This window comes from Pelophylax lessonae (assembly GCF_965119305.1).
Source record: "Pelophylax lessonae genome assembly, chromosome: 2".
Classification (NCBI taxonomy): domain Eukaryota; kingdom Metazoa; phylum Chordata; class Amphibia; order Anura; family Ranidae; genus Pelophylax; species Pelophylax lessonae.
Window position 1 is genome coordinate 64,383,862 of NC_138769.1, and position 55,685 is coordinate 64,439,546.

Below are 55,685 nucleotides of genomic sequence, written 5' to 3' on the forward strand. Positions count from 1 at the left end.
TGTCCGCCGGTCACTCGCAATCGTTCGGCGGGAAGGGAGAAAGGCAGGCGGCTAATGTAAACAAGCCGCCTGTCATTCTCCCCTGTGTAAAAATGGAGATCAGACGGTTCTACTATGTAGGACCGTTGATCTCTGTTTTATACACTACTAGCCATGTCCCATCACAGTTAGTAGCACGCCCCTAGGACACACTTAACCCCTCCCTCTCCAATACAGTTAACCCCTTCCCTGCCAGTGTCATTTTTGCAGTAACCGTGCATATGTATAGCACTGATTACTGCAGTAATGTCACTGGTAACCCCAAAAGTGTCAAAAATGTCAGTCAAGGGTCCGATCTGCCTGCCGCAATGTCGCAGTCCAGCAAAAAAAATCGCAGATCGCCGCCATTACTCGTTAAAAAAAAAAGCACCAAAAATGACAAATCTTTCCCTTAGTTGGTAAACGCAATAACTTTTGCGCAAACCAATCAAAATACGCTTTTTGCAATTTTTTTTTTTTTACCAAACATATGTAGCATAAAACAAATTGGCCGAAAATGTTAAAAAATTTGAAAAATATTGTTATTTTTGCAAAATTGACGCTCTTTTTTTGTTTATAGCGCATGATCAAAAAATCGCAAAGGTGATCAAATACCACCAAAAGAAAGCTCTGTTTGTGGGGGAAAATAGGACGTCAAATTCTTTTAGGTACAGCGTCACACGACCGCGCAATTGTCCATTAAATTCACGCAGTAAAAAATCGCAAAAAACCCCCTGGGGGTAAAATCTTCCGGGGCTTAAGTGGTTAAAAGTGCAGATTCCCTTTTAAGAATGATAATGCTCAAATCTAGACCTCAAAGACTGCCGATAGTGCATGTTTCCCAACTACCAAGTAGAGGAAGTCCATTGTATATTTTTAGTCTACTATGTCTATTCACTAATAGCCATATAGAAAACAGAATGTGTAAATGCCCTGGGACCTATAAAGTCAGGGGGGTGAGCGTTACTGCAACTCCCCTTTATTTACAAGCTTACATTTGATTTTGTACAATATGTCATCATTCCCTTTCTTACATCTGTCAGCCCATTGTGTATCTGAGGTTTGGGGTCCTAATATGTTTATCTAATACCTAAAGGGCTGGACAGGACAGTCGCAGGATTCTGTGATATGAGGGACACACAGCTTAAAATCAGCAAACATCACAATATATATATATATATTTGGGTCCGAATAGTTTTTTTCCTTGTTTTCCTCCTCTAAAACCTAGGTGCGTCTTATGGAACGAAAAATACAGTAATCTAGCACCCAGGGCAACCATGCAAAACTGCTCCTGTCAGCCTTGTAACAGAACCCGGCACAAGGAATCCTCAATTCCTGCAATAAACCATTGCGCCTGGGGCACAGCAGTGTAAAATTTGCTAGCTGCAGAACATTTTTAATGTCAAAATGTACTACAGATAAAGGGGTTGATTTACTAAAGACAAGTAGACTGTTCACTTTGCAGGACATTTTTCCCCAGAGCTTAGTTAATGAGGTTAAAACGTAACTCCACTTTTGTGGAGAAAAAAACATTCCCATCTGGGTGATCTCTGTACAAACCGGATTCCAAAAAAAAGTTGGGACACTGTACAAATTGTGAATAAAAACAGAATGCAATGATGTGGAAGTTTCAAATTTCAATATTTTATTCAGAATACAACAAAGATGACACTTCAAATGTTCAAACTGAGAAAATTTATAATTTTAAGGGAAAAATAAGTTGATTTTATAATTCATTGCATCAATACATCTCAAAAAAGTTGGGACAAGGCCATGTTTACCACTGTGTGGCATCCCCTCTTTTTATAACAGTCTGCAAACATCTGGGGACTGAGAAAACAAGTTGCCCAAGTTTAGGAATAGGAATGTTGTCCCATTCTTGTTTAATACAGGCTTCTAGTTGCTCAACTGCATTAGGTCTTCTGTGTCGCATCTTCCTCTTTATGATGCGCCAAATGTTTTCTATGGGTGAAAGATCTGGACTGCAGGCTGGCCATTTCAGTACCAGGATCCTTCTTCTACACAGCCATGATGTTGTATGTGGTGCAGTATGTGGTCTGGCATTGTCATGTTGGAAAATGCAAGGTCTTCCCTGAAAGAGACAATGTCTGGATGGGAGCATATGTTGTTCTAGAACTTGGATATACCTTTCAGCATTGATGGTGCCTTTCCAGATGTGTAAGCTGCCCATGCCACACACACTCATGCAACCCCATACCATCAGAGATGCAGGCTTCTGAACTGAGCGCTGATAACAACTTGAGTTGTCCTTGTCCTCTTTAGTCCGGATGACATGGCGTCCCAGTTTTCAAAAAAGAACTTCAAATTTTGATTCGTCTGACCACAGAACAGTTTTCCACATTGCCACAGTCCATTTTAAATGGCCCCGAGAAAACGCCTGCGCTTCTGGATCATGTTTAGGTATGTTTTTTTTTTTGGCCTATAGAGTTTTAGCCGGCAACAGTGAATGGCACGGTGGATTGTATTAACCGACAATGTTTTCTGGAAGTAATCCTGAGCCCATGTTTTGATTTCCATTACAGTAGCATTCCTGTATGTGATGCAGTGCCATCTAAGGGCCCGAAGATCACAGCATCCAGTATGGTTTTCTGGCCTTAACCCTTACGCACAGAGATTGCTCTAGATTCTTTGAATCTTTGCATGATATTATGCACTGTAGATGATGATAACTCCAAACTCTTTGCAATTTTTCTCTTAGAGTCGCCTTTCTGATATTGCTCCACTATTTTTTGCTGCAGCATTGGGGGAATTGGTGATCCTCTGCCCATCTTGACTTCTGAGAGACACTGCCACTCTTTTTATACCCAATCATGTTGTCAATTGACCTAATAAGTTGCAAATTGGTCCTCCAGCTATTCCTTATATGTACATTTAATTTTCAGGGCCTGTTGTTGCTACCTGTCCCAACTTTTTTGGAATCTGTAGCTCTCATGAAATCCAAAATGAGCCAATATTTGGCGTGACATTTCAAAATGTCTCACTTTCAACATTTGATATGTTATATATATTATATTGTGAATAAAATATAAGTTTATGAGATTTGATAATTAGTCCATTCCTTTTTTACTCACAATTTGTACAGTGTCCCAACTTTTTGGAATTGGGTTTGTACATTGCAGGGATTTTAACAAACTTTGTTGCAGATTTCTACCTTTTGTTATTCTGAAGAAATCAAATCATTGTTTGTTCCTCTGTGCTGAGTGAGTCTAATGGGAGTGGTTTCATAATTATCTATCAGCTGTGGCAGCTGCAGGGCTCTAACGAGGAAAGTGGCAGGGTATGCATCCCTTTAGACTTGTTCCTATTGGGAGTATCTCACCAAAAATTAAATTTTTTTGAAGGGGATGGCAGAAATCTGACTTGTATCTTAGGCAGACTTCTGGGAAAATTGGTGAACCAATCACACAAGCAGGAAATTATGTTTCTGGGGTGTGGTCAGTATACATTCTGTGTACAGAACAGCTCCAGGTAGCCATATTGCATTGCATTTTCACAAAATTACAGATTAAAAGGGAAAGGTAATTTTAAATAACATTCAATTACAATATGATTTGTGTCGCAATTGTATATGCTATATTGTTTTTTTTCTTTATTTGCTGATTTTTTTTCCCATCGAAAGTGAAGCTCATCATCAACCATGTGCAAGCAAAACTGCTGTATTTTTTTCCTTGCATGTGATTGAGTATTCTTGCAGAGTGAAATTTCATCACATTCACCAAGAGTGAAAAGTCACTTTCAAAGTGCAAATTATCAGAATATATCAGTGTGGATATGGCCAGCAGCAGGACAATTTTCTGTTTCATATGCTTTTTATTAATATTTTGAAAGAATAAAAGTAACAGGAGCACTGTGTAGAGCAGTGAACAATCCTTGCATGCTCTGTTTAGACAATAAGAAATGGTACATAAGTGGGGGAAAGTAGAATGACAGAGAATCTTGGCAATCAAGTAAGGTCTTCTCTAGGATCACAGGTGAGCATCTGGCCACCAAAGAAAGTGAACAGGATTAACATGTTTTGTGTGATATTATGGATATAGAACAACAAAAACATTATAAACACTGGGAGGTGATCATTCAGATGATCAGCCCTTGAATCATTATATGGGACAGTAAAACCCAAAACTTTGAGATCGAGACCATCCCAAACCATAAGCACCAACAGTAGGACCACCAGGTTGTAAAGCCCACATCCAGTGAACATGGTTCACAACAATTTCTACTAATTTACAAACATTGTAAACGCCCCCTCGCAGAGCAGCAGCCTGAATGCATCTGTTATCGAACACTGTTCGAACAGATAAGTCAGAGCCTTCTACAAAGGTTTGAGAAAGTGGTAAATAGCAGCAGGACATTTTTAATGAGCAAGGCTAGGCCCAAATTAACTAGAGACAAGGAGCAAAGGTTGTTTTTTAACTACAAGAATTAAGATACTGGGGAGGATGAAGCAGTGTAAAACTGGCCAGCAGCAAGACAGTTTTAATCAGGGATGATAGGACTAATGGGTGTATTAGTCTATCTATTTCCTTGTGACTAGAGGGGTGTTGTAAATGCAAATGATATAATGGTTTTGGTAAGATTTGGCGGAACATAAGGCAGCTCCAAGAACAAATAGTCCTTAACAAGTGAATGCTTTGTTTTGTAGCACCCTAAACCTAAAAAGGCCATATCATCATAATACACATAAAAATATCCACAAAAAAAAAATCCTCCTGGACCATAAGCGCAGGAATTACAGTAGTCGAGAACACTGGTTATGCACCACAACTTTATTTGTTGATATACATCTTTGTATTATCTATGACATCGACACATCCTAACCACATATCTCTCTGTGTACTGATTCCAATAGTTCAGCCATTAATGTATACTGTATGCTACACTTCAGTGATCCTGTACTTGGTAAATGAAACCCACTGGTTGAGAGTAGTGATGAGCCGAACACCCCCCTGTTTGGTTCACACCAGAACATCTCGAACAGGGGAAATGTTCTAGCGAACATATGAACAGTCACAAGTCCTCATTTTAAAGGCTTAAATGTAAGTGACTATTAATCACCCACTGGCCAGGGGAGATTCAAACCCATAGCCTCTAACTTGAAAGCCCATTATTCTACCAGCTATGCCACCAAGCCAGCTGATTAACGTAAGACTGGTGGCGTAGCTGGTAGAATAACGGGCTAGCAAATGAGAGGCTGGGGATTCAAATACCCTGGCCAGCGGGTGATCAATATTAACTATGGATTTTAATTAAAACCTATTATTTGTCCCCACCCCTTCTGACGTGACATCAGTAATTTATTTGCTGCACCTGGGCAGTGGATTATGTGGCACTGGTGATGTCAGAGCCCTATAAAAGAGCTGTAAAACTCAGATAGAAGTTAGTTAGGCAGAGAGAGGCTTAGGTGGCGTAGGTGCTAGAATAACGGGCTTGCAAATGAGAGGCAGTGGGTTTGAGTCCCTGGCCAGCGGATGATTAATATTAATTATGGATATTAAATAAAATCTATTAAGCTAATTATTGATGTGGGGACTCAAAGTTCCCGTGAAGAAGCCCATTTGTTCGCCATTCGGCGAACGGGCAAACAGGCAATGTTCGAGTCGAACTTAGGTTCGACTCAAACACGAAGCTCATCACTAGTTGAGAGAAACAAAATGACTAATGTATGGGCTACCTTACTCTGACTAATTGGCTTGCATCAGAAGGTTGAGGGTCTGTTAAACTCCAATATTAGCTACCTTGCGTTTCCCCAACATTTGATTGTGCATGAGGTCAGGCAGTTTATTAGACAGAAAAAGTCAAACTTCAGATGACACTATTGCGGGTGCAGGAGCGTGTGCAAACCGCACACATCCTGCATGCAAAATACACTGCTCTTTAGCAGACCACAAGCATGCCATTAATTCCTAATGGCACCCCATGCATTAAAAATGCAGCGTATTTTTAGGTGCGGGAAACTGAAATCAGCTGCCCTGCAGCCGTGTTTTTAAAAGAGGGTCAGGGATTTTTTTCCAATGGAAAATGCCGGCATACAGGACCTGCAGTGGTGTGAATCTAGCCTTTGTGACAACTATGGTGGCAGGTGAAGATGAGTGGGGCATAAAAGAAGAAATAATAGCTGTATTCTTGCTCCAATTTAAATAACAAATGCTCACTCCTGAATAGACCATACCTTTAAAAGAGCACACACTGTAACTGAAAAAATAAAAACTATAAAAAAAAGGAAAAGATCTATGTTGCTGGTAGCAAGCAGACAGAGAATTCTATTCCTTTAGTACATCAACCCTATTGATGTAGTGTTTTAAATATACGGATCAAGCATATTCAGAAAGGACAAGCTGTTAAATAGGTCCAGCATCTCAGGTTTCTGTTTAGTTACACCAATTGGCCAGGCATTGTTATATTGGGTGGGAAGAACAGTTGATGCATTTATGTAGCAATCTCCTGGGCAGAAATCATTAACATGGATAAAGGGATTTCCTAGGAGTATAAATACCTGCACACGCCAAGCACTTTCCAAGCTGCCCCTTAATGCATACATGCAAGCTCAGGAAAAGTTTTATTTTAACAATTCATTCCAGGCTCACAGAAGACTCCGAGGAAACTTTTAAAATTCATCTTTCTTTTATCCGTCCTGTCTGGGGGAATGAGTTTCCAGGCTTTTGTAACAGCTGATACCTTTGTACCTTTAAATTCCGAATCTTCAGCTACTTTTCCCCTTAGGATGCATCATAGCACTGCTGAATACCTGCCTGTCACCAATCACACAACTAATGTGGTCTCCACAGGTACTTTTGTATTATGAGTGATGTATTTCTCTTTTATATGGCTACATAATTATACAGCAAAAAAAAAAAGCTTAGATCGTCTACTTTATTCCGTAACCATTAGAAAGCTATTTGACTAATTTAGGGAGTCTGTGCAAAGCACGCTTAAGCTGGTGCAAAATGCAGAAAAGTAACCAACAATATGTCTCCATTTATGTTACTGAACTTTCTTCTGGGCTTCTGCCCTTTTTAAGTAACCTACATAAGTAATTAGATAAGGAAATGCTGATATGGACATGAAAATGAAAGTAATTACTAAAAAAATGATAAGATACAAGGATTACAGTTACCTTTACTATCATACGGATAGAAAAGATGATGTAAAAAGGGAAAAGTGTAGAATACGCAAAAATATAATTATTACCATATGGAAAAATGTATTGTTGGAATGTAAATATATTTGATTTCATGTATACCATCTATGTACTATTCAAAACTGATATTTACTGTTTATGTATACATTAGTTATTTACCATAAATAATAATAATATGAATTGTATAATTTATAGCCACATACAATATTAATATTATTATTATTGTTACTTTATTACTTTTTTTTATGAAAACGCCTTTTTTTAAAATTAAAATGCCTTTAATCAGTGAAGTTTTGTGATCTGACATAAATGCATATGTATGCAGATGTTTTGTTTTAATGAAAGATTTTTCCAGTGATCTTGTAATTCATTTTAAGCCTCATACAGGGACAGGTTATACAATATTCGGTCCATATATTGTGCAAAAGTGATTGCACTGGGAGACAAATTCTGGTTTTACTAGCAACCTCCCAATATGTGATTTTTTTTTTTAAGCATCTTTTAATTTCTTCTGAAATGATCATATATACACACCGGTAATCTCCTGCACCCTGTACAACTGTTTTATTGCTGAGTTAATAGAAAATTGCAGATGTGCTGTATATGTTGTATTGTGGCCTTTGGTCACTGTAGTTCACAATTTATATCATGTGGTTTCCTTCCGAAAAAAAAACTTTGGATCTTTATTTAATTTCTAGCGTAAACTACCTGAGCAATAATGAACATATTTTAAGGGCACATGTAGCATGTAGGTTAATTCAGCTTATATTTCAGATCAGTTTGAGATGCTGCTGCCATGTGTTCCTAACCTCCTATACTCCCTTTGACCACTTTTTGACCTGCTCCTGACCTCCAACTGCATCAAGCTGTCTCAGGAGGCTTTTTTTATCCCCATGGACATGCATAGGGAATAAAGAAGTTGTGACATGAGTAAAAGTGTCTGTCACTGGAGGTTGACATTAGGATAAGCTTAGTTAGACATACTGTAGATACCCTAAGGCTACGTTCACATGTGGGCGCAGCGAATCGCAGCGTGATTCTGCCCGCGATCCGGAAATCATTGCAAATCGCGGGACGCCTGTGCGATGCCCATGATTTGCAATGGCACCCCAAACGCTGTGCGATGTTTCCACGATTTCTGCCTGCCAAATTGTGGTAACATAGCGCAAACAGAATCGCGGGACGCATGACGCACAAAAGAAGCTCTTGTATCTATTTTGGGTGTCATGCATCCCGCGATTCTGTTTGCGCGATGTTACCGCGATTTGGCAGGCAGAAATCGCGGCAACATCGCACAGCGTTTGGGGTACCATTGCAAATCACGGGCATCGCACAGGCATCCCGCGATTTATAATGATTTCCGGGTCGCGGGCAGAATCACGGTGATTCTGCCCTGATCCGCTGCGCCCACATGTGAACGTAGCCTAAAGACCCCCCATAAATCATAGTGGTGTGGTCTAAGAACTTCACTTCATTCTAACTCCTAGATACCTGAAATGTATACTTGCAGATGCTTTCTCATTCCTATGTGACATTATCTAGAAGCCCCATTTTACGCTGTGTAATTACAATTAACAGATAGAGTCTGCCGAAGCTTGCATTTAATTTTCAACTCTTCTTATTAGTTCCCTAGAGAACTCTGTTGTGAAGATATGGAAGGGGGGGGGGGGGAAATCAGTAGCTTAGCAAAAGACAATTAGACAGAGCTGTCACCGTTTTTGTGACTTCAGTCCACAAAACATCATGTGTTGTTGGCCCACAACAGAGAAATAAAGACCTGAATGTATTTCTGGTATTCAGGATACATCCTAATAGATACTAGAATGATTTATTATCATTTATTATAAAGATTTAGGGTCTACCTGTGGGTACATTTCAGGTGAGTTCTAGGATGGCTCATTGCAAATTGAATAAGAAAACATTGTTTGTTTTATATTGATTTTGTTGGAATTGGCATACACACTATGTCTATGGGACGCCTGCCTTTACACGCACATGAGCTTTAATGGCATCCCAGTCTTATTCCGTAGGGTTCAATATTGAGTTGGCCCACCCTTTGCAGCTATAACAGCTTCAACTCTTCTGGGAAGGCTGTCCACAAGGTTTAGGAGTGTGTCTATGGGAATGTTTGACCATTCTTCCAGATGCGCATTTGTCAGGTCAGGCACTGATGATGGACGAGAAGGCCTGGCTCGCAGTCTCCACTCAAATTCATCCCAAAGGTGTTCTATCGGGTTAAGGTCAGGACTCTGTGCAGGCCAGTCAAGTTTCTCCACCCCAAACTCACTCATCCATGTCTTTATGGACCTTGTTTGTGCACTGGGAACAGGAACATGTTGGAACAGGAAGGGGCCATCCCCAACTGCTCCCACAAAGTTGGGAGCATGAAATTGTCCAAATTGCCTTGGTATGCTGATGCCTTAAGAGTTCCCTTCACTGAAACTAAGGAGTCAAGCCCAACCACTGAAAAACAACCCCACACCATAGCCCCCCCTCCACCAAATGATTTGGACCAGTGCACAAAGCAAGGTCCATAAAAACTTTGATGAGCGAGCTTGGGGTGGAGGAATTTAAGTGGCCTGCACAGAGTCCTGACTTCCGTAGAACACCTTTGGGATGAATTAGAGTGGAGACTGTGAGCCAAGCCTCCTCATCCAACATCAGTACCTAACCTTACAAATGCTCTTCTGGAAGAATGGTCAAACATTCCCATAGACACACTCCTAAACCTTGTGGAGAGCCTTCCCAGACAAGTTGAAGCTGTTACAGCTGCAAAGGATGGACCAACTCAATATTGAATCCTACGGACTAAAACTGGGATACCATTAACGTTCATGTGAGTGTAAAAGCAGCTGTTCCAATACTTTTGACAATATAGTGTATATTGGCTGTTTATCATTTCGGCACTTATGGTTGTTACTATAAATATTTAGCTGAAATGATAAAGGTGACTGCTATGAAATAATTATTAATTATAAAAAAGTGATGGATACCCCTAATCTCGATTTGATTATTTATTTGTTTTTACAATTCTGTGTTGGCACCCGATAAACCTTACTAAGCCTTATGCCCAATTTAACCTATAAAAGTCTATCCACAAGTGTAATATATACCTAGAATAATTGATAACAATAGAAATAAAGAATTAAAGCTTATTCTACGAATGAATCTTGAATATTTTCTTACCAGTCCTGTCTGTTTTGTCTTTGGTCCAAATTCCTAAATTCTCTCATATATACTTGTCTGTGCCTAATGTGGAACATATACCAGCAGGGCTGCATTATCCAAACCCATCATGTCACTATGGAAGCCAACAATCTACCTATGGGGTGATGACAGGTGAGTGCTTTTCTTTTATTTTATAAATCTTGTAGTTTTTATGGATTTCATGCTTCTGAATGACAAGCTTTGTTTCAATAGCTCTGTCATACCTGAGAGACCCCTGAGGTCTAAAAATTGCTGCTCTATCGACTGCTTGACCTCAAGCCTATAACACATGCTATCTTACAGCTCCTAAGTGTGCATGGCAGCATGAAATCAAATAACCCTGTGTAATGACATGTAAACAATTACAGACTTGTGAGATTTTATGCTGATATAGGGGAAAGGTTGTGAACTTATCTGACAATACATGTCATTGTAATGCCATTTATGAATTGGTAGTAAATGAGAACTGTCACACAACATTTTATTTTTTTAATTTTGAGATTATATTTTGTTGTTAGGCAGAATTATAGAGGGTTTTGCTATGAATGAGCTGAACACACACCTTTGGCTGCTCTCATTTTGGCTCTCTGTCCTTAGACTGCAATATCTCTCTGTAGAATTCCTAACTAGCAAGTTAGCAGGATATAAGTCCTATAATTGGAAGGTATGAAGAGTTGTATAAACACTAAAATAACATGCACTAGTTAGTAAAAACACATATTTGGCCATAACTTCTCTTTGTATATTTACACTATATTTTGCTTTCAATAACCATTTACCAATTAAAGTCCAATTCCAGCCAAAACTTAAAATTTTGTAGCATTTTAAATTCTACCTATGTGACATCCCTGTAGGTCCTATTCTATTAAGCCTCGTACACACGATCAGATTATCTGACAAATTTTCTTTTGTTTTTTGTTGCATGCTAGTCTCATGCCGAAAGTGAAGAGGTTACTTTCATCTGAAAATTCTCGTACGACAGAATTCAACTTTAGAAGTGATGTCATGTGTTGGATTGTTTTGTATGTGTTCTTTCGTCTCTGAGCATGCCTAGTCTTGCTCTTGTGATTTTTTTCAGACAAAAACTGTACCAATTAAAAGAAAATCGGACATTGTGTTGACGTACGATAAAATTTTTATAGCCTGCACATCTAGTTTTTGTCGTCCGAAAAATTCGTAATCGGCTGTCGAAAGCACCATACTAATGATCCGAAAATCGGCAGATCGTTAAGCGGACGAAATTTTACTTCCGATTTTCTTATCGTGTGTACGGGCCTTAAGACCCAAACAAACCTTGATATTTAAAAGCAATTCGTCAAAGAACCCTGCTCTTGTACAGTCTTTATAAACTTCTGTAATCATAAGCCCTGATTAAAGAAGCCATTGATCCTCTGAAACCTGTTGGGTATCAATTTGATATTTGCAGTGACCGATGGATATTTACTGAACTTAAAACTACCCTATAGCACTTGTCTTTCTACGGTACCTATTTAACTCCGACTCTGTCAGACCCCCAATCCCCTGGACAGGAAGTGAATGTTAATCTCCTGAATGGGGAAACAGAGTTTATTCCATTCCAATGATAATAGAAAATGTGTTCTTTTAAATACCTGTACTCACACTGGGGAGTTTTCCCCTCACTACTAGGGTTGAGCGAACACCTAGATGTCCGTGTTCGACGGGTTCGGCCGAACTTTAAAAAAAAGTCCGGGTCCGTGTCCCGGACTTTTACCGAACTTTTCCCGGACACCGAACCCCATTGAAGTCAATGGGGACCCGAACTTTAAGGCACTAAAATGGCTCTAAAACACCAAAGGAAAGGGCTAGAGTGCTGCAAATGGCAGCAAAACGTAATTAAGAGCATGGCAAGTGCTCTGCAAACAAATGTGGATAGGGAAATAACTTAAAACAACAAAAAAAAAACAGAAAAATAAAACAATGTTCTTCTTCATCTCTGAAGGACGAGGCCCATATGGAGTAGGAGGGAGGTTGAGGTGGTGGTGGATGTGGCGGTGACATAGGCGTGCGCACAGGGTGTGCTGGGTGTGCCTGGGCACACCCTAATCACCTAGGGCACATAGCATTGCCAGTGAGGAGATGGGAAAGATCTCCCTGGGACCTGCTCTGCTCTATTTCTCCTTGCCTACAGGTACATGGCCCCGATACATTACTCTCCCTGCTGGCAAACACATGCATGTGTATTTCAACTTTGGGGTGCACACCTTAATGCAATAGGCTGCGCACACCTATGGGCGGTGTAGGTGGAAGCGGCGGTGGAGGAGGACCAGGGCCGGATTAACAGCATCATGGGCTTGGTGCTGAGGATTTTGAAGGGCCTTAAGGGCCGTGCCTTGCCATGCACCCAGAGGAGGAAGGGTGCAGCCATGCATGCCTAATTCAACATGGGATGCTGTCTCTGAAGCCCATAAACACATCCATGCATCGCCAACTGTCCCTCCTTGTCCGGCCTTCACGCTGTGTGGGGAGGTTCTGAGGGTGCTGCCTGGGGAAGCGAGCATAGAAGCCAGACTTCTGTGTTTACAAGTGACAGAAGAGCGGTAACAGTGAATATGGCCAACCCGGGGCCTATATAAAAGGTAGGGGCCTGGAGCTGCAGCTCCAATAGCCCCTACATTAATCTGGCCCTGAGGAGGAGGACGAGGTAGCCAACACTGCTTCTTTTCAAAAATTTTAAATGAGGGTACACCCCAAAAGAGTGAGAAAGAGCAAAAATGGAACAATGGGTGGGTAAGGTCGGTATCCATTGCTATTCTGCATAAGGTACGGAAAAGTCCCGTGGGATCCATGCCTGGTTCATTTTAATGAACGTGAGCTTGTCCACATTGTCTCTGGACAGGCGGCTGCGCTTGTCTGTTATAACGCCCCCAGCCGTGCTAAATACCCGTTCAGATAATACACTGGCTGCAGGGCACGCCAGCACCTCCAAGGCGTAAAGGGCAAGCTCAGGCCATGTGCCCAATTTGGAGACCCAGAAGTTGAAGGGGGCAGACCCGTCATTCACTACATGTAGGCGTGTGCACACATACTGCTCCACCATGTTGGTAAAATGCTGCCTCCTGCTAAGACGTTCCATCTGAGCTGCTGGTGCTGCTGTTTGTTGTGGCGTGCTGACAAAGCTTTTCCACATTTCGGCCATGCTAACCCTGCCTTCTGAGGTGCTGGCGGTGCCCTGGTTGCGTTGGCGACCTCCTCCTCCTCCTCCTCTGCCTTGTGCTTCCACTGTGGCCCCGCTGTCAGATGGGAATGCCAGCAGCATGGCGTCTACCAGCGTGCGCTTGTACTCGCGCATCTTGCGATCGCGCTCCAGTGAGTGAATTAAGGACGGTACGTTGTCCTTGTAACGGGGATCCAGCAGCGTGGCCACCCAGTAATCAGCACAAGTTAGAATGTGGGCAACTCGGCGGTCGTTGTGGAGACACTGCAGCATGTAATCGCTCATGTGTGCCAGGCTGCCCAGAGGCGACGAAAGGCTGTCCTCTGTGGGAGGTGTATCGTCCGTGTCCTCTGTATCCCCCCAGCCACGCACCAGTGATGGCCATGAGCTGGCCTGGGTGCCACCCTGCTGTGAACATGGTTCCATCTCCTCCTCCAGCTCCTCCTCCTCCTCATCCTCCTCATCCTCCAGAACTGTGCCCCTGCTGGACAATTGCGTCCCTGGCGTTTGCGTGTGCAGGAACCCACCCTCGGAGCCCCTTGCGAATGACTGCCCTGAAAGCCTTGGAAATGTTACCTCTTCATCCTCCTCCTCCTCCTCATCCTGTGCCACATCCTCTTCCATCATCGCCCGAATTGTTTTTTCAAGGAGGCATAGAAGTGGGATAGTTAAGCTGAGAACGGCGTCATTGCCACTGGCCATGTTGGTGGAGTACTCAAAACAGCGCAACAAGGCACACAGGTCTCGCATGGAGGCCCAGTTATTGGTGGTGAAGTGGTGCTGTTCCGCAGAGCGACTCACGCGTGCGTGCTGCAGCTGAAACTCCACTATGGCCTGCTGCTGCTCACACAGTCTTTCCAGCATGTGCAAGGTGGAGTTCCACCTTGTGGGCACGTCACATATGAGGCGGTGAGCGGGAAGGCCGAAGTTACGCTGCAGCGCTGCCAGGCGAGCAGCAGCAGGGTGAGAACGCCGAAAGTGCGCACAAACGGCCCGCACTTTCTGCAGCAGCTCTGACATATCGGGGTAGTTTTTAAGGAACCTCTGCACCACCAAATTCAGCACATGCGCCAGGCAAGGGATGTGCGTCAAACCGGCTAGGCCCAGAGCTGCTATGAGATTTCGCCCGTTATCACACACCACCAGGCCGGGCTTGAGGCTCGCTGGCAGCAACCACTCATTTGTCTGCTGTTCCATGCTCCTCCACAACTCCTGCGCGGTGTGTGGTTTGTCCCCCAAACAGGCAAGTTGTAAAACTGCCTGCTGTCGTTTACCCCTGGCCGTGCTGAAGTTGGTGGTGAAGGTGTTACGCTGTCCGGATGAGGAGGCGGTAGAGGATGAGGAAGCGGAGTAGGAGGAGTTACGAACAGGAGGCAAACTGAAGCGCCCTGCAATCCTCGGTGGTGGAAGGACATGCGCCAAATTGCTATCCGCCTCAGGCCCATCCGCCACTGCATTTACCCAGTGTGCCGTTAGGGAGATATAACGCCCCTGACCGTGCTTACTGGTCCACGTATCCGTAGTTAGGTGGACCTTGGCACAGATGGCGTTGCGCAGTGCACACCTGATATTTTCCCCCACTTGGTTGTGCAGGGAAGGGATGGCTTGCCTGGAAAAGTAGTGGCGGCTGGGCACGACGTACTGTGGGACAGCCACCGACATAAGGTTTTTAAAACTGTGCGTCTCCACCAGACGGAATGACAGCATTTCAAAGGCCAATAATTTTGAAATGCTGGCATTCAGGGCCAGGGATCGCGGGTGGGTAGGGGGGTACTTCCTCTTCCTCTCAAGTGTTTGGGAGATGGAAAGCTGAACGCTTCCACGGGACATTGTGGAGATGGTTGTTGGTGACCCAGGTGGTGGTGTTGCTGACAGATCGTCTGTTTGCGGGGTGGCAGGTGCCGGTATCACTACAGATGTGGCTGGAGCGGCCGAGACTGCAGCAGAAGAGGAAGCAGGATGAGCCAGAGACGTTTCTTGGTTTTGAAGGTGTGTACTCCACTGCAGCTCGTGCTTTGCACTTAGATGCCTGATCATGCAGGTTGTGCTCAGGTTGAGAAGGTTCATGCCTCGCTTCAAGCTCTGATTGCACAGGGTGCAAACCACTCGTGTCCTGTCATCAGCACATTTTCTAAAGAACTTCCACGCTAGAGAACTCCTTTGAGCTGACTTTGGTGCGCTCGTTCCCTTGCTGCGTTGGGCAGTAGCGGGCGTAGTGTCTAGGGCACGGCCGCTCCGCTTCTGCACCCTGCTCCCTCTTCTGCTGTGCTGGTGGCTCTGTGCGACCACCGCCTCTTCCTCCAAACTACTCAGGTCACCTGCATGACGTTCATTCCATGTGGGGTCGAGGACCTCATCGTCCTCCACATCATCTTCCACCCAGTCTTCACCCCTGCCCTCCTTGTCGGTCTCCACAATGCTGAACGCCGCAGCAGTTGGCACCTGCGTTTCGTCATCATCGGAGACGTGCTGCGATGATCCTTGCATGTACTCATCTTGAGAAATAAGTGGTTGGGCATCGCTGCACTCAATCTCTTCCACTTCTGGGGCAGGGCTAGGTGGATGGCCCTGGGAAACCCTGCTGACAGAGTCCTCAAAAAGAATAAGAGACTGCTGTATGGCTTGGGGCTCAGACTGCTGGCCTGATTTGCAAGGGGGTGAGGTGAAAGACGGTTGGACATTGGCTGCAGGTGCCAACTCTGACCTTTCTGCAGTAGACTGGGTGGGAGACAATGTGAAGGAACTGGAGGCACTGTCAGCAGCAAACCAATCTACTATCGCCTCAACTTGTTCTGGCCTCATCACTTCTAGGGGCGTTTGATGCCCTACCAAATACTGATGCAGGTTCTGTCGCCTACTCACACTTGAGGAAGGTGTTTCACTTGTGCGTGTAGCTGGCACAGATCGACCATGTCCTCTCCTTGCAACAGGAGCTCTACCAGCAGCACCACGACCCAGGCCACGGCCCTTATTTGACGGTCTCCTCATATTTCTGTAATTTAAGATCTTGCCCTAGAAAGGTTTTTATTGAATAGCGGAATAGAAAATATGATCCAAAAAAAGTGTATGTATATCACACGTACACAACCACACTAGGCCCCAATTACTATTGTTTGTACCCCTAAAAGGCTAGATGAGGAGTAGGGGGAGTATGGAACAGGCAGCACCCTCAAACCTTCAGAAGTATGAGATGAACCCCAACAACTTGGAAAGGTGGATCTCTCTCACACGTACCGACACAGACTATCCCGCAATTCAATTGATCCTCAAAGGTTTTTATTGAATAGCGGAATAGGAAATATGATCAAAAAAAGTGTATGTATCTCGCACGTACACAACCACACTAGGCCCCAATTACTATTGTTTGTACCCCTAAAAGGCTAGATGAGGAGTAGGGGGGGTATGGAACAGGCAGCACCCTCAAACCTTCAGAAGTATGAGATGAACCCCAACAACTTGGAAAGGTGGATCTCTCTCACACGTACCGACACAGACTATCCCGCAATTCAATTGATCCTCAAAGGTTTTTATTGAATAGCGGAATAGGAAATATGATCAAAAAAAGTGTATGTATCTCGCACGTACACAACCACACTAGGCCCCAATTACTATTGTTTGTACCCCTAAAAGGCTAGATGAGGAGTAGGGGGGGTATGGAACAGGCAGCACCCTCAAACCTTCAGAAGTATGAGATGAACCCCAACAACTTGGAAAGGTGGATCTCTCTCACACGTACCAACACAGACTATCCCCCAATTTAACTGATCCCCAAAGGTTTTTGATTAAATAGCGGAATAGAAAATATGATCCCAAAAAAGTGTATGTATATCACACGTACACAACCACACTAGGCCCCAATTACTATTGTTTGTACCCCTAAAAGGCTAGATGAGGAGTAGGGGGAGTATGGAACAGGCAGCACCCTCAAACCTTCAGAAGTATGAGATGAACCCCAACAACTTGGAAAGGTGGATCTCTCTCACACGTACCAACACAGACTATCCCCCAATTTAACTGATCCCCAAAGGTTTTTGATTAAATAGCGGAATAGAAAATATGATCCCAAAAAAGTGTATGTATATCACACGTACACAACCACACTAGGCCTCAATTACTATTGTTTGTACCCCTAAAAGGCTAGGAGTAGGGGGAGTATGGAACAGGCAGCACCCTCAAACCTTCAGAAGTATGAGATGAACCCCAACAACTTGGAAAGGTGGATCTCTCTCACACGTACCGACACAGACTATCCCGCAATTCAATTGATCCTCAAAGGTTTTTATTGAATAGCGGAATAGGAAATATGATCAAAAAAAGTGTATGTATCTCGCACGTACACAACCACACTAGGCCCCAATTACTATTGTTTGTACCCCTAAAAGGCTAGATGAGGAGTAGGGGGGGTATGGAACAGGCAGCACCCTCAAACCTTCAGAAGTATGAGATGAACCCCAACAACTTGGAAAGGTGGATCTCTCTCACACGTACCGACACAGACTATCCCGCAATTCAATTGATCCTCAAAGGTTTTTATTGAATAGCGGAATAGGAAATATGATCAAAAAAAGTGTATGTATCTCGCACGTACACAACCACACTAGGCCCCAATTACTATTGTTTGTACCCCTAAAAGGCTAGATGAGGAGTAGGGGGGGTATGGAACAGGCAGCACCCTCAAACCTTCAGAAGTATGAGATGAACCCCAACAACTTGGAAAGGTGGATCTCTCTCACACGTACCAACACAGACTATCCCCCAATTTAACTGATCCCCAAAGGTTTTTGATTAAATAGCGGAATAGAAAATATGATCCAAAAAAAGTGTATGTATATCACACGTACACAACCACACTAGGCCCCAATTACTATTGTTTGTACCCCTAAAAGGCTAGATGAGGAGTAGGGGGAGTATGGAACAGGCAGCACCCTCAAACCTTCAGAAGTATGAGATGAACCCCAACAACTTGGAAAGGTGGATCTCTCTCACACGTACCGACACAGACTATCCCGCAATTCAATTGATCCTCAAAGGTTTTTATTGAATAGCGGAATAGGAAATATGATCAAAAAAAGTGTATGTATCTCGCACGTACACAACCACACTAGGCCCCAATTACTATTGTTTGTACCCCTAAAAGGCTAGATGAGGAGTAGGGGGGGTATGGAACAGGCAGCACCCTCAAACCTTCAGAAGTATGAGATGAACCCCAACAACTTGGAAAGGTGGATCTCTCTCACACGTACCAACACAGACTATCCCCCAATTTAACTGATCCCCAAAGGTTTTTGATTAAATAGCGGAATAGAAAATATGATCCCAAAAAAGTGTATGTATATCACACGTACACAACCACACTAGGCCCCAATTACTATTGTTTGTACCCCTAAAAGGCTAGGAGTAGGGGGAGTATGGAACAGGCAGCACCCTCAAACCTTCAGAAGTATGAGATGAACCCCAACAACTTGGAAAGGTGGATCTCTCTCACACGTACCAACACAGACTATCCCCCAATTTAACTGATCCCCAAAGGTTTTTGATTAAATAGCGGAATAGAAAATATGATCCCAAAAAAGTGTATGTATATCACACGTACACAACCACACTAGGCCCCAATTACTATTGTTTGTACCCCTAAAAGGCTAGATGAGGAGTAGGGGGAGTATGGAACAGGCAGCACCCTCAAACCTTCAGAAGTATGAGATGAACCCCAACAACTTGGAAAGGTGGATCTCTCTCACACGTACCAACACAGACTATCCCCCAATTTAACTGATCCCCAAAGGTTTTTGATTAAATAGCGGAATAGAAAATATGATCCCAAAAAAGTGTATGTATATCACACGTACACAACCACACTAGGCCCCAATTACTATTGTTTGTACCCCTAAAAGGCTAGGAGTAGGGGGAGTATGGAACAGGCAGCACCCTCAAACCTTCAGAAGTATGAGATGAACCCCAACAACTTGGAAAGGTGGATCTCTCTCACACGTACCAACACAGACTATCCCCCAATTTAACTGATCCCCAAAGGTTTTTGATTAAATAGCGGAATAGAAAATATGATCCCAAAAAAGTGTATGTATATCACACGTACACAACCACACTAGGCCCCAATTACTATTGTTTGTACCCCTAAAAGGCTAGGAGTAGGGGGAGTATGGAACAGGCAGCACCCTCAAACCTTCAGAAGTATGAGATGAACCCCAACAACTTGGAAAGGTGGATCTCTCTCACACGTACCAACACAGACTATCCCCCAATTTAACTGATCCCCAAAGGTTTTTGATTAAATAGCGGAATAGAAAATATGATCCCAAAAAAGTGTATGTATATCACACGTACACAACCACACTAGGCCCCAATTACTATTGTTTGTACCCCTAAAAGGCTAGGAGTAGGGGGAGTATGGAACAGGCAGCACCCTCAAACCTTCAGAAGTATGAGATTGTGTTCACTGTACCCCACAAAGATTGAGTTCACTGCACCCCACAATGATTGTGTTCACTGCACCCCACAAAGATTGTGTTCACTGCACCTCACAAAGATTGTGTTCACTGTACCCCCCAAAGATTGTGTTCACTGCACCCCACAAAGATTCTGTTCACTGTACCCCACAAAGATTGTGTTCACTGCACCCCAAAAAGATTGTGTTCACTGCACCCCAAAAAGGATGTTGTTCACTGCACCCCAAAAAGGATGTTGTTCACTCCACCCCAAAAAGATTGTGTTCACTGCACCCCACAAAGATTGTGTTCACTGCACCCCAAAAAGATTGTGTTCACTGCACCCCAAAAATGATTTTGTTCACTGCACCCCAAAAAGGATTTTGTTCACTGCACCCCAAAAAGGATGTTGTTCACTCCACCCCAAAAAGATTGTGTTCACTGCACCCCAAAAAGATTGTGTTCACTGCACCCCACAAAGGATTTTGTTCACTGCACCCCAAAAAGATTGTGTTCACTGCACCCCAAAAAGGATGTTGTTCACTGCACCCCAAAAAGGATTTTGTTCACTGCACCCCAAAAAGATTGTGTTCACTGCACCCCACAAAGGATTTTGTTCACTGCACCCCACAAAGATTGTGTTCACTGCACACCAAAAAGGATTGTGTTCACTGCACCCCAAAAAGATTTTGTTCACTGCACCCCAAAAAGATTGTGTTCACTGCAGCCCAAAAAGATTGTGTTCACTGCAGCCCAAAAAGATTGTGTTCACTGCAGCCCAAAAAGATTGTGTTCACTGCAGCCCAAAAAGATTGTGTTCACTGCAGCCCAAAAAGATTGTGTTCACTGCAGCTCACACACAGAAAAATGGATGTGGATCACTGACACCTGCCTATCTCCAATCCCACACCACACAGCAATATCGATTGTAGTTTGTAGAACACAGTTTCCCTAAAATTCAGCAGACTCTGTCCCTAACAGGATTGAGAAGAGATCGTAGATCAGGATTGAGTGCAGACCCCACCCCCCACACAGCAATATCGATTGTAGTTTGTAGAAGACACTGACCCTATAATTCAGCAGACTCTATCCCTAAAATGCCTACAACTCGCCCTGCCTAAACACTCCGACCTGTCCCTCAATTCTATCCGGACACAAATGGTTTTTTCCTGCCTATCTTTCCCTAATCAGCAGCCAGCACGTTGATGTGTGCTCTGTCCCTGAATCTAAGCAGCATAATGACGCCGCTGCGGCTGCCTCGAACTTATAAAGACTTGGTCACATGCTTCAGACGGCCAATCACAGCTACTGAGACATTTGCAGGCATGGCTGGGATGGCTTAAGGCACACCAGTTAAACGATTGTTGATTGGCTGTTGAAAGCCCGCCATGAAAAGAGCGCCAAAGCATGCAAAACCCGGAAATAAAACGACCGAACACGGATTTTTACCCGAACATACAGTAAAGTGTCCGTGTCCGTGTTCGGGTACAAAAAATCCAATTATTCGGTACGAACACGAATAATACAGTCCGTGTTCGCTCAACACTACTCACTACCTGTGCTACATGATACCAAAAAATAAATAAATAGACAGAGGTAGGGAGAAAATCATCCAAATATCGACATGGATAGAAACATAACGTTACATAGTTAGTGAGGTTGAAAAAAGACATCAGTCCATCCAGTTCAACCTATGATGTGTGTGTGTGTTTGCTGTTAACTGTACATTGTATACCCCTCTATGTTGTGGTCTTTAAGGTGCCCATCTAATAGTTTTTTAAACTATTGATGCTCCCTGCTGATACCACTGCTTGTGGAAGAGAATTCCACATTCTTACCGCTCTGACAGTAAAGAACCCTTTACATTAAGAACATTAACAGAGGTTTTAACCCTTCTCTGCTTAACAAAGAAAAAAAATGTGTCTGGCCTTGGGCCTTACTTAGCTAAGTATTTATATATAACAGTGGCATAACATAACGGAAGTGTTATTTTAGAGAAAACGTCTCTTTCCATGAAGAAGGTTCAAATGTAAAAAAAAAAAGTCATAAGATGTCAGCTTTTCCTGCTAATAGCTATATGCATCAATAAAATGTAAGACTTTTTTTAACTTTCCGTGATGCGGACTATTACTAATTATCCGATTGGAAATAGGCAGATGTTAAAGCTGGGCTCCAGAGCCCAGTTGTCTGTTTGATTGGGATATAGGAATTGTGCATTCTCTTGGATTTTATGGCATTAGAATGAAACAGAATAACAACTTGATCAGGTAGAAAAGTTGTGTTGAGCTTGTTGACTACTTTGGGTTTGTAATTGCAATGTAAATGTATAAAATGATTTAGTTAGCACATTGTTTTATTCTTTCTATCTGTATCCCATTAGAAATTTTTGCCTTTGCTTTGTGTCCTGTAAATACTACAGGAAATGAGAGAAAATATCTAGAAAGCAAGGTTAATCCCCCTTAGCCAGTTGTACAACCAGTGCCCCCATTGGAATATTTCCCCTCTATTCTTGTTCCTGTGGCAACTCAAAATATTGGTTTATCCCCCACTTAAAGGCTTCATGTACACTTGGCCGTCATTAACCGCGGCCTTGGTTTTGCCGTGTTTTCCTGCGGCCAGAAGGGCTGTATGTGGATAGAGAGGAGTACACTGGAGGACTGTATGTACATGGAGAGGAGTACACAGGAGGGCTGTATGTGGATAGAGAGGAGTACACTGAAGGACTGTATGTACATGGAGAGGAGTACACAGGAGGGCTGTATGTGGATAGAGAGGAGTACACCGGAGGACTGTATGTACATGGAGAGGAGTACACAGGAGGGCTGTATGTGGATAGAGAGGAGCACACCGGAGGACTGTATGTACATGGAGAGGAGTACACAGGAGGGCTGTATGTGCATAGAGAGGAGTACACTGAAGGACTGTATGTACATGGAGAGGAGTACACAGGAGGGCTGTATGTGGATAGAGAGGAGTACACCAGAGGACTGTATGTACATGGAGAGGAGTACACAGGAGGGCTGTATGTGGATAGAGAGGAGTACACTGGAGGACTGTATGTACATGGAGAGGAGTACACTGGAGGACTGTATGTACATGGAGAGGAGTACACAGGAGGGCTGTAGGTGGATGTGGTAAGAAATAATAAATAAACTTCGTGAAATAGTGATGTTTTGCAAAGTGCACATGACTTCTGTTATGGGAATCCATGGGAGCTGGTGAGTGAGTGGGCACACAGGAGGGGAGCACGGAGTGCAAAAAGTTTGTTTACAGCATTTGGCACTTCAACACTTTAATTATGATGGAACTGCAATACTTTTCGCCAATATGGACTTCTATTGATTATTTATATATATATATATATATATATATATATATATATATATATATATATATATATATAGATGTATACAGTATCACACAAGAGTGAGAAAACCCCTCAGATTTTTGTAAATATTTTATTATATCTTTTCATGTGACAACACTGAAGAAATGACACTTTGCTACAATGTAAAGTAGTGAGTGTACAGCTTGTATAACAGTGTAAATTTGCTGTCCCCTCAAAATAACTCAACACACAGCCGTTAATGTCTAAACCACTGGCAACAAAAGTGAGTACACCCCTACGTGAAAATGTCCAAATTGGGCCCAATTAGCCATTTTCCCTCCCCGGTGTCATGTGACTCATTAGTGTTACAAGGCCTCAGGTGTGCATGGGGAGCAGGTGTGTTAAATTTGGTGTTATCACTCTCACTCACTCATACTGCTCCCTGGAAGTTCAACATGGCACCTCATGGCAAAGAACTCTCTGAGGATCTGGCTATAAGAAGATTCCCAAGACCCTGAAACTGAGCTGCTGCATAGTGGCCAAGACCATACAGTGGTTTAACAGGACAGGTTCCACTCAGAGCAGACCTCGCCATGGTCGACCAAAGAAGTTGAGTGCACGTGCTCAGCGTCATATGCAGAGGCTGTCTTTGGAAAATAGACGTATAAATGCAGCTAGCATTGCTGCAGAGGTTGAAGGGGTGGGGTATCAGCCTGTCAGTGCCCAGACCATACGCTGCACACTGCATCACATTGGTCTGCATGGCTGTCGTCCCAGAAGGAAGCCTCTTCTAAAGATAAAGCCCGTAAACTGTTTGTTGAAGACAAGCAGACTAAGGACATGGATTACTGGAACCGATGAGACCAAGATAAACATTTTGGGTTCAGATGGTGTCAAGTGTGTGTGGTGGAACCAGGTGAGGAGTACAAAGATAAGTGTGTCTTGCCTACATTCAAGCATGGTGGTGGGAGTGTCATTGTCTGTGACTGCATTAGTGCTGCCGGCACTGGGGAGCTACCGTTCATTGAGGGAACCATGAATGGCAATATGTACTGTGACATACAGAAGCAGAGCATGATTCCCTCCCTTAGGAGACTGGGCCGCTGGGCAGTATTCCAACATAACAGGCCAAAACACACAAGATGACCACTGCCTTACTAAAGAAGCTAGGGGGAAAGGCGATGGACTGGCCAATCATGCCTCCAGACCTAAACCCTTTTGAGCATCTGTGGAGCATCCTCAAACGGAAGGTGGAGGAGCGCAAGGTCTCTAACTTCAAACAGCTCTGTGATGTCACCATGGAAGAGGGAAAGAAGACTCAAGTGGCAACCTGTGAAGCTCTGGTGAACTCCATGCCCAAGAGGGTTAAAGCAGTGCTGGGAAATAATGGTGGCCACACAAAATATTGACACTTTGGGCCCAATTTGGGGATTTGTAGTTGGGGGGAGACTCACTTTTGTTGCCAGTGGTTTAGACATTAATGGCTGTGTGTTGAGTTATTTTGAGGGGACAGCAAATTTACACTGTTATACAAGCTGTAAACTCACTACTTTACATTGTAGCAAATTGTTATTTCTTCAGTGTTGTCACATAAAAAGATATAACAAAACATTTACAAAAATGTGAGGGGTGTACTCACTTTTGTGAGATCCTGTATAGGTTTTCATAATGGGAGTGCCCTTTTTACACATATATTTTATGAAGTTGAGTTTTGGAGCTTTGGCAAAAAAAACTCTAAAACTCAAGTTTAGGAGCTGCTAGTTTACATGAAGCCTTATTCTGGAAACAATGCACACCAGGGCAAATAGAGAGTAAATCACCTAATGGGGACCCAGACAGCAAAAAAACCTGCTAAAAAAAAAAAAGATGCAGTTTTTACAGGGAATTAATAAATGGCTGTTACTGGCTTGAACAGCTGTCAAACTGGAGAGAGATGAGTATTTGTGTAGGCAGCATACTAGATGCTTTGTCATTCGTTGATATAGGGTAATGTCCTTTTCCCATCATTCTGATTTCTTGCAACCCTAGTGAATAAGCCCACTGTGAAGACATTTATATTTGAACACCACGACTGAGGTGATACTGTACTAATTATTTGCAGGGATTAAACCCACAGCTCCGGAGATGCTATCTGCAAGTATTTCTCAAACAAGAATTTTACAAACATGCAGCATGCCTCTATCCAATGTGGTAAATGGAGTAGGTACCTTACAAGGTAAGTTCTTTTAAAAAGGTACTAAAGTGTATTTCTAGGCAAAACCTTTTTTTTAAGTTTTGAATAAAGCGTGGAAGGATTAGACCAGGGGTTAGACCAGGAGTCTTCAAACTATGGCCCTCCAATTGTTCAGGATTTACAGTTCCCATCATGCCTAGTCATGTCTGTGAATCTCAGAGTTTTGCAATGCCTCATGGGATGTGTAGTTTCACAACAGCTGGAAGGCTGTAGTTTGAGGATCCCTGGGTTAGACCATCTATTAAATTTTTATTACAATCTGTGTCCCCAGTGAGGAGATTAAAGGGCAGTACACATGGGCCAAATATTGGGCCGCATCAGCCGGTTCCATAAAACTGTCCAACATTCAGCCCGTTTGTACGGCAGCTGGTCTAACAGAAGCCAGCCGTTCGGCCAGGTTCTGTTAAAGGGGCATGACCGAAAAAAGTCTGTCGATCAGCACCCGATCAGCGCTCTCCGCCAATGGCTGAGAGCGCTGACTGATGCATTCTGGCGGGGGACGGCCCCACTTTAGGAAAACAATAGCTCAGAGGGGAGATCGCTGTACTAACATCAAATTGTTAGTACAGTGGCTCCTCCTAAGCTCTTCTGTTTTTTTTATTCAGCCCGCTGGACGGAATGAAAAAAAAACTTCTAGTGTGTACCAGGCTTAACCCCTATATTTTTACTGGTGACCATTGTCACTAAGTAGAAAATAAAGGGAAATCCTAAATATTAGAGTTGTCCCCAAAACAAGAGGTGAGAAGAGATCTTGCAGTGGAGACACCTCTTTCAAAGACAACAGTCTGCAAGGGGAGTTCCTCTAACTTCCTGTTCCATCACTGGGACAGGAATTGAAAAGAAATTTCCCCAATGGTAAACAGACAGAAAAATAATAACCTGGTAAGGATTTAAGCTCTTCCCTACTCTGTCCAAAAATAAAAGAAGTTTTGACTACAGATACACTTTAATTCAAAGTTTTATGATGATAAACTTAAAACTCACATTATATGCATAGGTTTACACTTGCTTTAGGCCAGGCAATACTTAGTCAGTTCATACTCTATGCCACAAAAACCTTCATTCCAAATTACCAATGACCTGAAGTAAAGATATACAAATATTTTAATGGACATAGTGTGAGGTCTTCCCCTTTTCTTCAAAAGGGCTCACAACTTTATGCAAATTTGCTAACAATAATATTTACCAAGAGACCTATATTTACACAAAATTGGCAATAATCAGTATTTTATTTTCAGAGAACCTTTATTTTGCCCATACTATAGGATTAATTTAAAACAGGGTCCATAAGACGTTTGTACTATTAAGTGCCAAACTCTCCCACTGCACCAATCTACTGCCAGACATCCTGAAACATATCCAGTATATGTCTATTACCATGGGAGAACCTGTGACATCCTCCCATTCCCATGCCCCTACAAAACTCAGGGTCTCAGTGGTCAATAGCCTGTAGGCAATGTGCAACAGCGGTCCAAACAGAAAAGATAAATGCAACAATTTCTTCCTGAAAAGCGAGCCTACTTTGCTGAGCATGAGCAAAGTATAGATTCACTTTACCACTTATATGTAGGGCGGCAAGGTGACTATGCTGCGCAGGATCACGTACTTAAAACGTAATCCTGCACTTCCAGGTCTGGCACTTCCAGGTCCGGCAACACACTCCCACTGTGATTATACACAGCTGGAGCTGATCTGCGGGTACCGCGGACTTGATGTCCGCCAGCAATCACCGATCATTAGGCAGAGAGCCAGAATGGTGATCTGCCTATGTAAACAAGGCAGTTCGCCATTCTGTCAGAAGGGGAGGCATTGATCCTGTGTTTCTGCAAAGCAGGAGCATGGATCAATGCCTTCTCCTAGTAAAAGCTCCTCCCACACAGTACACAAGCACTGGCTAGGCACACAGTTAACCCTTTGATCGTCCCTGATGTTAACCATTTCCCAGTCAGTGTTATTAGTACGGTGACAGTGCATATTTTTAGCACTGATCACCGTATTAGTGCCACTGGTCCCCAAAAAGTGTCAAAAGCATCAGTTAGTGTCATCTATCCATGTTAGTAGATACCATTTTGTTTAAACTACTACATCAAGACCCCTACTCCTCCAGGGCCATACATGTGTGTGCCTGTGTTTCTGTGGGTCCACAAAACCACAGCTCCCGGGACAGACACTCCCAGCGGCCCCCACTGTTTAGTATTGCATGTTTGAAATTGGAGCCCTTTTGTAAGTATTCGTAGCATTGAGTTTCCATTTTTTCCTCCTATATTAGCTTTTTACTCCCTGTTATCTGGGACTATGAATACATCATATTGGTATCTCGTTATATATACATATATTATATTTTTGCAGATGTATATTACTTATCCGCTCCTGAGGAAGTGGAGTGAATACACGAAATGCGTAGAGCTTTATGGACACAGTTATATATTTTTACACCTACGTTCCATTATAGGACAATATTTGTTATACTTTAATCATATGACAAATCAGTTCCCATCACCATATATCACAGTGTTATGATAGCATTGTTGTTGTATATACATGAAATACTAAATGTTACGGTATTTATTGTGTGTGTATATATAATTTTCCAATTCCCATGTGTGTATCATTGCAATGTGCAATTTTACCTGTTTTTGTACCCAAATAAATATGCCATCATGTTTTTGCCATTTATCTAGTCATGTGTCGTATACCTTATATAAAGTCCCAACCCTTTACTTTCATTACAATCCAATATGGCTACCTGGAGATGTTCTGTACACAGAATGTGTTCAGAACGCCCCCCAGAAACATTATTTCCTACTTGTGTGATTGGCTCACTGATTTTCCCAGAAGTCTGCACTAAGATACAAGTCAGATTTCAAGCATTTCCTGCAACACAAATTTGATTTTTGGTGAGATACTCCCAATAGGAAATTACGTACTGCAGGTACACAGCTGATTGATAATTATGAAACCACTCCCATTTGATTTATTTTCCACATGGACACAGACAAACATGCAGGGGTTTATTCAGAATAACAAAAGGTAGGAATCTAGAAAAAAAGTTTGTTTAAATCCCTGCAATGTACAGAGATCACCCAGAGGGGAATGTTTTTTTCTCAACAAAAATGGAGTTACTCTAAAAAAATGAGTGCTATTTTAAAATATGGCAACTCTATAAAACCTTGTGACCTTCTCTATTCCACAGGAGTCCATACAGGCAGTTTACCTCCATGTCTCATGAGTGCCAGCTCTTGCACATTGGGTCATGGTTTTGCCCCAGTACATCAGACTCTCCTGGGAGAGGAGGTCACCACCTCAGATTTCAAGCAGGAGTTCAGAAGAAAGAGTAAACCCATCGAGGAACCTATTGATATGGACTCCCCAGAGATCCGAGAGCTGGAAAAGTTTGCTAATGAATTTAAAGTGAGAAGAATTAAGCTGGGTATGGATCTTAAGATATAAAATTGTCTGTGTTTATTTCTAATATTACATTCAGTAGGACAGTAAAATTACTGTATATGATAGTTTACCTTTTGGGACCACAAGTCATTGATGCCTAGATGTCTGGTCCATATTTAGAACTGTCATCATCATCATAAAAATAATGAGGTTTAATCTGATTATATTTTACCTTCCCTGGTTCCTTTCTCCCCCTTCATCAAGGTACTAATGAAATGTTGCAATAAAACCTTTCCATTTTCAGTACATGCTTTATTTTAGACACAGTAACATCATCATTTATTCTCTGTGCTAGGGATGGGCCGAACAACTCCCTGTTCGGTTCGCAGCAGAACTCCCGAACAGAGGAAATGTTCTAACCCAAACAGCGAACCACTTTGAAGTCTACGGGAGCTGAACAGGAAAAATCAAAATTGCCCATTTGAAGGCTTATATGCAAGTAATTGGCCATAAAAACGGTGTAGGGGGTCTGGGTACTGCCCTGGGGGACATCAATACAATTTTTTTTTGTTTAAATTATCGTTTTTTTTAGGAGCAGTGATTTTGATTATAAGTACAACAATAAAAAAGGAAAAATCCCTTTAATCACTTCTGGACTGGGAGATTTTCAAGTTAATGACCAGGCCATTTTTTGCGATTCTGCACTGCGTTATTTTGAATGACACTTACGCAGTCGTGCGACGCTGTACCCAAATAAAATTGATGTCCTTTTTTCCCCACAAAAAAATCTAATTTTTTTATCATTTTAGGCCAATTTGTATTCTGCTACATTTTTTTGATTAAAAAAAAATCCCAATAAGCGTATTTTGATTGGTTTGCACAAAAGTTATTGTGTCTACAATCTAGGGGAAAGATTAATGTCATTATTATTTATTTATTTATTTTTACTAGTGACGGCGGTGATCAGCGATTTTTTTTTTTTTTTTTTTTTTTAGCAGGACTGCGACATTGCGGCAGACAGTTCCGACTGACATTTTTAACACTTTTGGGGGGACCAGGGACATTACTACAGTAATCAGTGCTACCAATATGCCTACTGTAATAATGGCACTGGCAGGAAAGGGGTTAACCCACTGGCGATCAAAGGGTAAATGTGAGCCTAGGGGGTGTTTTCTAATTGTGGGGGGCGGGCTTATGGAATCAACACAGAGAGAGAGAACAACGGTCTGCTGTGTTTACAACAGCAGACCGCTGTTCTTTCTCCACAGGGAGCGATCCCGGGCGCCCATTGGCAATCGCGGCCGCCGGCCCCGCAGATCAGCTTCTCCGCTGGTGAATGGGCGCCCTTAATGTGCCTGTAAAGTGGTGCATCTGTAGCATGCATAAAACATGCTACAGCAAAAATGACATTTCTAAAGAAAAAAAATGAGTCAATTCTCCAATAAAATGACTCATGGTTACAATTGCCAGCAACCGGCTATTGAAAAAATAAAGAAAAAAACGGCATAGGGTCCCCCCCCCAGATCCATACCAGACCCTTATCCAAGCATGCAGCCTGGCAGGTCAGGACAGGGGAGGGTATGAGCGAGCGCCTCCCCCCTCCTGAACAATACCTGGCCACATGCCTTCATGTTGATGGGAACAAGGGCCTCTTCCCAACAACCACAGATTGTTGGGATCCTCAGACGGGGGGCTTATCAGAATCTTGAAGCCCCCTTCAACAAGAGGGCCCCCAGATCCAGCCCCCCCCCCCCATGTGAAAGGGTATCGGGTACATTGTACCCATTCACCAAAAAAATTACAAAAAATAATAACTACAAGAAAAAGTTTTTGACAAGTCTTTTATTAAAAAATAAAAAAATAGTGTCCTTCAATGTAAATCCATTGTCAATCACGACGCCCACCGGACCCAAAAAATAAAAAAAATGAAAAATGCTCTCGCCTCCCAGGAGGCACCCCACCGTGTAAGGGGCCTGCTCTGCGCTTTGACAGTTCTTATATAGGCAAGGGACGAGGCCACCTGGCTACGTCACCCGGTGGCACTGCCCCCTTCTGACATCACTGTAGGGTGGTATAGGGATTGATTTACTAAAACTGAAGAGTGCAAAATCTGGTGCAGCTCTGCATAGAAACCAATCAGCTTCCCTGGTATAATGTGCTGTTGCAATGAAATGTGATATTTTTGTAACATTGATATATTAGGCTCAATTTACTAAAACAGATAAGTTATTATAAATCTGTTTAGTTTTTTATCTCATAAAAGTTTCCACCTATACATGTTCAATTTACTTGCCATTACAACAACTATTTGTAGTCATATGAATACTGTCTTGATAGGTTTGCAGTTGTGCCATACACTTTCCATTTTCAGGTGATGGATTGAACAATGAGATGTGAGATGTTTAAAGCTTGGAATATTTTTTTATAACCTAACCCTGCTTTAAACGTCTCCACAACTTTATTCCTGACCTGTCTGGTGTGTTCCTTGGCCTTCATGATGCTGTTTGTTCACTATAGTTCTCTAACAATTCTCTGTGGGCTTTACAGAACAGCTGTAATTATACCGATATTAAATTACACACAGGTGGATTCTATTTAATAATTAGGTGACTTCTGAAGGCAACTGAGTAAAGGGGGCTGAATGCAAATGAAAGCCACACTTTTCAGATATTTATTTGTAAAAAAATAAATAAAAAACATTTATCAGTTTCCTTTCTCTTCACAATTTTGTGCCACCTTGTGTTGGTCTGTCACATAAAATCCTAATAAAATACATTTACATTTTTGGATGTAACATGACAAAATGTGGAACAAATTTAAGGGGTATGAATACTTTTTCAAGGCACTGTAGTTTTAAAAATGGAAAACTAGCTTATCTTGTATTCAAAGGTTAGCAACACTTAGTCCAGCTATATAAAGCTTGGTCTAATTAGTATTACATGAACATGCACTATGGACAATTAACATTTTACATATTTTAACCACTTGACCTCTGGAAGATTTACCCCTCTTCATGACCAGGCCATATTTTGCTATATGGCACTGCGGTACTTTAACTGACAATTGCGCGGTTATGCAACGCTGTACACAAATTAAATTGATGTCCTTTTTTACCCACAAATAGAGTTTTCCTTTGGTGGTATTTAATCACCCCTTGGTTATTTTTATTATTTGCGCTATAAACAAAATAAGGCTGACAATGTTTTTTACTTTCTGCTAGAAAACATATCCATTAAAAATGTCAAAATCTAATATCTTCATAAATTTAGGCCAATATCTATTCTGCTACAAATTTTTGAAAAAAATACCAATAAGCGTATATATAGATTGATTGGCGCAAAAGGTATAGCATCTACAATCTATGGTATATATACTAGAATTTTTCATTCATTTATTTGTATACTAGCAATGGCGGCGATCAGCGACTTATAGCGGGAATGCGATATTGCGGCGGATCTGACACTTTGTGGGAACCAGTGACACTAATAAAGTGATCAGTGCTAAAAATATGCACTGTCACTGTACTAATGACACTGGCTGGGAAGGGTTCAAACATCTAGGGCACTCAAAGGGTTAAATGTGTGCCTAGCCAGTGTTTTTGTATTTACTATGTGGTGTTTTTACTAAGGGATGAGCTGGATTTTATTTCCTGCTTGTCAGGGAAACAAAATTCAGAACATCTCCAATGACAGACAGAACTCTGTTCTGTCTTTCTCCTTGCATCCTTTGGCTAGCAAATGCTGTGCTAGGACAAATCACAGTAAAAGCGATGCACCCCCTACCCAGAAGTGCACAGGAGAGCCACTTTGCCACCGTAAAATGTCGTTATACAGTTGGTAACTGGTTAACGAACAGCTAAAACATAAAACAAGCCATTCCTGACCTCTCTAGCTGATTTTAATGTGAAGTTATTTCTTCTCAAAGATCATCAACGATCACAACCAACACTCCATAGCTGGTTAATAAAGATCAGCTAAAGTTCAGGTTGAACCCAGTTCAGCCCCAACCCATGGGAAATTATCACATGATTACAGGCTGATGACCCAATCAGTTCCAGCTAGGGAATTCCTCGCCGCACAGCTACACATAACCAAGAGGTTTGGATGCTGGTGACATCATTAACCTTATATGGGCACGTGGCCATATTTGGACAATGTCAATGAACATTCGCTCATCACCACTGTTAAACAGCTTAGAAACACCGACTGGTTGTTTACATTAGAAGGCTATCAGGCTGCCAAGATTCTGTTCTCATTAATAAAAATTACCATGTCTGTATTGTGAATTGTGAAAATGAATTTCTCCTCAATGCATATAGATACAGTGGTGAATGAAGGAAATTTATAGAAAAAGCTTTGCTGACACATACATCTTTTTTATAATCTCAAGCAGGTTATACTCAGACAAATGTTGGCGAAGCTCTTGCTGCTGTACATGGTTCCGAATTCAGCCAAACAACTATTTGCCGCTTTGAAAACTTACAGCTGAGTTTTAAGAATGCCTGCAAATTAAAATCTATCTTGTCAAAATGGCTGGAAGAAGCAGAGCAAGTCGGAGGTATGAACACACTTTTTTCCTGTGGATAGTGATAATGCCTAAAGAAAAGCCACATTGCTCTATCCTTACATTATTATATCCTTATCGGAGTAATCTTACATTTCTGAGCAATAACAACCTCCATGTGAATATGGATTATTTTGTACTAGATTGATAGTATCCTGACTAGATATAAGGCTTTTATTAGCACATGTGACCCTGTGGAGGGCTGCTACTGCACAGTCAGTGATCACTGGAGAAGCTGTGTGACAATTTTATGGATTTTTTAAAGCTTTTACCAGCTTTAAATTGAAAACATGGCTTGTAAATGAATAGAGCACAGCTAAAAAAGCCTTAAACAGATGGCCAGAGTCCAGGGTGCTAAACAGATGAATGGAGCACTGTTGGACATAAGCAGAAGTAACAGGCCCCTAACAGGTTAGCCATAGACAAGTACAGTGCAAATGTGGTTCAAACAATACATAGTAATATTTCAAGGCATGAACAGTCAGACAGAAGTCAATGACAAAAGAAAAGGGGCGCACCGACCTAGTGCATCACCACTAAAACCATTTATTAAAATATTAGAAAGTATACAGTATACTCACAAGGCAGGTGTGATAATACACACATCAATATTGCACATAAAATCTCCAAGGTAGCCAAAGTCCCACACAAAGCTGAATGGCTTGCTGCATGCCGCATGGGGCTGCTATGGCTGGGCTGACGCGTTTCAGGGGCGAGCGGCAACTTTTCTGGCTCTAAGGGGGCTCGCCCCTGAAACGCGTCAGCCCAGCCATAGCAGCCCCATGCGGCACACTGCAAGCCATTCAGCTTTGTGTGGGACTTTGGCTACCTTGGAGATTTTATGTGCAATATTGATGTGTGTATTAAATTACTGCGTTTAGGCATGTTTACACGCTGTTACACGCATTTGGAGTTTCAAATGCCAGTCATCTACCGTCTGAACGCATTTTTTGGCTTTAACAAAAATGTCATTAAACTCAACTGCCTCGAAACAACTTTAAACATCTCAGTGAATATGGACAGATAAGATAACATAGAGGAGAGTTCAGGGGCTGCTGAAAAAAATGCCCAACTGCTCCGAAATGTCCATTTATTAGCAGCAGTGTACATGAGGCCTAACCCATAGTGAGGGGTCATAAAGAACTATTGCTTAGCTCTAAACAGCTTACACTAAGGATAACATGTTGTGTTGTCTCTAAACAGCATTGTACAATGAAAAAATTGGAGGAAATGAGCGTAAAAGAAAACGCAGAACAACTATAAGGTAACAACGACTGCTTTGGTGGGCCCTTGTAGGCATTTTATTAAATCAGTACAGATATGTTCACTGCAAATTGAAATGTTCTCAAAGTCTACATCATATTTTATCTAGCAACAAATTATTTACCATTAATACTGCTTTTTGTAATATTTCAAGAATATTTACCAACCCTTTAGTTCTCAATTCCTCTAAAATCTGTCTGTTAGACAAAAATCAATGTGATGGGTGCCGCACTAAAAAACGTAAATAAGCCCCAATAGCTTAAAACAAATGTGCAAAAATAACAATAATTAAATGTTACAATTATGAGCATAAAAGAATAATAGATACATAAAAAAATCCTTATTTTACTATTCAACAGTTCGGTGCAAACCTCTATCCCCTATCTATTTATTCATGGCTGTGATATACCTTAGTATTCAAAATAATTAACAACAAAAATATACAGTATATAAGTATTCTGTGCTTCCTATTTCCTGGTGAAATCAGCTCTTTTAACACTGGGACTTAAAAGAATATTATTGTTTTATTCCACAGTTACACAAAATGTTTTATATATATATATATATATATATATATATATACACACACACACACACACACACACACACACACAGGTGCATCTCATAAAATTAGAATATCATAAAAAAGTAAATTTACTTCATTTTAAATAGATGTGTTACACAGAGTGATCTATTTCAAGCGTTTCTTTATTTTAATCTTGATGATTATGGCTTACAGCTAATAAAAACCCAAAATTCAGTATCTCAGAAAATTAAAATATTACATAAGACTAATGAAAAAAAAAAGGATTTTTAATACAGAAATGTTGGCTTACTGAAAGTATGTCCATGTACAGTATAGTATGCACTCAATACTTGGTTGGGGCTCCTTTTGCATGAATTACTGCATCAATGCAGCGGGGCATTGAGGTGATCAGCCTGTGGCACTGCTGAGGTGTTATGGAAGCCCAGGTTGCTTTGATAGCGGCCTTCAGCTCGTTTGCATTGTTGGGTCTGGTGTCTCTCGTCTTCCTCTTGACAATACCCCACAGATTCTCTATGGGGTTTAGGTCAGGTGAGTCTGCTGGCCAATCAAACACAGTGATACCATGATCGTTAAACCAGATATTGTAACTTTTGGCAGTGTGGGCAGGTGCCAAGTTTTGCTGAAAAATGAAATCAGCGTCTCCATAAAGCTGGCCAGCAGAGGGAAGCATGAAGTGTTCTAGAATTTCCTGGTAGAGGGCAGCCCTGACTTTGGACTTGATAAAACACAGTGGACTAACGTTAGCAGAAGGCATGGCTCCTCAAATCATCACTGACTGTGGAAACTTTACACTGGACCTCATGCAACTCCACTCTTTCTCCAGTCTCTGGGACCTTGATTTCCAAACGAAATGCAAAATTTTCCACAGTCAGTAATGATTTGGGGAGCCATGTCACCTGCTGGTTTTGGTCCACTGTGTTTTATCAATTCCAAAGTCAGCGTAGCCCTCTACCAGGAAATTCTAAAGCACTTCATGCTTCCCTCTGCTGACCAGCTTTACGGACATTCTGATTTCGCTTTCCAGCAGGACTTGGCACCTGCCCACATTGCCACAAGTACCAATATCTGGTTTAATGATCAAGGTATCACTGTGCTTCATTGGCCAGCAAACTCGCCTGACCAAAACCCCATAGAGAATCTGTGGGGTATTGTCAAAAGGAAGATGAGGGACACCAGAACCAACAATGCAGACAAGCTGAAGGCCACCATCAAAGCAACCTGGGCTTCCATAACACATCAGCAGTGCCACAGGCTGATCGCCTTCATGCCATGCTGCATTGATGCAGTAATTCATGCAAAAGGAGCCCCAACCAAGTATTGGATGCACACGATACTGTACATGAACATACTTTTCAGTAAGCCAACATTTCTGTAATAAAAATCCTTTTTTTTAATTGGTCTTATGTAATATTCAAATTTTGTGAGATACCGAATTTTGTGTTTTCACTAGCTGTAAGCCATAATCATCAAAATTAAAAGAAAGAAATGCTTGAAATATATCACTTTGTGTGTAACACATCTATATGAAATAATTGAGTTTCACTTTTTGAATGATCTGAAACTTTTAGATGATATTCTAATTTTATGAGATGCACCTGTATATAATAATTTTTGTCATTAATTATTTTGAATACTAATAGATAGGGGTTAGAGGTTTGCACATTACTGTTGAATAGTAAAATAACATTATTTATTTTTCTTTTATGCACATAATTGTAATATTTAATTACTGGTAATTTTGCATATTTGTTTTAAGATTTAGGCTTTTTTTTATGTTTTTTGCACGCACAGCACCCATCACATTGATTTTCATATGCACTGGTGATCCCACTATTAAGGGGGTTCATGCAGTTTGGTGCCTAGCAGCTTTGTAATTTTTCATTTAAAACCTGCCACTTAAGGCCCCTTTCACACTTGCGTGACATGTTCTGCGACTTGGGACTGCAAAGTCGCATGACAAGTCATACACTATGATTTCAATGAGTACCGTTCATATCTGTGTGACTTCAAGTCACAGCGACTTCAAAGTAGTCCCTGCACTACTTTGGTCCGACTTTATTGCGTTTTGAGGTCCAGAGACCTCAAGATTACACAGACATTGCTTCAAGTCCAGTCAAAATCACACTCTAACCCTATAGAGGTACTCCTAATGAAAGCAAGAACTGGCCTTGCTGTCAATAATTGAAATGATATGCACCTGTAAAACAGGTGTGGAAAAATTGGTCTTTGGATGTCTGGGGTGTCTTCACACCTAACCCTATAAAGGTACTCTTGATAAAAGCAAGAATTGGCCTTGCTGACAAAAATTTAAATTATATGCACCGGTCACCCACAAAACTAGGCAGCCTCGAAGTCTTGCAGAGATTTCACATCCCAAAAAACGTAATCAGTGACATCGGCATTAGGGACTTCATAGCTGCTGGTAATCAGGACTGATTAATTTTAATGAATGTCAGACGATCCACGGAGTCTGTGGACAGATGCATTCTATTATCAGTAACAAAACCTCCAGCAGCACTGAATACCCGTTCAGAAAGCATGCTGGATGCAGGGCAGCTTAGCAGCTCAATCGCATACTGAGCAAGTTCTTGCCAGTGGTCTATGCCGATGACCCAGTAACTCTGTGGATCGTCAACTGGAAAGTTCTCCATCTCTGTTTTCGCCCCTAGATAATTATCTCCCGTATAATGCAGATGCTGCCAATGGGATGTGGAAGCTGTGAGCTCTGGGTGGCAAGGACTAAAAAAATTGTGAAATGCATCACTTAGGCGGCCCCCCTTCTCCACCGCTCCTTTCTTGACCAACAGAAGCCTCAAAACTACGTTTTCCACAACACTGTAAGCTACCAGTCGGGAAAAGCATTTGATAAACTCCTCTTTAAAGTGTCCTCAAGAGATTTCATCTTCTGCACCCTCTGTGGGGACAGAATGAGTTCTGACACTTTCCCCTTGTAACGGTGGTCAGGGAGGTTTGCCAACCAAAAAGGATCCTTCTTCGTGATGCCACGTAATCTTGGGTCTTTTCGCCAGCTTTGAAGCATGAGGGAGCCCATGCACTGCAAGTTTGCGGAGGAATGAGTAGCAGACTCCTCTGGGTCACTAAGGATTACAGTATCTGGACTGGAACTGCTTCCTCCCAGCCACGTACTATTGCCAAGGGTTCTGAGGATGGAAAACTATCTGTTGAGGGTTGACATATGTCTTCCTCTGCTTCAATGCCTCCAAAACTGCCAGAATTCTCCTCCTCCTCCCACTGCTCTGCCTCGAGTGCCCTATCCATAATGCTATGCAGAGTCTGATCCAGCAGGAATACAACAGGGACTGTGTCACTGATGCATGCATTGTCACGGCTCGTCATCTTTGTGTCCTCCCCAAATGGTGACAGTACAATGCATGCACACTTTATCAGCAGCCATTGGCATGGGGAAAAAAGCCGAGCCAGCCTGAGGCTGTCGTTGTGCCATACTACACAGGTACTATTTGACGGCCCTCTGCTGCATGTGCAGCCACTTCAGCATTGCCAAAGTTGAGTTCCACCTGGTGGGCATGTCAAATCAGGCGGTTTATGGGCAGGTACATTTCCCGCTGAATTTCAGCCAACTGAGCACTGGCTGTGTATGACAGCCTGAAATGGCTGCAGACTCTTCTGGCCTGTTTTAGCAGATCTTCCAACCCTGGGTACCTATTTAGGAAACGCTGCACCACCAAATTAAGGACATCTGCCAGGCATGGCACATGTGTCAACTTTCCCTGTCTAAGGGCAGACAGGAGGTTTGTGCCCCTGCAGAGCTGCAAGAATCTCTGCTCCGGTGTGGTTCCTGTACACTAGACACACCAACTAAAGCACTACATGGCACCATTTAGCCTAACTCATTGAATAACCCCTTGAATGCTTAAGGGGTACTTGTGGTTCGTAGGACAATTCAGCAGAGGAGGACATGGAGACAGTAACATGGACTTTGCGGTTGACTGCCTTGATCAACGATGGCACAACATTGCCTTTCATGCGATGGTACAGAGCTGGAATGGCCTTACTTGAAAAAAAATACCAACTAGGAACCTGACATTGTGGTACAGCGCATTCTGCAAATTCACGAAAGGGGGCAGAATCCACCAGACGGAAAGGCAGACGTTGTAAAGCTTTGAAAAGCTTGCATGTTGGTGTCAGTGACTGTATTGTTTTCCGCTGCAGCAGATAGGGCAGAGAAATTTGCCGGCTATAGTCTACAGCTGGTGGAGTGCTACTAGCAGTTCTGCAGTGAGGACCTGGGACATCCCGCGCTATACCATGATCCCTGTCAGTGGAGGCTGCTAAGAGTTCATGAGGTATAGCGGGGGTAGACTGAGGTGAGAAGGGAGGAGGAACAGAATTGTGTCCCTTTTGTGTGGCTTTCAGGTGCTCTTGCCAACAGGCTGAGTGATGGGAGGTTAAATGCCTTGTCAATCATGTGGTACCCAAATGGCTGGTGTTTTTGCCACACTTGATGTGCTTGAGACAAAGTTTGCAAATTGCAACAGTGCGATTGGCTGCACATGTGCTAAAAAAGGTCCAGCCAACTGAGCTGTGTGGAGGGTGCCGGGACATAACAGCTCCAAAATGTGATGGAATAGGGTGGCTGCTCTCTATTCTTCAGTGATGGCTTCCTTGTTGGGGTTGTGCCTGATCCTCACTTTCCTCCTCTGCTCTATCCGGCACCCAAGTCGCGTCAGTGACCACATCATCATCGCCTCCTTCGTCCTCATAACCACTGGAGACAACCAGGCAATATGCTGTGGCTGGGGGAACATGACTGACAATTTGTGTACCAGTGTTCTCTCCTCTCCTTCCTCAGCCTAAAAACCAACATCTGAATCAAGTAATGGCTGTGCATCATCAAGGAGCAAGTGGCTGACACTGTGTTCAAATAACTCAGCTGACTCCTCAATGCCTTATTCTGGGGCTATGGCAAGAAAAGCTGTGGACAAGGAGGCAGATTTAGCCACTCTGGCAGCTGCAGTGGACTGCACACTAGTCTCTGATTGGGTGACGGACGATGAGCAGGGTGAGGATGGTTTAGTAAGCCAGTCCACTACCTCCTCTGCATGCTGTAGCTGGATAGCAAGGGCAACATCAACAAACAGAGGAAATTATGCCCTGCCTGGGGACTGACCACATCCACCTTTGCCTGTGGACACATAGGCTGCTGGCCCCCTCCCAGTGCCATGGAAATGTCTGCCTCTCCTTGTTGGCCTCCCAGACATAATGGGAAGGTGCTTATTACCAAAATGTAATAAAGATGTGGAAATGTGTACGCTGATGTACATTAATCAATGGAAAATGGTGTTTGGTTCACTTTTAACCTGAGTACTCACTACACAGACACACTCCACTGACACACTACAATATACTGCACTAACACACAGAAATATATTGCGTTAAACATGCACTAATGCACAGAAATATACTGCGTTAAACATGCACTAACTCACAGAAATATACTGAACGCACAAAAATATACTGCGTAAAATGGCACGTAATGCACTGAAATATACTGCGTTAAACGTGCAGTAACACACAGAAATATACTGCTTTAAACAGCACATAACACACTGAAATTTACTGCGTTAAACGTACAATAACGCAAAGAAATTTACTGGGTTAAACATGCAGTAACGCACAGAAATATACTGTGTTAAACGTGCACTAACGCACTGAAATCTACTGCAGTAAAAGGCATGTAATGCACTGAAATGTACTGCGTTAAACGTGCATTAAATGTGCACTGACGCACAGAAATACACTGCATCAAACCGCACATAATGCACAGAAATATACTGTGTTAAACGTGCAATAATGCACAGAAATGTACTGCATTAAACGGCAGGTAGCACACTGAAATATACTGCGTTAAACGGCACGTAATGCACAGAAATATACTACGTTAAATGTGCAATAATGCACAGAAATATACTGCGTTAAACGTGCACTAACGCACAGAAATATGCTGCGTTAAATGGCACATAAGCACTGAATTATACTGCATTAAACGGCACATAATGCACAGAAATATACTGTGTTAAACGTGCAATACTACACTGAACTATAATGCAGAAAACCTGCCCTGACAAAACAAACTAACACTAAAGAAAAAATTAATGGTCACTCACTACACTCACTGAACTATCACTAGATTCACACTAAAATAGAAATGAAGGTTTACTACACTCACACTGACTGAACTATCACTAGATTCACACTAAACTGATATTTTACACTGACAATATAGAATCAGAACAGTAAAATTTAGCATAGTAACTCTCTAGTAGCAGTGAACAGAGCCCTGCTGTCTCTCCACGCTGATATCACACTACAAATTAGGGATCGACCGATTATCGGCAACACCGATATATCGGGGGCCGATATGCACTTTCCCCGATATATTGGAATCTGGCTTTTGATTTACCGATATTGCCGACATTTAGGGAAAGTGCTTGTACTGGAGTGATGCCTGCAGCTAGAGGCATCACCCTGGTACCGGCGTCCATAGCTGACGGTCGGCTGTCTTGTAGTGACAACCGATGCGGCTGACAAGGAGCTCGCCCGGGTCTCCCATCCCACCGGGAGACCAGGGAATCCTACCTCCACCGCCGCCGAAGACCCAGTCAAAGCCGCATTCGGCTCTGATCGGGTCTCCATGTAAAAAACCCGGAAGTAATGTCATGACATCACTTCTGGGTACTCAGCGCCAAATTAAAAAAAAATACAGCATTCAAAACATCCAAACTTGGTGTTTTGAATGCTTTTCAGTGCCGAGGAGGGGTTTGGGGTCTTTTAGACCCCCGGATCCCTCCACAACAGTACCTTTGGAAAAAAAAAAAAAAACATTTTTACATGTCCGAAAATATCGGCAGATATCGGCCGATACCGATATCCGATGACCAAAATATCGGTATCGGCATTAAAAAATCGATATCGGTCGATCGCTAATACAAATGGCGCTATTGAAAGAATACTTTTATAGTGTGGGGTGGGACTAAGAGCAATGAGCCATGATTGGATAGAGTCATCATTATTTTCTCCAATCATGGCTCTGACAGTTCTCTGGGCCCTGATTGGGCAAAGCTTTCATTGCTTCAGCCAATCAGGGCTTTGAATGCACTGTGCGGCGGCGTAGTGCATTGTGGCCATGGCGGGCCAAACAAATGGTCGGATGCCCCGCTAATTCGGGTGTTCTCCGAACGGGTGAACAGCCAATGTTCAGCCTGAACTCATGCCTGGCCGAACCGTTTGCCCATCCCCAATGGTCACCATTAAATTTAACGGACCTAGAGCAGTTCTGCAAAGAAGAGTGGGCAAATATTGCATAGTCTAGATGAGCACGGTTAGCAGAGACCTATCCCAACAGAGCCTGTAATTAAAGCAAAATGTGGTTCAACAAAATACTGACAAAAGGGGGTAATCCTTTTTCCAACTCAGTGATTCTGCTTTAATTGAATTTGTTTTTTTTTTTATTTTTTTTCAGACAGGTTGGTGTTTTATCTTTCACTTAGATATTATAAGTTGAACTGAGTAAATACAGCTGTATAAAACAAAAACTATGCCTATATTTATTTCAGGCTGCTAGGTAACAAAATGTAACTATTTCAAAGGACAGGGGGGGGTTATTTTTTTTATACCCACTGTATATGCAACAACAAGCAATCAGTTCTAAACTTCAGGAAACTTGATGATATACAGCAGGGGTAATGAATTAAAATTCAAGGAGGTCCGGTTGCTAAAATTTTCTTTGGGCCGAGGTCCGAATCTGAAGTCTTTGCTATGACTCAGAAAGAATGGCAAAACAAAACGTGTCCATCAGCGTTGCTCTTAACATAAAATATGCCCATCAGAGTGCCCCCTAACATAAAATATGCCCATCAGAGTGCCCCCTAACATAAAATGTGCCCATCAGAGTGCCCCCTAACATAAAATATGCCCTTAGCATAAAATTTGCTCATCAGCGTGACCCTTAACATAAAATAAGGGACACGCTGATGGGCATATTTTATGTTAGGGGGCACTCAGATGGACACATTTTATGTTAGGGGGCACTCAGATGGACACATTTTATGTTAGGGGGCACTCAGATGGACACATTTTATGTTAGGGGGCACTCTGATGGGCATATTTTATGTTAGGGGGCACTCTGATGGGCACATTTTATGTTAGGGGGCACTCTGATGGGCACATTTTATGTTAGGTTGCACTCTGATGGGCAAAACAAAACGTGTAAATCAGCGTTGCTCTTAACATAAAATATGGCCATTAGAGTGCCCCTTAACATAAAATATGCTCCTCAGCGTGCCCCTTAGCATTAAATATGCCCATCAGAGTGCCCCTTAGCATAAAATGTGTCCAGAGTGCCCCTTAGCATAAAATATGCCCATCAGAGTGCCCCCTAACATAAAATGTGCCCATCAGCGTGCCCCCTAACATAAAATGTGCCCATCAGCGTGCCCCCTAACATAAAATATGCCCATCAGAGTGCCCCTTAGCATAAAATAGGCCCATCAGCGTGACCCTTAACATAAAATAAGGGGCACGCTGATGGGCATATTTTATGTTAGGGGGCACTCTGATGGGCACATTTTATGTTAGGGGGCACTCTGAAGGGCACATTTTATGTTAGGGGGCACTCTGATGGGCAAAACAATACGTGTAAATCAGCGTTGCGCTTAACATAAAATATGCCCATTAGAGTGCCCCTTAACATAAAATATGCCCATTAGAGTGCCCCTTAACATAAAATATGCCCATTAGAGTGCCCCTTAACATAAAATATGCCCATTAGAGTGCCCCTTAACATAAAATATGCCCATTAGAGTGCCCCATAACATTAAATATGTCCATTAGAGTGCCCCTTAACATAAAATAAGGGGCATGCTGATGGGCACATTTTATGTTTAGGGACGGCACTCTGATGGGCACATTTTTTTTTATGGGGCACTCTAATGAGCACTACAAAATATGCCCATCAATCTGCAGACTTTTAAAACCTCCCATCCGCTTTAAGTGCAGCTATGGCCACATTACATTCTCCCCTTGTGCTCCACATACCTGGAGCCAGGAGCCGAGCCAGAAGCCGCGAGCAGGGGGGCGGGGCGCGCACATAATGTCACGCCCCAACTCGCTGCCTGGCTGAATGGGAGCCGCAGTCAGGAGCGGGGGGCGGGGCGCGCGTGTGACGTCACGCCCCTACTCGCGGCCCGACAGGACACCGGCCGGGAGCCGCAGCGCACACACAGTACGTCAGTGGTTGCTGGGACACCCGCGGTCCCAGCAAACCATTGAATCAATACAGGAGGCGGCCTCGCGGTCCGGGTGAAAGCATCGTGCGGGCCGCCAATGGACCGCGGGCCGCCATTTAGTGACGGCTGATATACAGTATAGAACTAAGGGAGAGGGGAGGTGGGTGGAGTTTGTAGAGCTGGCATGTATAGTCTGGAAATTACTAAATGACACAAAGTGTAGACAAACGCATGAGAGGCAGGGCAGCACTTTTTGGCCTATGTATAAATCTGGTTTGGATTTAGACAAACCATTGTTTTTTTTATAATTTTGCTTTTGTTTTTGATTCAAGAATATTGTTAATTATCCCAAATACATCACAGACGACAACAAGAAATGTAAAGCTCCTGCATTCGCCGTCTGATGTGAACTCACTCTATTTACCTTTTAGGACTTTTTTTGGGGGGTCTGTGTTTTATTTGTTCATCTGTCCGTGCTGGTGTAACTCTCTACTTATTCTCAGACTTCAGCCCGTTTGTTCTGCATTTGGGTTAGGCCCCTCTGTCTTGCATCTAAGATAATAGGTCAGCTCCCCTTTTGCTTTAGGATCCACAATTAGAATCTAGGAGTGCACTCTTGACTTGTATGGCATGACCATAACTGCATTGGCTTTGTTTTTTCATACTGCTTATCTGTCATTACCAATTTTGCCTTTTGTGCCAGTCTTTTTGCATGTGCGTCCTCTGTTTTTCCTTTCTGTGAGTACTGGGAGTTGTCCTGCTTCACATGTCTATCTGAACCTTCAGTCGTTCTGGGCAAAAGCTCCTGGTTCCTGCACCCCAGGCAGAACCATTCTTCGTCAGCTTACAAAACAGTTTTGCCTATCCAGAACCTGGACCTGTTCTCTTGCTGTGCCCTGGATTTCCATTATAGGCCTATCATCAGGTCCCTTCATCTCAGGAATTCCCAGAGCCACTAGATAGGCCCAGTAGTCCTCTGCTAGCACGGACACTCTGCATTCAGGGTCACCAAATAAGTATCTCTAAGGCCCCTGTTTTGCTGGCAGTGGCTCAGTTTTCTGGTGCAAGGGTAGTCTGGCTGAGGCATGTATTGAAGGTATGCTGCACATCCGGAGGGCTATTTAAAAGTAGTGTTTTACATTTTCTGATTTCAAATCTCTTTCATGCAGTGGTTATTCATATGCAAAAACTGGGAAAGAAACTAGATGTGTTGGATACATCAACCAATTCAATCACATGTGAGATTTTCTTGTTTTGTTTGAAACATGAAACCAAGTATCTGGCCATTAGCAATACCACAACATTTCCTTTCTTACATTTTTTGTATGTTAAGTCTGTTATTACTTATTTTCTGTGGTTTGCCAAAAAACTCATGCATTGATTTTAACATGAACAGCATAGCTGCGAAAGAGGCCCTGGAATCACATTTTGGAGAACAAAGCAAACCTTCATCCCAAGAGATCATGAGGATGGCGGAAAGTCTCAATCTTGAGAAAGAAGTTGTCCGAGTTTGGTTCTGCAATAGAAGACAGAGAGAAAAGAGAGTGAAAACCAGCCTACACCAGAATAGTTTCAGCACCTTCACAAAAGATCATCATGAATGCAGATGAAGAGGACAACTGTAAAGAAATGCACCTTATAATTATTTAATGTCTACAACTGTACCACTGTTAGGCTATGATGACTTGACTCCGAATGCAGATCCCTATTGTAGTGTATTTACTATTCAATGGCTAGCTGAACTGGCATTATTACTAAAGACTATTGATGATAGATGTAGAGCAGGAGTACTGAATTCAAATTCACAAATTGCATGTTTGATTCTTAATGGCACTTTGAAGCATCAACAAACCCTGCACTTATTTGTGAGTGCCAAACCAGCTGGGTGCAGCGCAATTTAAATAAAAGGGACAGGGACTTCTTATTGTGCATTTCTGAATGTAACACAGACCATTTAAATGAATGGACTGCCTACATGCAGAACCCAGGTAGCAAAGCTGTTCGCGTCACCCCCCCCCCCGCCAATAATATCACCTCCCCTTCACATACCTGTTCTCTGCCTCCTTTATATCAGCTTTCTCCTCCTTCACATTACTGTCCACAGCCCCCCTTCATATTACCCCACCCCCCTCCTTCACATTCCTGTCCTTTTCCTCACTTTTATATCACCTCCCTCCTCCTTCAGATTCCTGTCCTCAGCCCAATTTATATCACCGCCTACTTCATATTCCTGCCCCCCCCTTTCCATTCCTGTCCTCACCGCACCCCCCCCCCCCAACCCCTTTACATTGTTGTCCTCAGCCCCCCTTTACATTCCTGTCCTAAACCCCTCCCCCATCACATTTCTCTCCTAACCCCCCCCCCGCCCTTTGTATCACCCCCTCCTCCAGATTCCTGTCCTCTGCCCCCCTTCACTTCATCCCTAGCTTCCCCCACATCCTTCAAAGCAGTGACAGCTCTCTTTAATGTCTTGCCTACACGAGGCAGAAGGCAGGGGGCACATCAATCTAGAGCTGACATCAGTAACAGGACAGCTTTACATGGACAGCTAGAGGTTGAAATCAGGGGCAGGGCAGCTCTGCATGGATGGCAGAAGGATGACATCAGGGGCAGGACAGCTCCTGAAGGTGGGTGGGAGCTGCACAACTTTTCCTGGTTACCAGCTTGTGAGTGGTTACTAGCAATCAACCACCTGCTAGTTAACCTGTGTGTTTCTGCAATATAATTGTGTGAAATTCCTTCGGTACAGCACCGCTCGGCGCTCAGCTGATCTCCCGCTGCTCTCCTTCTCTTCTCCCAGCTGTCAGCGGGGGATCTCAGTCCCTCCGCAGTGCTCAGAGCGGGTCACGAAAGCGCCGAGCAGTGCTGTAACGAAGGCATTTCACACAATTATAATATAATACTCTGCGCTTCCGTGACCCGCTCTGAGCATTGCGAAGGGGAGGGACTGAGATCCCCCACTGACAGCTGGGAGACGAGCACTGCGGAGGGGAGGGACTGAGATCCCCCGCTGACAGCCGGGAGAAGAGGAGAGCAGCGGGAGATCAGCTGAGCGCCGAGCGACGCTGTCCCGAAGGTATTTCAAACAATTATATTACAGAAACACACACTGGACATTAAACAGTAATAGTGTGGATTCTAGGATTTTACAAACTTTTTTACTAGGTTCACACAGGGGATTCCTGACAGGCAGGGAAGGAGAGAAGACAACACATTACACAATAAGCCCTACTGTGTCTTTTGGTGCCAAAAATAATATAAGACCCGGTCTTATTTTCGGGGAAACACGGTATGTATGTATTCTGTGAATTGTGTTGTACCTCTACTGTCTGCTCTCGAATTGTAAAGCGCTGCTCAAACTGTTGGCACGATCCTATATAATAATAGTAATAATATTAAAAAGCCTTTCCCTCACACTCCCATTGTTACGCACAATGAAGAAAGTCAGATCAGCATATGGGGCATTCTTCTCTCTTATTTGTTGCCAGAGTCAAATAGCACCTTTAGCAATAATTGAACAGGTGGATTGCACATGTAGCCTTCAGTCACACTGACTATGTGAAAAAGCCAAAAGAACTGTAAATCTGCTTATGCGTAGATCAGCTGGCTTTCTTATTTCAGTCAGTTGAGCTGAAGGGAGAATACATAAGCTTTCAGCTCCCTTGGTACTCAGAGCAGGGCCAGAGAGAGGTGGTATGTTTCCGTGTGACCAAAACCTAATTAAATTGAACTTGAAGAACATGGCAAACTACAAAATACCATAAAACTGTATGCGTTTGGGAGGCTTATATTAGATGCCATAGCAAAGATGGGCAAGGGATCATCCCAGAGTCATATGACTTCATTCCAACCTGAATAAATTGCGATGTGTAACTGCACATGCCTAAGGTCAATCCTTAAATGTAGCCATGTATACTCATTACATAATCAGGCTGTGTTTCCCTCTCTCAATTGTGCCGTTGAGTAGTTTTGTCTTACTGTTATAGTCTCCCAATCTGATTTACTAAAAATTTACAGTCAAAAATATTTTATTGAAAGCATATGAAACTGCAATCCCCAGTAGACTGATGTGCTTTAATAAATACATTGTTTGAAACCACTAAAAATATATATATATATATATATATATATATATATATATATATATATATATATATATATATATATATATATATATATATATTTCCACCATAAAGGCACTTACCATGTAATAATGAAGATACCATATTGCTTTATTTTCCATAGCTGGAATGTAAAATACACTGTTGCAGCCCTTGGGGTTTTTCTGTTAAATGTGAGATCTGCTTACTTTATTGTATTTATTCTTTAGCATATATTATTGTTACCTGCACTGGAATGTTTTTGATTTATTTATTACATTTTAATAAATGTTGCCGTTCTCAGACCTGTATTTTTTGTTCTACATATAGCAAGTTGCAGTTATACAATATCACCAGAAGGTGTCAGCATTATTTCATCATTTTGCATAGTTACTAGTTATACAATACTACCACAAGATGTCAACATTGCTTCATCAATTTGCACTATTTCCATTTGCAAGAGAAACTCATGCTTAGTAGAGCGCTAGCACAAATACACAAATGGAATACCACACGTGCTACCTGCAAAATTTGAAATCGGAACCCAAGTTTAATTTTTAGACCTGGTCTGCAGAAAAATATAAATAATCATTTTACTAAATGAAAACCAAGGCATGTTTTTTTATTTCTAGAGTTTAGGTCAACATGAAACAAGAATTCAGATTTGATTTAGTTGTTATGGGAAGCATTTTTTTTTTTTTTTTCTGTTTTTCTAGTTTTAGAGTGTGCAGTAATAATAGCAATCTGGTCAGAATCCATCTTGTATTGTTCAATTTTACCTTAACGCAGACTTTTTCTAATAGCGCTGTTGTCCTATAGGATACCCCCTTCTACTTACCTCAGATCAAGTGGTGACTTCCTCCAACAGATTTTGGGACACATTTATGCAAAACAAGACTTGTTTTTTCAGTCAAGTAAATTCTGATTGGTTGCTTTTGATTTAATGGTTACTACAAGTAAAATACAACATTAAATGTATTGCAAAAATTAAATACAAAAAAACATGCATGAAACACATACATGCATAGTATGCTTCCCAGTATACACATTTTTTCCAATAACTACCATAGGCCTGATTGAAACAAAGCCGTGCAAAGTGCAGTGGAAATATGCAAGGTGCAGTATCCCATATCAAACAGATTTCAGATCATCATTACTGGCCTATTATTATTATGAGCAGCCTCACTGACTACAGCATTATGTAATGTAATTTGTTATAGTACATGACATGTACATTTATATAGCTCCCTGTGAGGGTGGTGCGTGGGGTATATATATATATATATTTTTTAATTAACATACAAAACTTTTTCGGAGCGTTGGAATTTAGGTTTACATAGATAGTTAGGTTCCTCTTTCAAGCCAACGGCAGGCACATTTTTTTTTTTTTTATTTAATTATAGAGTGGGGTATGGTAGACAACTTCTGCTTGGTCCTATTGTTGCCCATGACTCCATTGTGGAGATTTCGGCTCACCTCCTGTCCCACTGCTCCCATGGCAGGAAGTCACTGGAATGGCACGAACAGCATTAAACAGAAATGTTCTAGCCATTCCCCTGTTTATTTTTACTCATTAGAGAAGTTGTAATTGCCTACCCCCTTCTCTTTCTAAACCAGTACTGGGACATGAAAAAGTGAATCCTGAAAAAGACAGCAGTAGAATTCCTACAAATTTTTCATTAATACACCCAAAATTTGTCTTTGGTTAAACTTCATACATTTTGATGGTCTCAGTTTAATTTTTCAAGAGTGCCCAAATGTTTTTTAAAGCCAATGTAAAAATACACTTTTTTTTTGCACCTCAAACCCAGTAGGAGGAAAAAAAAAATACTTCAGTATGCCATCACTTGTCTTTGGGTGTACATGTTCTATTGGCTTCTTGTGTTATGGCACAATTCTCCAATCGTATGCGATTGATCATGCTACTGGTGCAGCCTCTTCAATAAGAAAGCACTTGTTCTGTGTGTTTAGTTATTAATTTGTACTATTAATGAGTCAATAGTGTGTGAAAAACATGCTAGGCCATCCCTTATATAACCTTTCCCATTGCTAGCAAGTTTTGTAAGGAAGAAATTGGGATATCATAAGAACACAGGGGAGGGATTTGTATCCCATAATGTACTCCACAGATTTTTCTGCCAAGTCAAAAATCCTTGGTCATACACTACAGCAGTGGTCCTCAACCCTGGCCTACAGGGCCCACTAACAGGGCAGGTTTGCAAGATAACTGAAATACATCACAGGTAATCTCATTTGCTGCTCAGTGATTGCAGTACTCTAGTCTGCATCTCCCCAAGGTAATACTTAACCACTTTACCGCTGAGTACCGTAGTACTACTGCGGCAAAGTGGCTCGTTATCATCTGACGACGTAGTACTACGTCGTCAGACACGGCCCTTGTGGGCGGCGCGCGCGCCGCCGTAAGCTCGCTCCCGCTGTTTTTAGTCACAGCGCGAGTCAGGCCAGGGGAGGAGCAGCGGCGATCGCCTCTGCTCTTCCCCGATCGTCGGGGAAATAGTGTGGAAATCCGCCTGCTTGTGTAAACACAAGCGGGCGGATCTCCCAAGTGACAGGCAGGGTCAGATTGCAGGGTTCAGCATAGCTGAACCCTGGATCTGTCCTTGTGTCACACAGTCACCTCCCCCCCACACGTCAGTAAGCACCAGGCATACATTAACCCCTCCCTCTCCAATAAAATTAACCCCTTCCCTGCCAGTGTCATTTTTACACTAACAGTGCATATGTATAGCACTGATTACTGCAGTAATGTCACTGGTACCCCCAAAAGTGTCCAAAATGTCAGTCAAGGGTCCGATCTGTCCGCCGCAATGTCGCAGTCCCGCAAAAAAAAAAAAAAAAAAAAAAAAAAAAAAAAAAAAAAAAAAAATATCGCACAGGTGATCAAATACCACCAAAAGAAAGCTCTGTTTGTGGGAAAAAAAGGACGTAAATTTCGTTTGGGTATGGCGTCGCACGACCGCGCAATTGTCAGTTAAAGTCGCACAGCGCCGAATCGCAAAAAGTGGCCCAGACGTAAGACAGCAAAATCCTCTAGTGGTAAAGTGGTTAAAATCTGGCCTGTTAGTGGGCCCTGAGGACCGGAGTTGAGGACCACTGCACTACAGGACACAGATCTTTAGTCTTTATGCTGGGACGTCGATAAAGCAAATAAAGTCAGCTATGCCACCATGTAACAGTGCAAGAAGGTTTTGATAGTTAAACACCTTATGCCTGATACTACCATCAGAACAGGCTTAAGCATCCACCTGGATGTAACAAGACAATGTAGAAGCCTTGCAAATATGAGAAACAAATGCTTGTCACAAAGGAGCATATTATGATCTAATTGAGTGTGCTTTGAGAAAGGAGGAACCCTACTTTCAGACTAGATGCTCAAATAACTTGTCTAATCGACCTATCAAGAAACAGGGAATGCCTGGGGGGGGGGGAAAGAGGAGGAATTCTGATTGCCAAAAAGGCCATAGCCAAAATGTGGACTCTCACAGCAGGTACCACGTCAAGGCTGTGGAGAAAACATTTCCTTAGGATGTCGAGGTTGAGGTGGAAGGAAGAGATCAACTTAGGGAGGAAAGAGTCTTTAGGTCTCAGGACTACCTTAGCCTTGTGCAACACTAGAAAAAAAGACTTATAGGCTAAGGCAACTCAAAACAGCCCTCCAACCCTCCCCTGAGTGGAAGGTCAATAAAAGGAAGATGCCAAATAGGTTTGAAGGAGTTGAAAGGGCCAGATTAGGGTCTCATGGGGACACAGGGCAGTGTACAATAACCTGTCCAAAAAGCCTCAACTAAAAGAATCGGAAGCCAATGATTTCTGAAAAATAATGAACAATGAAATTTGCCCCTAGATAATACTAAAAGTCAGATGCTGACCCAGACAAGACTGGAGGAAAGACAGGATGCATCCCACATAGTACTTCCCAGGAAGAAATTTCCTTGCTTTGCACAAAAAGCAAAATTAGCCTACAAGGTGAAATGGTAGAGCCTTTCCAGAATGTTTATTTTCTAGCTTACAAGAGGGTAGAGATGCCCAATCTCACAGGCTCCTGTTGGCAAGGACATGGGCTTTAACAGATGGTGTACAGGTCCTAGGGAAAGAAGGTCCATATAACCTGGGAAGGCCCACAGTTTTAGGAGGAATTTGAGTATGCCCAATTACCACGTTCTCCTGAGCCTTTTGGGTGCGACAAGGTATGCCACCTATCAATCCTGCAGCAGAGCTGTGAAAGACGTAGATCAAATTGAAATGACTGCATGCAGTTCTGCCTAAGAGGAACAAATACGCTTCCTTTTATGCGATGCGATTTCTGGTGCCTCCTTGATAGTTGATGTAGGCCACAACTGTGGCACTGTACTGAATTCTCATGGGGTGCCCCCACAATTGTGGGATGCAGCATTGAAGTGACAACCAGTTCTAGGATGTTGATGGGAAGATGGACTTCCTTCAAATGTCCAAGTGGTTTGCTCTGAGAAGGCATGCAGGACTCCTCACAAGCCCAACAGACTAGCATCTGTCGTGATAGCCATAACCTAAGGGAGAGCTTGTCCTTGAGGGTCCAAGGACCAAGCTTGTTTGTACCAGGCTGCCAGAATGCTGTGTTACAAGGGTCTCAAGTGAAGATGGGCATAAGGTACAGCCTTATAAAAGACTATCAGCAGGCCCACAACGATCATGCAGTCACAAAGTGAGGGTCTTCTTTGGGCCCTGATGGCCCACACGAGAGTGGAGGGACAGAATTTCTTTCTAGGGTAGAAAGATCCTGGAAAGCACTGCATCTAAAATGTCAGGCCAAAGTACTCCAATCTATGGAACTGTTCCAGCAATGGCTTCTGCAGGCTGAGGATCCAACTGAAGCAGTCTGTACTGTCCTCTGAACATTAGGTGATAGCATTATGGGAACTGATCCTTCAGCAGGAGATCTGCCTAGGTACCCCATCACATGAATCCCTTGAGCCCAGAGCAGAGATAGGACTGGGGAAAGAACCTAGGTGAAAACGTAAATTGCGCAATGGCGAAGAAGAGGGGAATGTATAAGCAAGCATGAAGGTCTACTGAAGCTAGAAAGTCTTCCGGAGGGAGGCAGTGACAAACCTGACAGTTTCATGTGGAACTTTTGAACTTGCAGGAAAAAAAAAAAGTTTTCAGATTCAGACACCATTTAGGAATCAAAGATGTTGGAGTAGAAGTCTAAAGAGCGTTCCTGTATTGGTAAAGGAGCAAAAAACCTTAAAACAATAGCTGCTGAATGGAATCTAACTGTCTTAGCAGGGAGAGAGACAAGTTTGAAAGCATAAAACAGGAAGGAGACAAAACCTAAAAACTCCAGAGTTTATAGCCTCTGAAAATGACACTCTGGCCCCAGACATTTGAGATTTCCTGGGACCAGGAAGCTGAGAAGCCCAAAAGAGAACCCCCTCAACTTATCACTGGGAAGAAAGCTTGGCACTTAGACTTAACTGGTTTGGATTGCCATTTTTTTCCTGAATTATATTTGAAATTGGAGACCTGAGAGGGATGAAAGGAACTTTAACAGCAGAAGTAGTTCTACTTGAAGCACAAGCCTTCCTTTCCTTGGGGGGGGGGGGGGGGAGGAAAGTACACACTCCTGCCTTTTGATATGCTTGATTGGCCCCTCCTTGAATAAGTCTAACAGTCCTTCAACAGGGTAATTGCTCAATGTCTGGCAACATTACAGGCCAGCCCAATTTCTTCAATCTGGTGAGGTCCAGATATGATCCACCAAGGCTCAGCTGCAGAAGCAGCCATAGTAGCTATGGTGCCTCGGGAATCTTAAGCCTCGTACACACGCGTCGAAAATCGACAGGGAATTTTCGTCCGACGACCGATCTGCCGATTTTTGGCTTGTTAGTATGATGCTTTAGACAACCGACTGACTTTTCGGCCGGAAAAAATCTGGTGTGCAGGCTATAAAATTTTTGTCCGCCGTCAAAACATGCAGTCAGTACAGATTTCGACAGGGAAAAATCTTATGAGCAAGACTGGGCATGCTCAGAGAAGAAAGAACCCAAAAGAAAGCAAACCAACACATGACATCACTTCTGAAGTAGAATTTTGTTGGGTGAGAAAATTTGTGTGGAGTCTAGGCACATTCCAACCAAAACACCACTCTGGACAAAAGACGGATGATCGGTCGACCGATAATCGTTGCGTGTGTACTAGGCTTTAGTAGAAGAATCTTCAGAAAAAAACAAAAAGAACTTTCCAAATAAAAAAAAAAAAAAAAAAAAAAAAAAGGAGGTAAGCTTGTGGTAGCTGAACACACACACACACACACACACACACACACACACATACAAAAATATAAATAACACACACGTTACTTAAGGACATTAGCAAAAAATGAAGATTTGCTAGATGTTGAGGGTTTATTTAGGGAATGTCCCTGCAGCTTTTATGTTCCTATTGTCCAGTCACCTAAAGGCAGCTGTGTATAACCCATAAAACAAGACTAGAGATCATCTCTCCAAATGAATATGAAATTCTTATAGTCAGAGAATTTTTAAAATAAACTCAACACAAGCAATAAAAGATGGTTATGATAAGGCTTTAATTTACAAAGGCACAAAATTAGAGGTTGACAGCACAAGGAAAATGGAATAAAATCATGGCTCCTAGTTCCCCAAAACTTATCAACAACCTATTAGTAAAACAAATGGCAAAGTAATAAATGCAAAAACACAAATTAGGAGTCTTTCAGCTTCCAAACTGGGACAGTGTTAGTGCCATGTCACACAAGCAGCTTTGTAGAAGAGATCAGCAATTCAGCGAGCTGCTGCAGCTGGCTACAATATTTCTCCATGTCGCTACAAATCACTGGTGTCCCATGATAACTAGCAACTGCATTAGATTATATAGACGCATACTTAAGCCAGCAATTCTATATGTAGCACCTGTCCGGCTGCTGTCAGAATACAATGATACAGTAGGAGGATTCCCCAATCCACCTCAAAATGTGTG

At 42.6% G+C, this 55,685-nt stretch overlaps 1 protein-coding gene across 1 annotated transcript; it reads left to right on the plus strand.

Annotated features, from left to right (window-relative positions):
- Window positions 1-6,682: 6,682 nt before the first annotated feature.
- Window positions 6,683-46,199, plus strand: POU1F1 (POU class 1 homeobox 1; the record flags this gene model as incomplete). The annotated part of the gene is made up of 7 exons (XM_082245699.1): window positions 6,683-6,824; window positions 10,448-10,516; window positions 25,432-25,545; window positions 28,757-28,993; window positions 33,340-33,507; window positions 34,717-34,777; window positions 45,986-46,199. 7 exons carry the CDS (start codon window positions 6,683-6,685, stop codon window positions 46,197-46,199), a joined length of 1,005 nt encoding a protein of 334 aa, XP_082101825.1.
- Window positions 46,200-55,685: the final 9,486 nt, after the last annotated feature.